A 72,089-nucleotide genomic window follows, 5' to 3' on the forward strand; every position below is an offset into this window, starting at 1 on the left:
CCATCCGTCCTCTGATTAGATCCACTATGTCTTTGGTCCTTTGGACCACTTCGGGTCCGAGTATCTTGCACTCTACAAATTCATCCTAACATAAGGGAGATCGACATTATCTTCCCTCAAGGATCTCATAAGGCGACATCTCGATACCTGACATACGATCTATTGTCGTGAGAAAACTCAATCCGCGTTAAGTGATCATTCCAAATTCTTTCAAGTCTATTGCACAGACTCTCGTCATAGCTTCTAGAATTATAGCTTTTGCTTCTCAATACCCACTCTTTTACAGTTCATAATCGTTACTATCTTCCGCACCTAATATTATACTGGTTACACTCTTGCTTGTTAGCGTTCTATAACCTTTTAATAACCACGTCAACCTTAGTATCACGAACGCGTTAAATTCGGAATACCACCGTACTGATACCACTTCATCTCTAGCTGCTTCCATCTTCGAAAGCTTGGTCCTTCATATAGAAGTAAAAGAATTTATTGAGAGATCACTATGATCATGAACACTTGTTATATCGCATAGTTAGTACAGAAGGTGGCCAGCCTTTAGTACTTGACAAACAATTAAACAACATGTGGTATCCTACTAGGCTTCTATCACACAGATAGATAGTCATTCGGCAATACCTCCCCTTCTGGAAGGGTTGTTTTTCTCAACTTACACGAAATGAAAAGGACAGAAAAGAACATTTTTAAAAAAAAAATATGGTCACAAAATATTTATTTTGGAGTCGACCTCTGAACTATAGAGGTTTATCAAAGGAGAATGAAACCTATATGTAAATATATCAACATCAAGTATTATCGCATCGCAATTCACGTGCCTGAATATTTTTGCTATTCCGTCCATCATTCTATGGACCCATGCTCTTTCTCGAGCTTATAAACAATCACCTTTGAAACTCCCTCGACATTGAAAATCGAATATGGGATTTCATTCTAGACATCATCATTACAAGAATCCATTGCTACACCGCAACCTTCTTTGTATAGTAATATTACTCTTTATTGATAACAAGGAATACATATTCAATAGGTAGATAATTGACTTAATTAGTCTATCAATGATAACTTATACATCACCACGAACCAATTAGTGGTACTCAATCTCAACATCAATTCCAATAAAACTCTCATGGTTGTAATCAGCTCATTACTTGCAGAATCATTGTTGCATTACTATGGTCCACCGCTGACCTACTGTCGTCATTCGTTTTCCATGAAATCTTAATAGCTAACCATACGGAGTCCATACATGTCGTATAGAATTCTTCTAAGGAGGTAACATAATCACCATTCATGATTTATGAAGAACATTCCAGATCCTGACGTACATACATGACATGAAGCAGATAAAATTGCAGAAGAGTTTCAATCAAAGCAATGATAGTAGGTTAATACCATTCTTAATCATATGCCTTCAATAGAAGACTTAACTCAAAGGTTCATTTAGTCCTTTTTGAAATATGGTCCTGGCTTATTCCCAAGATATGACCTTCTAAGATAGATAGCCCGCTCACGACGATTACATGAATTAAATCTTTACCAAACTACTATTACGGTTGAGTATTGCACAATCATCATAAGGAATGTCAATCTTTCAAAACATAATACAAGCTTCACGGCTTTAACCATCATCACTGTATTCCTCTAGCACGAGCGCCAATAATTGTCCTCTTACACTTGAACTGTCAGCCACCTCTTTGGCCTCTACCTCATTTCAATCACTGCTTATGTGAAAATGTTTTTCTTAAGTCCTGGTGAGAAAAAAAAATCACCATTTTTCCATAAGTCATTGCCTTAGTCTTTAGATGTGAACATTGTCACGACTGACTCTTGATCATACATACGACGTTTCTTATCTAGGGTCCTTCTTATTTTCACCAATCTTGACCCTCATTGGGTCGATCTATATTTTCTTATGGTTCAACACGTGCCCCACCTGGCATTATTATAATTAAGTCATATTTCCTTTATCAAAATTTCTATTCTTCAGAACTTTGAATATTACCTTTCTTCTTGTAAAACCTCTAAGGTTATCCTTGCATCGTTCCTCCTGTATTACCTAGAAACAGGGCATATCAGAATACCATTTACTAATACTAGAACCATTATCTATATACTTCTAAAAAATTCTCCACTGATCCTTAAAGGTTATTATTACCTTAATCCTTCATTCCGTATTACCCAAACTCATAATGTCCCTATTAAGGGTGAAATGCCAACCTTTATGCATTCCCCCATGGTTCATCTCAAGTTATCGAGGTTTTATCCTTAATTCTACCTATAAAAGGTACTTGCATCCTTCCATGGACACATCAAGTCATATATCCCTGATAAGGGTATCTTATTCAATCATTTCCACCTCAATAGTCTATACCAAATTTCACAATAGCATCCTTATTCAAGTTGAGGTTAATGCATATGGCCTCCAAAAGATAACAACGGTTATCCGCTTTTCTTTCCTGCTTTGGTAATGATAACAGGGATGTTCTGGAAGATATTGGTCGTGTTCAACGTGAACTTCTTCTTACTAAATCCTCATTTACCTTTGTTGTTTATCTCAACAGTCATCTCAATGTTGGGATATCTTCTATACCTGGTGTCTCCCTTTTGGGTATCAAGTCACAGGTGTTACATACACTTCACATTCTTGAAGGTCACTTCCTTCATCCCATTTCATAATTTCTCACTTTCATTTCTCCTCAGTCCATCCGTGTTTCCTTATTAATCCATCGATCTATCTCAAAATTTCATCGAATACTCTCAACTTAAAGGGGATTAATTATACGTATCGCTTACGCCTTCAAACCTTGACTTTATCTCATGATCAGTCACCATCGTGTTGATGATGACACATTTCTCTATATTTACTGCAAGGGTTTCTTAGGGTTTCCCATACCTAACTCCCTTATCGCTTCTCAACTCTATTTCCTTTATATCCCTTTATACTCCTTCCACTTTCAGTCTTTTATTTTCATTTCTATTACAACCATTTTATGAACCAACACAACATAAACATTGATTTCAAACAACCCGTCACTCTGGATTCGTGTCCTTCAGACGAACCTTGACGACTTTCACAACCTAGTTTCATGATTCATCATACTTTTCCGCCTCTAGTCTGGCTCTAAAACTTCTACACTATTTCTCTATCTTCCTTAGCCTTCCACCAGCGGGTGGCCTCTCTCTTAGGAAGGTAAGTGGCAAAATAGTCTTTTGTGCTTCGTCAATCATTTAGAATTTCAAATGATTCCTCTATTTCTTTTAGCCAGGCTCTTGCCTCGACTGGGTCAACTTGTTCCTTGGAACTCTGAGAGCTTAGCGACTTAAAGGTCCTGAAAGAATTTCCCCACCGCATTGTTTCCTCAGGGTGGTGGTTGGGGATAATAGTCTAAGTTCTGTTTAGACAGGTCCATAAATTGCCATATAAGAGTACCGTCTCAGGTCTCCTTTCCTTACTCGACTTCTATTTTCTCAGTATGAAATGTTTCATCCTTCTCCCATAATTGGGGTTATCTTATACGTTAAAAATCTTTGTTTTCCACTTCATTATGTTTTGGGTTCCTTACATCTTGATTGCGACCTCCCTGATTATCACATTCAGGGTTTTCCCTTAATCTTATTCCTCGAACAATGGCTTTCATCTAAGATCCCGTCCTTAAGATCTTGAAAGTTTGGAACCAAAATTATGTAGGAATACCTCATTATTGCCTTATCATCTTTCTCGGTATTAATCTCTTCTCCAGTCATTGGCTCTCTGCCTTCATTTATAACTTTTTCTTGGCACAATATGATCTTTTCCCATAATTCGGGCTACATTACCATTTCAAACAGCCTTTCAGTACCGGCTCCGATTACCTTCACTTCTATTCCCATTTTCTCAAAATCTTTTATCAACTCTTCCGAAGACATTATCATCTTGGGTCTCTCCTTTTTACTAAGGGCGTCAGCCACCACATTGACTTTCCCTGGATGATAAAAATCTCATAATCGTAATCCTTGATTAGCTCTAACCACCTCTTCTGCCGCATGTTGAGCTCTATCTGCGTGAAAATGTACTAGAGCTCTTATGGTTTGTGTAAATCTCGCACTTTTCTTCATACAAGTAGTGCCTCCAATCGTTAGGGAAAAACTATTGTCGTGAGCTCAAGATCATGGGGGGGATATCGAATTTCATCTTCCCTTAATTGTCTTGAGGCGTACACGATTACCTTGCCGTGCTGTATAAGAAGGCACCCTAATCCCTTGTGTGAAGCGTCACTACAAATCACAAAATCTCCTTTTTCATCTGGCAACGCCAACATAGAAACCGTCACCAATCTTTTCTTCAGTTCTTGGAAGCTGCTCTCGCATTTCTCTGTCCATTCGAACTTCTTAGTCTTATGAGTACGCCACATTAAAGGGGCTGCTATCTTTGCAAACTTGAATGAACCTACGATAGTAACCGGCTAATCCTACCTCTGGTATTCACCCTGACTACGGTCATTAATTTCTCAACGGTCCTTTCTTCATTCTTTTCAGGATCTCCCACGGGATCCTCTTCAGCAACAATCCCTTTTGGGATAACATCCTTAATTGCTACATCCTTAATATGAACATCATCTGGTCCCTCGTTAGGGTGCTCCATTGGATCCAAAATCTGATCCCCAATATATAGAAAAATATCGTCGTATTATTTTTCTTGTACTTCAGGGTTCGGAGTCCCACTACTATATACGATAACGAACTATGCTTCTTTCACGATATTTATAAGCGTTCCCATAAGGGTTTTAACTGTCAGTACTACGTTAGGTAGTCGGACTATGAACTTGCTAAGAGTTCTTATTATCTTATTAAACTTCTTATCTTAACGTCGCATCATCTCTGAGGTTATAACACTTAGCTCTGATACCATTTCTGTAACACCCCCAAATCCAGGGTCGGGGATCCGGGCTGTCACGAGTTCCATTTCCCTTAATAACACCCAATCTTAATAAACAACCAACTACTGCGTACTGTGACCCCACAATAAACACACACACCACAAGTTATAGTCTCATAGATGAATACCAAAATAACACAAGTCATTTTATTCCACAATTATAAGTCATTACACCTCAAAAGGGTTTCTGAATAAATTTACATATTCTTTGGCATTATTACAATTCATAATATACATAAGTCTGGTACATCAACAGTTGAAAACCTAGCCTATTGGTAGTTCCTACCTCAGCTACAGTGGCATCAACGCCTACAGGAAACTGCGGAACATTTCCTATCCGCTCATGAATTGGGAGCTTGGTCCTGTTCATCTTGTCTATCAGTTGTTGTGTGATGAAAGAAGAAAGCAAGGGTGAACAACAAGCCCACCGAAATAATATGTATAATAATTAACAATATATGAGCATTCCCATAGTACTCATGAAAGTCTTGGTCAAGAAGAAATGAACCAAGTTGATATCGTAACACGACCAAGTCGCAAAATATTCAGTATATATATACATATATACTTTTCAAAATCTTTGAAATCCTCTGACATGTAAAATATACACAGAGTTCCAGTTTATAACTGTATAAAATATCGTTGCAAGGTGATCTTATATATCTAACCTTGTCTCAACATTTTTCTGAAAATCCTTGTCATGCATAAGATAATCATTAACCAGATATAAGTTGAAAAGATGAAGTTACGAGATACTCCAATATACTTATATATTTTCCGAATACTACTTGAACTACCACCGTTCAAGGTATAATCAGTTTCAAAAGTTCATCACATAGATGAGACTACAAGATAAGACTTGAATAGATTCATTCTTTAAAATATCATTCAAAAGAAATGAAGTTACGAGATACTTCAGTTAAGTCTCGATATATATATACACCTATATATATATCTCATACATTCCCTGAAAACCTTTGTTATGAAAAGTATAAACAGAGTTGTCATATCCAATGAATTTGGAAAGAAGAGAATTTTGGCATAAACCTGATATCTTGTTGATTAGGCAAGGTACCAATATGTAACCTTTTCTACTAGTAGATGGATGAATCCCCCACCGGTCATCACCCTGGCCGCATTAGGACCTTGTACTGGACCGCCACCCGGCCTCTTACGTGTTGATGGACTGCCACCCAGCCACTTACACTTCGATAGATCGTACCCCGGCCTGTCGCTTATGCCGACTCAATTAGATGGACTTACTTCCCGAACGTTGGGTAAGTAATCAATTCATTTATTAAAACAACAGCCTCCTTGCGAATATAAAATACACCACAGAGCCGGATCCCTTAGATTTTTGAGCGAGTATTCAAGTCCCCTTCAAAAAGGAAGATCTTAAATTTGAAAACGAGTTTTGGGATCCGCTCTAACTTTTAAAATCATTTTGAAGACTCGAAAACATTTTTAAGAATGCTTGGAGTAATGCTGATTTAATAAAATAAATCAGTCCCGGTGTATTAGAAATTATCTGAATATTATTATTTAAATAATACTCCCATAAAGATAATCTTTATAAAAATAATTGAAGTAAAAGTTTTAAAACTCATACTTGAAATGAATAATAAATAACCAAAGATATACTTATACGAAAGTACGATCTTTATTTGAATAATCGAAAATAAGTTTGAAATATCGAAACATTACTCTTTAATAAAATAAAGAATATTATTTAATAAAATAAGCGGAATCATAAGTCCTCGAATGAATATTCAAAATAATATTCATTAAATAAAATAAGCGGAGTCATAGGTCCTCGAATGAATATTCAAAATAATATTCATTAACTAAAATAAAGTTATCGAATAAACCATATTCGATTAATAGTTTTTAAAACAATATATATATATATATACTATACTCGGGAACATCGACTCCCGGTTTAGAAAAATGTTCACCTTCGGGTCCCCTATACTAAGGGTATACTCAACTACTGCTTATCTCTAGCATAGGTATTATGCAGTTTATAAGCATTTGAATCAACAATTAGATATCAAGATTATGAAACAAGCATGCATATATACCATATCAGCATGCTCCAATATATCGCAAGATATGCTAATAACAATCATGCACTTATCACAAGATAATGCATATAAATATATACATCACAACAACAGTATAACGGGTAGAAAACTTGTCTGAGCGTTCCGGGGTAGACTTAAGCTTAGAGTGGGTCCGGTAACCTATGAACAACAACATAAGTCGGAATTAGACCACGGTCGCTTAAGAAACTACTCAAAACTCACTCATACCCTAACGGTCGCTTATACGCTTAAAGATTTGTATTAATCGCTCGCGTACCCTCGGCCTCACTAATTTTAATAAATTAACCGTTATGAATTTTAAGGCGAATCTTTCACGAGTACTTTACCAACTTCCTAATCCACCTTACATAATTTTTTCGTAATTCAGTTAGCCTTTTAAGGGCCTTAAACAAGGTTTCAAAGTTAAGCGAGGGGTAAAGGTTCGTTCGCGAAACACCGTAACTTAAAACGGTCGTTTCTCCTAAACCGTAAATCGGATCTAAGCGAACCTCATACCAAAACGAAGCTTACGACATAATCCAGCTAAACAAGGCAAATTTACAGAATGGTCGGTGAGTTATCTGGTCCGAGATTCATATACAACAGTCTAAGGAAAACGGACATTACGACGGCTATGTTTACGAGTTTTCCAAGTTTCTCACTACACCAAAACCTCACCAAACAACCCACAATTATTAACACATCAATACCTCAACTAAATAATACTATACCAGTCCTTATTCTCCAGATTCTTCATCTCAACCAACCACAATCAAGTTCTATTAACTATAACAAGATTCATTCACCAAATCACTCCAAATTCAAATCAAACTACTAATAATCAAAGATCATGCTTCTCATTTAGAAAACCAACCATCAAACTCACTAATAATCAAAGTAAAGGCTATGGTTTGAATTTTATACCTTCCTTGGGAGGTGTTAAGTTGCTAGGAAGCCTTCGGGAGCCTCCTACAAGCTTGATCTTTCAAAAGAAATCAAGAACACAAAGTTACGCTTTGAAGTTTCTGAATGTACGATTGAAAGAACTGTAAAAATGAGGATATTACCTTGCTTATTTGGACGAGACTTGTGAACAAGAGTTGTAGGCCATCTCAATACCTTTCCAACGAGCTATGGAACATAATATTTGAGTGAGTATTGAAGGAGATATGACAGTTTGAAGTTGCTGGGTTTGTTTTGGCCGAGAGCTTTGAAGCTTGGAATGGGGGAGAGAAGATGAATGGTGCTTGGTTGATTTTTTGGAAAGTGAAATGAATCTACTTGGTTGTAAATCAACCTTGCAAAATGTCTTGCTTTTGCTTTTTGATTAGATCATTGCTTGCATCATCAATATGCCACATGTCCACTTCTTGTGGTGTAAGGGTGTCTTAACCTTTAACCTTTAACCACATGTTTTAGCTTCTCTTGGAAGCTTCCTACCCATTTTACTTGTATGTGCTTGCCCCTTGGTCATTTATTTGTTTTACGGTTCGCTTAACTCTCATTCTCATTGATCGTTTGAAGGATCATATCCGGGATCTCATTACTTGGGTTCCCCTAAACCTTTTACAATCTTTTATATTCCTTTTATGATCCTCTCTTATAATCCTTGAATTTAAATCTTTTTAATTATGTTATCTTATATTCAATTCTTTCGGTATATGTTGGATTTTTGGGAAAAAATCAAAGTGTTCGAATTTGGATTCTGACGATCTTTACATACACTCATTTACCTTATGAAATACTAATACGATCTTAGAATTTCCATAACAGTACTCCTATATAGCGTGGTCTGATAATTTTCCTTAATCAGCATAATCATCAAAAGTTAATATTTATCAGTGTCTCATAAATTCCAAAATTTGGGGTTATTACACCTACCATGCTTTCAGCTATAACAAGCATGGCTGAGTTCTGAACATACCAGTGGCCAAGTTCTAAGGCGATCCTCCTAGCAGCGATAGCCTTGGCATTGTCCACCTTGAGGTCATTGACGTATGGAAATATTTTCGCATCAAAGTAACTGAAGTCATAATCAGGATCGTTCAAAAAGAATCCCCTTGGTGATTTAAGCTTGAAGCTTACACTTCTCCACCATGCCTGCATCAACCATGACGTCCAAGCTAAGATCAAACACCTTTTCGATGAGTAAGATCAAGTAGTACATAACATGTAACACATAGAATAAATCAAACAAGATAGTGATGCATGTGTATCGCCACAAATGAAAAAAAATATGGGATAAGAGTATATGGATAACACGAAGATGCAAGTGAAGAAGGCATGGGGGAACAACAAGCATTCATATATGAAAACACAAGTAAATGTGAAACAACAAGGAATTCAAGAACAAAAATCAAAGGCTTTGATTCCCAAGAGGTTCACCCTTTAGGGCGCCCCTCGAAGGTGTGAACTCCCTAGGGCGCGCCTAGTACCTATCGGATGAGAAGAGAAGATCCTTTGAGGAAGCTACAACATCCATTTTCTTAGAGAAAACTATTTTCTTACACTTTAAACCCACATTGGGATGGAGAACTCCAATCTTATTAAGGTTATCCTTCGTAAAAAGAGTTTCGAGGCTAAAGTCTTCAAGGGAAGGAGAAGTACAACATCCACTTTCTTCGCGACCGTACTACTTAGCTTCTTCACCCTCTTATCATCTATTTTGAAGAAAAGAATCAATTATCAAAAGAAAAAAATATTAATACAACGCAAAATGGAAGACAAGTTAGAGAGACGTACAAACATCCAAGTTAAACTGACTTATTACAATGAGAATGAAGATTGAAGAAATAAGCAAACACCCTTGCAATTGGAATACCAAGCTTATGGAAATCGTACAACATGAATAAAGATAACGCTAATTCCAATTATTTAGAGACAACTGGAGAGGCGCCACATCAAACCAATCCAAAATGCACCCGAATGAAGAATGAAGATATGCGCTGAATCCAAGCTCGGCCAATTTTAAGGAAATAACCATCTGAGAAATCCTGAAGTTCTCACTGTATTTGAATAAGTAACATCTCATGAAGGAAGCTGGAAAATTTGTATGCACTCCATCATGTAGTACTCAATTGCATAACCAATCTAAGTATTTGATGCTCGCGACACCGTATAACACATTTTTGAAGACAAGACGTGTTGCCATGACAGTGCCGGGCGCCGCAGCAGCCCTGGGCACGCCAGCCGCATCGGGCGTCGTAGCAGCATCAGGCGTGTCAACATCACCAGGAGCCGTAGCAGCACCACCAAAAGCCGCAACAAAACACAGCGCGGTGACAGAACCGGACACCATAATAGCTCCTCACGCGTATTAAATGATTTTTAAAATGCAGGGAAGGAAATTTTTTGTAACGAAAGGAAGATTGCAAATTTATTTACGGAAAGTTGATGTAAAAGATAGAAATTTCATTCACAGGAACTTTGGAGCATTCAAGCATGCCCATATTGGGAAATGAAGAATGTCGTGACCAAAGAACTCTGTGGTGAGCCTTGGACACACCTTTGGGTGTGGAAGATACGCAAGTTTGATGCTACTTCATAATTCCAAATTACTCTCCCAACACAATTTGAGTTCAATGCAAAGATTCTACAAGATCTACAAATTATGCATATTTAACATGCAAGTCAATGGGAAAACATGTGAAGATGAACAATAGATGCATTTCTGGAAGCAAAATTTTAAATTCGTTGAAGTTTATACCCCTGGAATAGACTCCTGGGGGGGTAGGGCGCGCCTCCGGAAGGGGGAAGGAAAAAATTGCATAAAATATTTACGGAGGATGTTTGCGGAAAATATTTACGAAGAAAATTTTACGGAAAATATTTACGGAGGATGTTTGTGGAAAATATTTGCAGAAAATATTTACAGAGGAAATTTTGAAAAAATATTTACGGAGGATATTTGCGGAAAACTTTTGCAAAAGATATTTGCGGAAAATATTTGCAGAAAACGTTTGCGGAAGATTGAGAGGTTTTGCGGAAGCGCTTGTCATGAAGACCCGGAAGAAGATTTTTACGAAAAAAATTATTAAATAAAATATTCCTTTATGAAAGAAAGAATTCACTGTATGTAAGGGAGTTTATTAGCAAAAGATGAAGTGAAGACGTTGCAGATGACAAAGATCACAGAAGGACGAAGGAAGTAGAAGATGATTTTTCACTTTATTTTTAACAAACTAGAAAATCAGGAGGTAGTTGTTATACCATAAAATCATCATGGATATTTTATTGGATCTTTAAGGAAATGGGTCGGATCACCACCGAGGAAGAGGACGTACAAGCTTCGGAGAACACGTCTCCGGAGCCTAGGGCGCCCCTATAGGGCGCTCCCTATATGAGATTCGCTTACGACAACTATTATCGGTGATAAGTTACAATGATGATTAGTGAAATTATTATACTGTTGCCCAGTAAAGTAATTGTTTAAGAGGGGTTGGATACAATTAATTAACAAATCGATGTTAATGAAAGTAAAGTAAGAATAGATGAATCAAATAACAGTTTATATTGATCTTTAATAAACTGTTACAGAACTCTCTTAAGAACAATATTCTTAAGAGCTGCTAGGTTACACGAATACTCGAGTTGTGCTCTATCACTTATATTCTGATAACCTATTATGTGTTTATATACTACATAGCTACAAATTAGTCCTCTAACAATTAAAAGATATGTTACTATATAACTCTAATACTTTATATATCTAAATCAACTACGATCCTATAAATCAGCACCGTCTGATTTATCTCACAATCATGACTTATCATCCAAGTCATTCCTCAACGGATAGCTATGATCAACGGATAAGTGGTTTAGCTTCAACGGATAATCATTTATATATATCAACTGATGATATTGAAGCTTTCAATGGATAATTATTTTACAGTAGTTGATCATATCCTGATTGTGACATAAATCCTGATCTTCAACTTCGCCAATTCTCAACAATCTCCTCCAATTTATACTTTGCAGAATAAGCATAAATTCCAATAGAATTTTCTAGTGCCCAAAACCAGATAGAAAAAATAAGTAGTGTAAAGCTTACATTGTTTTAGATGTAGATTTTCATATTTCTTGATAGACTCTACAGTAGCTCTAAACAAAAGCTTTAACTCTGTCATTAATCTTTTTCTACAGAATATCTTCTAACTTGTTCTTCAAATTCTTTTCATATTCTGTTGTGTCAGATAATTGATAGATAGCAGCCCTCAAACTTCTGATTTGTGCTCTTTTTGTCATCATGTCTGCCAATGAAATATAGCAAGTTTTTCTTCCATCAGGATTCATAGTTATATGTCTCTAAGTAAGAACATTCTGAATGACAGCTTCACCTTTCTTCATGTTGACTTCTTGCCCTCTGAAATTTATGTATTTCGAAACATATGATCCGAAATAATATCGGCCATCATCTAGTATCCTTCTTTTGATATTGGCAAGAATCATGTTTGACCATAACCTAGAAGTTTCATCTTCAACTCTCAACAAATAGTGAATACACTTCAATTCTTTTGTACATATGATCATCAGTTCATCAAGTGAAAGAACTTGAACTTGATCATTTTACAATAAGAGTAAGATCTTCTGTTTAAATTCAGAACCATCATGTGTATCAAGAATAATCTTCACAGCTTCAATCTATCCAAATGATTAGCATTTATTTCCTGATCTGGACTATCAGCAAGTGTGAAGTTCAACAACTTTAAGTTAACAATTTCAGCTTCATGATGTCCTATTCCACCTCTTGTGAATGGTTCAAACAACTTCAGCTTCTTATCTTGTTCTAACGAAGATTTCTTATCTCCCATGGTATTAGAACTAAGTAAACCATCCAGACTTATTCCTCCAGGTGTAAAACTCAATTTATCATTACAATTAAGATCAACAAGCTTTCTCCATTTGCATTAGTTCTTGATCATTGGAAATACTTGAGCTCTCCTTTCTGCTTTTTCTTGCAACATCATCTTATTTGTACTCCTCCATCTATTCCTTCCAGATCTTTTAAGCATATTCTTGTATTCTTAATCTGCTTTATTAACATCTATTTTGATTTTCCTTCCTGAGTTGTTTCTTCTCTGTTAGATATCATTTCTTCTTCCTTGAAGTTTTTAACATTAACAGCTTCAACATAAGCAGAGAGAATCTGTAAATCCATTCGAAATAAAATTTCTTCTTCTTTAGACTTCACAGAATCAGGAATCACTATCACTCTTTCAGTTTCAGGAAAATCAGAATTTGTATCTTTGAAATCAGGAATTGAACTAGTAGTAACAAAAGTAGCTTCCTTGTTAGATTTATTTGATCTATGCTTATAGACTTGAGTGTTTTCTTTTGACTTTGAATTCCAGTTGCAGACTAAACTTTCACAGTATCAACTTTCATAGCATCAGATGCCTCTTTTTCTTCTTTATCACCATCATCATCTCCTCAAAACTGATTCAGGTTGACATTTTGTATGTGATACTATCTCCCCCTTTTTGGCATCTAGACTCTGTAGTAGAGAGAAAATAGCATCCAACTTGGAATTTGTAGTAATCTGAGTAGCTTCCAAAGCTATCAGTTTGTCAAACATTTGATCTTGTTTTGCTTTCAAGCTAAACATTCTCTTTAGCAAACCACTCTGTTTATTTGTACCTTTTATAGTCATAGAAAGATCAGCAAGATCTTCTCTGATTTTAACAGTATCTTCCTTGAATGCGGAGAAAGAAGAATGCAGTCCTTTGAATATAACTGTAGTGGATTTGATAGATGCTTTCATATTAGTGTTTGAAACTAAATGAACAGCATGATCAATTAAAGTTTGAGCAGATTCCTTAGATATCTTTTTACTTGGTAATCTCCAGGATTGATTCCATTCATAAGTCCTATGAGGATGTAAAATTCCAGCATGACCAGATGATGAACCAAAAGTTGATAACTTAGATGCTTTAAGACTAGCTTTCAAAGTAGCATCATCAGGATTATCATCATCAGAATCATCTTGATCACCAGAATATCTCGATAGAATATTAGAATCATAAGAATCAGGTGTTATGCCTTTGAGCTTTAAATCAAGATTTGACTTAGAAGACTTAGTTACCTGTGTAGATCCTGTAAGAAAAGAACCATGAGTACCTAAATCTCTCGTTTCTTTTAAAGTGATCTCATCACTTCTCACTCCCCTCATCTCATGACTTTTAAGAGTCAGATCTTCCTCACGAGGATTAACTAAATCATGTCTCTCATCTACCTCTCCTTTTGCAGGTAAGGATCCTGCCTCTCTGTAATTTTGTTTTTCACTAAATCTTTTCTCCCAGTCTCACATGAAAAGCTCAGAAACGTTTGTCCTACAGAAAAAGAGGTGGCTGAGAAGAGTTGTTTGTGATCATATGACTAGAGGTAATCCTTTGTAAAGGACTATTCATAGTCATATCAGCAGATAAAGTAGTATTTAGAGAATTTATACCTTGTGGAATATCAAACATTGGTATAGCCTTGAGTGGTTGTACCAAGATTGCTTCAATCTTGTCTTGAGAAGTGATCAGTACATCTGTTGAATCTGGAACAGCTTCATCAGGAATTGTTCTAGTGTCAGGAATGTGCTGCTTGTCAGAAATTGATCCCTTATTAAAATTTGATACTAAGTCTGCAACAGTACTTTGAACTATTGGTTCTTGTGTGACTTTAGGTTTAGAAGCTTCTTCAACCCTTTGAACTGAAGGTTTTTGTGTCCTCCCCTCAAAGATAGGATCATGGATAAAAGCATCCAATTCAGCAATGTGCTTTTGATGAGCTTCCTTGTCTTGTACTGTCTTTATAATATCATCAACCATAAAAATGTGACTTTCTTGAGCAATGTCAGGAATAGTCAGATGTGAGAAAATGCTTGCACCTACACTTTGAGCTGGTGGTTCTTGTGTAGCTGGGGCTTTAACAGGTGCATCTTCACTTTGAGAACATGGTTCTTGTATACTATACCCCTTCTGTGGTGATTGGAGTGTGATCTTCTTGGATTGAGAAATAGATGAAGTCTTTTCTTTCCTCTTGATAGACTTCTGTAGATCAACTTCCTTAGAACTTTCAACTTTCTTGGCTATTTTTGTTGTAGAAATTGTCTGATCAGGAACTGTCATGTACTTGTCAGGAATTGCTTGAGACCTGTCAGGATGTGACAAAGATTTGTCAGGATTTGTAGATTCCTGATCCAGAGCAATATCAGCCAATACTTGAAGACCATTTGGTTTCTTATGAATCTTGTCTGCTAACTTCATTAATCTTCTTTTTTGAGGTTTAGCAGCTACAACCAAATTTTGATCTTCTCCTGTACTAACACCAGTAACCTCCACTGGTCTACCATGCTTCTTAAGAATAATCAGACCATCACTGTCACTTTCAGAGTGTGACGATTCATCAACTAGTTCAGTACTAGTTCTAACTTTCCTTTTCTTGCTTTCTTCAAGCTTCTCCTTATATGTTACTGATGAAACACTTTTCTTCCTCACTCCACCTTGTTGCTCCAAAGATATAGATGGGAGTGAAACAGCCTTTAAACCTGATTTTCTTGGAAATAAATTAGACTTAGCTACTGTCCTTGATTTTACAACAAATTCCTTTTGAGAAGAATTAGAGGTGATTTTGTGTTTCGATTTAAGTGAAGAAAAATGAACACTTGGGTCAGGAATAGGATTGGATGTGTCTTGTCCCATAGTGTCAGGATTTGAAAAACTATATTTTTCAGACATTTTGTTAGACAAAAATACCACAATTCTCGAGGTAAAATCGTTTCTCTCCTGAAAGTATCTTTCCTTTTTGCTAAATCAGTCAAATATTTAAAATTAACTTGAAAGATCATCAGTAATTTATCATTTTCAAAACTTTCACCAGGTAAAAGATATGTAAAAATCAATTGTTAGAACGTACTGTAACCGATACCAACAGCTTTATCACTAAATCGAGCTATCAAGAATCGTATAATAGTGTTACAATAATCAAAAGCATGACCAAATATCAATGAATAACCTATTTGCAGTGATGATAATGAAAGAACATCAAAATTAGATACCTTATTCAGAAAAGCTCTACTTAGACAATCAAAGAAAAAATTTCATTCTTTCCTGAGCTTTGTTTTAAACAGCTCTCGAGCCTTAGTGAGATCAACATCATGACCAATGTCTCTAACCCATTCAAAGAGAGTTGTAGTGGGAGTCGCAACTGGAATTATACCATTCAAAGTAGGAAATTTCAATGCTGTCTCAACCATATTTGCGTTGATCTCATATTCCTGATTTTTGTGTGTGAAGATAATGACCCCTCTCTCAGCATCAACTATCGAATTTTCCCAAATCTGTATAACCCGTTTAAACCAAATTCTAGAAGGAGCAATGACAACATACACTACACCATATACGGGCTATTGCAAGCACATATTGCGTTTGTGTTGCATAAAATATTGTTATAGACAAGAAATTTAGCAATCTATTGTAATACTTTTTAAAAGTGTTATATAAAATATAAAAGTGTTGCAAGTGTAACGACCATTTGATGATTTTCGAAAAATAGTAACACTTTTTAAAAAGTTTTACAATATCCATTACGCTTTTGATTAACTTGACCCAAATTTATAGGCGGGAACTCAAATTTTGGGTTGGGCGGGATAAAACTTGGTACCCAATTTTTTTCACAAAACGCTAATTTTTTATCACACAAAACAGTTTTATGGCACATCTCTCTCAACCTCGCTCTTCTCTCTCAACCACTCGTCTCTCTCTCTCTATCGTCTCTCCCGCTAGTCCCTCTCACTTATCTCTCAGATCTTTATTACTCATCTGTCAAACCTCTCTTAAATACCTAAAATTAATTAGAGTAAAATCCCAAAACTGATTTGAGCAAAGTCCTAAAAGATTCATTTTATGCTTTGATTAGGGGAAGACACCCAACTTCTTAGGATTACTTTTCAATTAGAGGTATATATATGTTAAATTAATAGATTTTTTATATTCAATTTGTGTGAATTTTTGCTAATTTTGTGTTATTTTTCGTAGTTCTATATTCGATTAGAGGTATATGTGAATAGCATAGGCAATTAATTGCTAAGATTTTGTCTCTGTTTTTTGCTTGGATACTTATCTGTATTTTCTTTGTCATCTACCAGTTACCATGTCATGAAGGGATGACAGAGAGCTAACATACACTAAGCCTGGGACTGAAACTCGTTAATGAATGTTATAGTTTATGGGGTTTAATTCTAATTCAGCTCCAAATTGTTTGAAATTAGGGTTTAAAATGGTGTTGCTGGATTACATGCTCAAATCACTACTACTAGCCCCTTTATGTTTTAGAGTATTATCATTTTCTTATTCTCTATTTATTCATGCTTCTTCTTTCTCCAGTTGGTTATTATATTTATCAATGTATATCCATCCCCCCCACTTACAACTCTACTAATGTTATGCTAGGCTTTCACCCAAGTATCAAATTCTTCTTCGAATGATGGATGTTATATTTTCTCATATTATTTAGCACACACTCAGGATACTTTTGTCTGTTAATGAACTTCGATTCTTGTTTTCTTATTGTAGGAAATAACCTTTTTAAATGATATTTCTTGTAGTTTGTCATTCACTAGATATAGCTATTATAACTTATGAGATTGTACATGGTTGTAATATCCCATATTTTCCAATATTATTATTATAATTATTTGGAATTATTTATGTGATTTTATGTGAATTTTGGTGAATTATCTGATAAGTGGAATTGATGTTTGGGTGTTTAGATGTGATATTATTTGAGTATTTGAATTATTATATGTCCAGAATAAAATATAGATAATTGTGATATTTTTCTGGTAATTTTGGAGTGTTAGATGATTTTATATTAATTTATGAATTATTAATTATTTTCTGAATAATTACCAAAATTATTTTATAAAGCCGGGAATCGTCCGACTTCAACCGTTTTTACGTTTTTACAACCCGAAACTCTTCCGAAAACTCCTTCCTAACCTAATCTGGTAATTCCGGACATTTTCCGTGTTTTGACTTTTTCAATTCGGATTACGGTTTGACCCGTGCGCGGCCCGGCGCAATATTTTCGATACGATAGTTATTTCGGTAATCAATAAAACCCGTATTCTCGAAAGACGGGATATTTTTATATTATTCTCGTATATAGTGTTTTATAAAAAGCTCGGTTTTGATAATTATCCAATTTTGGTATTTAATTGTATCGTTTTTATAGTTACTTAGCGGCTAAGTAATCTATTTTCGGATCATTTTGCAGTTACTTAGCGGCTAAGCAACAAATTTATCGATCCAATATGATCCAACGCGTACCAATATTCTATAAGTATAAATAGTTTTTTTTTATTATTAATTATTATTAAAGATCAGATTTTATGGTATTTTTCAGAAAATCAGAATATTCTCTAATATTTGTTCTTGAGCTTGTGATGATCAAACACTGATTTTGGAGTGATTTGAGAAGCAAAACCTAACATGTTTGTAATCAAAACGAAGCTCTTGAAGAGCCCTATCTGATTATGCCATCAAAAACATTCACAGAGGTATAATTTTTAAAATTCGATTCTAGGGTTCTTGACCCGAATCGGGGATTCTTGATCTATGAATTGTTTGATGATTTTGATGCTTGGATGAGCTTTATGATTGAATTTAGAGTTGATTGAGGTATTTAATTGATTATTATAACCTCTGGAGTAGTTAAGTCGAGTTCATGCTATTTTTCGAAACTTTGAATTGATTTTCTGAAATTTATGTTGATTGTTAGATCAATAAGATTGTATGAATAGATTGTAGGGGTTCTAAGCTTCATTTTGGTAGTTAAAAGTCAATTTTTGGTCGAGGTTTCAGTCCGTCCGAGTTTAGCCGGTGGGTTGGCCGGAATCTTCTTTGAATCGATCGGAGAAATCGAGGTTGTGACTGTTTGTGGGTGTTGTTCTTGTGTTCGGGTCGTGCAAATATTGTAGAGTGAATTAGCGTTGAAAAACAGGGGAAGGGAGTTCGATTTGGGAGCGTTCGAGGTAGCCGGAGGAGCTGCCGGAAATTTTCTGCAGTCACCGGAAACCGCAGATTTTCCGGTTGTTCTTACCCGACCCGAAACATTCTTGAACGACCCGACCTCGACCCGTTTCCTGATCCAAAAATACCCGGTTTTAATCTGAAATTTCCCAACTCCCCAATCAGAATAGTGTTTCCGCATTTTCTAATTTAAAAATAAATCAAAATTCAGTTTGTAGTTTTAAAAATTATTTTCTTTTATTCTAAAAATTATTATGTTTATTCTGAAAAATTTATATTAATTCAAAAATAAATCCAGATTATTTAATTAATTAATTTTAGTTGATAATTAATTATTTAATTAGTCAATTAATTTAATTTTTAATTGATTTATTAATTTAATTAGTTATTAATTAATTTTAATTGATTATTTAATTAGATTTAATTATTTACTTTTGATTTAAAAATTCCGAAAAATAGTTTCGAGCTTTAAAATATTATTTTAAATTATTTTCCAAGCTCGATAATTCTTATAAAATTATTTTAGGGTGTTCGAACCCTATTATTTTATTATTAAATAATTCGGAGATTGTTTTTATCCCGAAAAATGTTCAAAAAAATTCATAATAAATCAACCGTTCGTCTGTTTAATACAAAACGAACGCGTACAGACTCAGAAAAATATTCCTCTTTCATTAAAAATACTTTCGAGACCCAAATCCTTTTTGTTTCGAAAGGTCGTTTGTTTTACAAGTTATTCTGAGTCGATTATTGATCGAAAAATCATATTTTTAACCTGATTTCAGTTTTAAACATATCGAGTCGACCCTTTTGACGAACTGAGTCATATGTGATATGAATTAAGTGATACATGAGTTATGTGCTTATGTGCTATGTGAATTATGTGTGTGTGTGGATTAAGAGTCCTGTGTTTGTCTGTTATATTTATATGTGGGCTATCGTATGGGTAGACGATAGGGTTTTGACGCGCCGTTCATCAAGTAATTATCATTTAGACAATTAAAGTTGTATCTTTTAATTATAGATGCGGATCATTTGAGTTGATCGGGACAAGACGTTGGATAAAGAATGAGATGGAATGGTATTGGGTATCTGGCTTCTAGCAATCGCAGGAGCAGCATATCAGTCAAGTGTTGAAAAGAAGGACGGTGATGTTTTAAGACAGAATTTCAGAATAGATGCGTGTTTGCGAGTGTGACTAACCGCTAAAAACCCAAAGGCAAGTACCCCTGATTTCACTTATTGTTCAAGTGATGTTTATTTCGAATCACAGTATGCAAGTATCCCTATCATCACTTATTGTTCAAGTGATATTTATTTAAAATCTTATCATGCAAGTATTGCTTTTCTTATTCTCAGTTCAAGATAGATAAATGTTTTATATATCGCTGAATTAAATAATTCTATTTATGCAAGTACCCTCTGCTATTCTATGTTCAGAATAGATTTACAAATGTTTTGGGTTTTGAGAAAAATGATTTTGTTGCAAGTATTCCTGCCCAAGTGAATGGGGGAATAAAATTATTTCGGGTGTCAAGTATTATGACCCCTTTTCAATAAAAGGTTTTGAGATTTGTTGGTTACTGGTAGCGTAAGAGGTCGAGGCACCGGTCCAGCGTGAGCTATTATACAGAAGTGTAATACGGAAGTGTAATATCTTACAAGGCTTGTTATGCCTTTTCTGGCGCCCTATAGGTACCGTATGTCTTCGGGATACGGGTAGTACCTATATTTACGGTATACTGCGGGATACCGGTGCTGTTTCATGACTGATCATCAGGAACAACATAGTGCATAATTTGGTTCCAATCGAAATTATTATATTGATTTTGACATCTTACAAGGAATGATTTATTAAGTATTTTATTTTTGGATAAAAGATGAAATGTGGTTTTGATTCAGTTTCTTATTTTGAGTATACTTAGTTTGTTGTTAAATATCAAAGATGGTATTAGTACAGATGATTGGTGTTGACTTCAGTATGGAATGTTGTGAGCATCAAAGTTCGTATTGATATCTAATTTGATATGACAACAAAATAAGTATTAATCTCAAGAATTCGGTTTTGAGTAAAGTTTATGATTCAATCCATAATCATTGTTTCATGTTATTGTGGTTTACGATATTTCCGTAAACACTGTTTTACGAGTTTTATTCTCGTTATGATTCAAAGTATTGCTGAAGCACGTCGCTGGAAAATATAAAAAGGGTTTTTGAATACAATTAAGGAATCAATTCTGGGATTCCTCAACTAAAATTTTATGATTCAGCAATTATGATTTCTAAATGATCTGCACTGATGCAGATGTTAGTTTTTTTATCAAAATGACCCGATATTTACTATAATGAACTTGCTGAGCATTTCTTTCGCTCATACTTGCCTGTTTTTAAATTTAACCTCCAGTGAGGATTAGCTTGCTGTTTAGCCGTGTAATTCGAGGAAGCAAGAAGAAGCTCTTGGAAGGTGGTTGGTCCAGGGTTTGCGGACTAGTGTAAGTTTTATTATGTAAAGTTGTTTATATTATATTATATTATAGTTTTGTATTTTATTTGGGCCTAGTATACTTCATTTCGAAGTTATACTAGTGGGTTTAGTTTTGAGTTGGAATTTATTGAAAAGAGATTTAAAAGAAAGTGAGAAAAATTTATTTATGGAATTTGGAATTCTTGTTTCTAGAACTGTAACCTTAAAAGATCTTGGATTAGTTGGGGTCATAAATGATAAATATCTTCCGCTGGCATTTATTATTTGATTTAACAGGTTAATTTTGGATTGAAGTTTTATAGTGACGACCAAATCCTCTGACCCCGGATTTGGGGGCGTGACAGGTTGGTATCAGAGCTGAGGTTATAGTAAACTAGAAACGAGAGTGTGTAGGAGTGTATATAGCTATGTGAGGACGCTTGAGCTCATATCGAGTTCCTGTTGGACTATTGGATATAGTACCAACAAGTAAGTTAAGATAAGGCGTATTCGTTTGAGATGGTCGTGCTAAGCTGGATGGAACTCCTGGCAGTTGCAAAACTTCTATTGTGGAATCTTTCGAGACTATGATTCGACGACGATGAAGATTATCGATATCCTTGGAACATGAAGAAGCGTCTAGAATCAGATGGCGAGTCAACTGGAGAGTTCAAATTGAAGATAAATATTAAGACTTTGGCAATACCTTTTCTTTCTATAATTCCTTTTGACATCTCTCAAAAGAAGTGATTGTTAGAGGATATATTCCCTAACACTCATTTTCAATCCTATCTGTGTTTTAAATGTGTCAGAGGCTGTCATGAAGCCTATTTTTCAGGTTTTGATAGCTCTGCAAAGTTATGATAATTTAACTTCCACTTTTCTTATTTGGTGGATGGTTTCTTGGTGATGTGACACCACTTGCTCATTTGGTGCCATAATTTTTTTCTCTGGATTTCATTCCTTCAGAAATATCAGCTTTGAAATCTTTCCACTTTTATTCATTTGATTTTGGATTCTTTTGATATTCTTTTATTTTGACTGAGATGAACAACTCTAACTATAGGGGACACAAGGTATACCTGTCTGTGTGATAGGAGTTGGATGGAACGCCATCACTTGTGTGTGTTGTGAATACATGAAGGTTAACAATCTTTAGTAGTGTCTTAATTTGGGCACGCAATACCAAGTTTGTTTGATCATATTGATCTCTCAGTTATTATTTCATTTCAACAATACTTTTTCTCCAATTCAGATTCTATCCTGTTATGATATGAAATTCTTTTCTTTTCTATGATTTTATCATCTCAAATATTCGAAGGTATGCCAATCAAGTTAAGTTGAGTATCCTGGTCAAGTCAAAGTAAGGCGGTGTGACGGAAAGTTGGTTAGAAAACCCTTAGTGCTTTCTTCTGCTGATTCCGAGGACGGAATCCTTATAAGGAGGGTAGATTGTAATATCCCATATTTTCCAATATTATTATTATAATTATTTGGAATTATTTATGTGATTTTATGTGAATTTTGGTGAATTATCTGATAAGTGGAATTGATGTTTGGGTGTTTAGATGTGATATTATTTGAGTATTTGAATTATTATATGTCCAGAATAAAATATAGATAATTGTGATATTTTTCTGGTAATTTTGGAGTGTTAGATGATTTTATATTAATTTATGAATTATTAATTATTTTCTGAATAATTACCAAAATTATTTTATAAAGCCGGGAATCGTCCGACTTCAACCGTTTTTACGTTTTTACAACCCGAAACTCTTCCGAAAACTCCTTCCTAACCTAATCTGGTAATTCCGGACATTTTCCGTGTTTTAACTTTTTCAATTCGGATTACGGTTTGACCCGTGCGCGGCCCGGCGCAATATTTTCGATACGATAGTTATTTCGGTAATCAATAAAACCCGTATTCTCGAAAGACGGGATATTTTTATATTATTCTCGTATATAGTGTTTTATAAAAAGCTCGGTTTTGATAATTATCCAATTTTGGTATTTAATTGTATCGTTTTTATAGTTACTTAGCGGCTAAGTAATCTATTTTCGGATCATTTTGCAGTTACTTAGCGGCTAAGCAACAAATTTATCGATCCAATATGATCCAACGCGTACCAATATTCTATAAGTATAAATAGTTTTTTTTTATTATTAATTATTATTAAAGATCAGATTTTATGGTATTTTTCAGAAAATCAGAATATTCTCTAATATTTGTTCTTGAGCTTGTGATGATCAAACACTGATTTTGGAGTGATTTGAGAAGCAAAACCTAACATGTTTGTAATCAAAACGAAGCTCTTGAAGAGCCCTATCTGATTATGCCATCAAAAACATTCACAGAGGTATAATTTTTAAAATTCGATTCTAGGGTTCTTGACCCGAATCGGGGATTCTTGATCTATGAATTGTTTGATGATTTTGATGCTTGGATGAGCTTTATGATTGAATTTAGAGTTGATTGAGGTATTTAATTGATTATTATAACCTCTGGAGTAGTTAAGTCGAGTTCATGCTATTTTTCGAAACTTTGAATTGATTTTCTGAAATTTATGTTGATTGTTAGATCAATAAGATTGTATGAATAGATTGTAGGGGTTCTAAGCTTCATTTTGGTAGTTAAAAGTCAATTTTTGGTCGAGGTTTCAGTCCGTCCGAGTTTAGCCGGTGGGTTGGCCGGAATCTTCTTTGAATCGATCGGAGAAATCGAGGTTGTGACTGTTTGTGGGTGTTGTTCTTGTGTTCGGGTCGTGCAAATGTTGTAGAGTGAATTAGCGTTGAAAAACAGGGGAAGGGAGTTCGATTTGGGAGCGTTCGAGGTAGCCGGAGGAGCTGCCGGAAATTTTCTGCAGTCACCGGAAACCGCAGATTTTCCGGTTGTTCTTACCCGACCCGAAACATTCTTGAACGACCCGACCTCGACCCGTTTCCTGATCCAAAAATACCCGGTTTTAATCTGAAATTTCCCAACTCCCCAATCAGAATAGTGTTTCCGCATTTTCTAATTTAAAAATAAATCAAAATTCAGTTTGTAGTTTTAAAAATTATTTTCTTTTATTCTAAAAATTATTATGTTTATTCTGAAAAATTTATATTAATTCAAAAATAAATCCAGATTATTTAATTAATTAATTTTAGTTGATAATTAATTATTTAATTAGTCAATTAATTTAATTTTTAATTGATTTATTAATTTAATTAGTTATTAATTAATTTTAATTGATTATTTAATTAGATTTAATTATTTACTTTTGATTTAAAAATTCCGAAAAATAGTTTCGAGCTTTAAAATATTATTTTAAATTATTTTCCAAGCTCGATAATTCTTATAAAATTATTTTAGGGTGTTCGAACCCTATTATTTTATTATTAAATGATTCGGAGATTGTTTTTATCCCAAAAAATGTTCAAAAAAAATTCATAATAAATCAACCGTTCGTCTGTTTAATACAAAACGAACGCGTACAGACTCAGAAAAATATTCCTCTTTCATTAAAAATACTTTCGAGACCCAAATCCTTTTTGTTTCGAAAGGTCGTTTGTTTTACAAGTTATTCTGAGTCGATTATTGATCGAAAAATCATATTTTTAACCTGATTTCAGTTTTAAACATATCGAGTCGACCCTTTTGACGAACTGAGTCATATGTGATATGAATTAAGTGATACATGAGTTATGTGCTTATGTGCTATGTGAATTATGTGTGTGTGTGGATTAAGAGTCCTGTGTTTGTCTGTTATATTTATATGTGGGCTATCGTATGGGTAGACGATAGGGTTTTGACGCGCCGTTCATCAAGTAATTATCATTTAGACAATTAAAGTTGTATCTTTTAATTATAGATGCGGATCATTTGAGTTGATCGGGACAAGACGTTGGATAAAGAATGAGATGGAATGGTATTGGGTATCTGGCTTCTAGCAATCGCAGGAGCAGCATATCAGTCAAGTGTTGAAAAGAAGGACGGTGATGTTTTAAGACAGAATTTCAGAATAGATGCGTGTTTGCGAGTGTGACTAACTGCTAAAAACCCAAAGGCAAGTACCCCTGATTTCACTTATTGTTCAAGTGATGTTTATTTCGAATCACAGTATGCAAGTATCCCTATCATCACTTATTGTTCAAGTGATATTTATTTAAAATCTTATCATGCAAGTATTGCTTTTCCTATTCTCAGTTCAAGATAGATAAATGTTTTATATATCGCTGAATTAAATAATTCTGTTTATGCAAGTACCCTCTGCTATTCTATGTTCAGAATAGATTTACAAATGTTTTGGGTTTTGAGAAAAATGATTTTGTTGCAAGTATTCCTGCCCAAGTGAATGGGGGAATAAAATTATTTCGGGTGTCAAGTATTATGACCCCTTTTCAATAAAAGGTTTTGAGATTTGATGGTTACTGGTAGCGTAAGAGGCCGAGGCACCGGTCCAGCGTGAGCTATTATACAGAAGTGTAATACGGAAGTGTAATATCTTACAAGGCTTGTTATGCCTTTTCTGGCGCCCTATAGGTACCGTATGTCTTCGGGATACGGGTAGTACCTATATTTACGGTATACTGCGGGATACCGGTGCTGTTTCATGACTGATCATCAGGAACAGCATAGTGCATAATTTGGTTCCAATCAAAATTATTATATTGATTTTGACATCTTACAAGGAATGATTTATTAAGTATTTTATTTTTGGATAAAAGATGAAATGTGGTTTTGATTCAGTTTCTTATTTTGAGTATACTTAGTTTGTTGTTAAATATCAAAGATGGTATTAGTACAGATGATTGGTGTTGACTTCAGTATGGAATGTTGTGAGCATCAAAGTTCGTATTGATATCTAATTTGATATGACAACAAAATAAGTATTAATCTCAAGAATTCGGTTTTGAGTAAAGTTTATGATTCAATCCATAATCATTGTTTCATGTTATTGTGGTTTACGATATTTCCGTAAACACTGTTTTACGAGTTTTATTCTCGTTATGATTCAAAGTATTGCTGAAGCACGTCGCTGGAAAATATAAAAAGGGTTTTTGAATACAATTAAGGAATCAATTCTGGGATTCCTCAACTAAAATTTTATGATTCAGCAATTATGATTTCTAAATGATCTGCACTGATGCAGATGTTAGTTTTTTTATCAAAATGACCCGATATTTACTATAATGAACTTGCTGAGCATTTCTTTCGCTCATACTTGCCTGTTTTTAAATTTAACCTCCAGTGAGGATTAGCTTGCTGTTTAGCCGTGTAATTCGAGGAAGTAAGAAGAAGCTCTTGGAAGGTGGTTGGTCCAGGGTTTGCGGACTAGTGTAAGTTTTATTATGTAAAGTTGTTTATATTATATTATATTATAGTTTTGTATTTTATTTGGGCCTAGTATACTTCATTTCGAAGTTATACTAGTGGGTTTAGTTTTGAGTTGGAATTTATTGAAAAGAGATTTAAAAGAAAGTGAGAAAAATTTATTTGTGGAATTTGGAATTCTTGTTTCTAGAACTGTAACCTTAAAAGATCTTGGATTAGTTGGGGTCATAAATGATAAATATCTTCCGCTGGCATTTATTATTTGATTTAACAGGTTAATTTTGGATTGAAGTTTTATAGTGACGACCAAATCCTCTGACCCCGGATTTGGGGGCGTGACAATGGTTCTTTGTCAATAGTGACATTTTGTTTAAGTCCATTTTTACATATTAGTTTAGCTACAATACCCCGGGTGGGTCACTATGGTAACTCCCATCCTGATCTCTGTCAGCTAGTGTTATTTGTCAGCAATTACATGTCACCCCTATATACTTGTTTCCTTGAACTATGTCCGTGGTTATTTGATGATATAATAATGAGATAAATGCACTTTGCATCCTCAACCAAAGTTGAAAAACAATTTTGTACTAGAACTTTCGGAAATACAACATGCACCCCTCAACTTCAACTTACTAATTCAGTATGCATCGTTTTGCAGATTATAATTAAAATAATAAGGGGTAAAAAGAGAACTTTATTTTAAAATGTAAATAAATTTTAGTTGAAATTTCAAAAATAAGTTAAAATATTTATAAAAATGATTTCTTGTATATTAAATATTAATATTGATCAGAATATTTTCATTAAATGCACTTTAAAATCATAACGACGTCAAAGACTTTAAAATGAAATAATTACATTAAATTAAATATATAAAATATATATAAAAAAATTATTTTGAATTTAATTTTGGTAGAATTATATAATTTTTGGCATTAATAATATTACTAAAATTCAAAACTCAACTATATAATATTATTCAAAAAAATTAAAGATATTATTTTATAGCTATAATAATAAATTCAATTTTTAATATAATCTGAAAAATGAAAAAATTAGTTTAGTTAATATTTTACTGAAATTCCCATTCTACCCCTTACTTTTTTAATAATAACCGTCGAAGGGGTGCTTTCTGAATTGGCAGGTTGAAGTTGAGGGGTGCAAATTGAGTTTCCAATACTATTGATACACATTTGTTTTTGAAACAAAATAAGAGGGTGCAAAGTGCAATTTTCTCTATAATAATCCCTGAATTATATGCAATAAATATTGATTAATGTAACATACTTAAAGCCGTAATATAGTGTAGCTCATTCAATTTCTAAGTTAAGTTTCTAGTTCACTTTTAGCTATTATTTTCATCCCCTTTGAAATAGTTTGTAATCTACTATGAGTGAACTTGAAAATGATAGTTTTTTTTAAAAAAGACTACACAGATGCTAGCTTTGGCTAGACAACTGGATCACACCCTTAAAGTTTATTATCTGTATTTTTAATATTTCACTTATGGATTTAGAAGTTTTAGCAAAAGATATTATAGACCAATTTCACTTATGGCCATGACATGCAATATTTGTTCCGCAAAGAACAACCGCCTATATTTTCCCAAAAGACCTTGATATTGGTCCAATGACTGTGAGGGAAACATTGGCTTTTCTCTGCAAGAGTCGAGGGGAGTGGATCGAATTATGGTTAGTAATCGATACTTTTGTCATTGTACTATGATATTCTTTTGGTTGAGGAAGTAAACTTCATGTTATTTCTAATATTTGTCTACTTTCCCCAGAAATTTTAGCTGAGCTTGCAAGAAGACTAGAAGAGAGAAAGATGCAAATATCAAACTTGATGTTAACTCGACATCTTTATGAAGGTAACTTCCATATTTCACAATTTACATTAAATTATAGGTAGTACAACGTTATCCTAGTAACTACTGTGAACTTGTTCATCTTTAAATTTGTATAACAGATGACGAGAATGATATTGTATATGGTATGTGACTAGGGACAGAAACAGAAACCAACAAAGGAAAAATAGAAGTCAGTAACAACAGTTTTCCGCCTAAGGTATAATGGTAGCAGCTAAAAGTTTGGGGGATCCGATTGTTCAGACAATTAACATGTCCATTGGTTTAGTAGAAGGTTAAACAATGTGTTAATGGTTTACATTCCTGTACAGGAGACAAATTGTGCCCGACAAGTTCCTTACTGCCATTTATCTAGATAGAGACGAATGTGGCAGTGAGCAGAATATCTTCAAGTCTAATTAATTAAGAAAAATTATGCATCTCATATTGTATAATATTGTAGAAGAGAGAGATTGTTGCACCATAGAAAAAGAGAGCAACATTTTGGGACTTATACTACACTTTTTTGGGCTTGCAATAGCCCACATATGGTGTAGTGCAAAGTGAGGACAACAATGAAGAAGAGGATGATGATCGTGAGGATGAAGGCGACGATGACGATTTTAATAAAATTGATTATGCTTGATATTGTTCAGTACTTTTATTTAAAATATGCGTACTATTGGTATGTTGCTACTTAGACATGAAAGACTAATTAGCTTTATCTAGATTTATGATGTGTACGTTGATTATGTATTTCAACTTTGAAATTACTTGCTAGATGCAAGATGATCTTGTGGTATAAGCCAACTTTGTTTGGGCTTTATTGACTTGTACTTTGTTAGATTTGCAAGAAATGTGAAATCAGGTTGATGTGATTTTTGGGATGGTTATTGACATTACAAATAGGATATTGCAATTTAGACTAATACAAACTGTTGCAAATAAATGTTGCTAAAACTTTTAAAAGCATTACAATAGAAACACATGTGTTGCAATAAAATGTTTCTAACAAACATAAAGTGTGCCAGTAAGGAAAAGTGTTACTTGAAAATGTTGCAATAAATTGACTTTGTAACACATAAAACTAAAATATGTTACATAAATATGTTGCAGTAGTTTATTGCAACACCATAATAGTGTTACTAAAACAGGAAAAAATGTTGCAATAAGCCAGGCTATTGTAATACATTAAAACGTTGCAATAACTACAACAAACGTTGCTATAGGGGTCTATTGCAACGACAGCAAATGCAACGCCGAATTTAGCAAAAATGTTGCAAAAACATGTATTGCAACATATTTATGGTCTTTTACTACACTTTTTTGATGTTACAATAGCCCATATATGGTGTAATGATACCCAATATCGCTTTGGGCTAAGAAATCCTAATTTACTCTAAAAATATCAGGAATATCAGTTTCATGCAAAGGGGCTTTGAAATAATTAGCTGGAAAAGTCTGATGTTTAAACACATACTTAATCGTAGAGAACGACGAAGCAGACTCAGAGTTAGCCATTCAAAAATTTAGGGTTTATGCAAAGAGAGTGAAAATCGATATCAAGCAGTTCGTGTATTGTGTGTGTCTTATAAAATAGAGATAATGATTTTAAAACTGTAATAGACTATAAGACCCTAATACACATGGCATGTGCTGATTGAAATGAAATAATAATACCAAAATTAATGTTTAATTCTGGTAAACATGCATGATTTTCATGGAGAATATGTGATACTGCACCGAAAAATTAGAAAATATGCTACCACTTTATAAACTCCTCAATAATAATGCACAAGAATAAGTCACAAATATACTTAATGGAAATCATGTATTACTTAGGAAAAATATTTAAACAAAATCATAACATACTCACAACCAATATCATAATTACATCGTCAAGATTAAATGTATCAAGATCTAACGTGTAGAGCAGAATCTTATATCTCAATTCTTCACATAGTTAACCATACCAAGTTCATGAAGTAATTTTCCAAAGGTTGCTTCAGGTAAAGGCTTGGTGAAGATATCAGCAACTTGTTGATCATTCAGAATGAAATAAGCTCAATTGTTTCTTCATTGACATGCTCCCTGATAAAATGATATGGAATATTGATATGTTTTGTGAGTGAGTGTTGTACTGGATTACCTATCATTGCAATTGTGCTTTTATTGTCACAAAAGATAGGAATCTTTGTGTAAGACAACCATAGTCCATTAGTTGATTGCGCATCCAAAGAATACGAGCACAGTAACTGCCAGCAGCAATATATTCAGCTTCAACCGTTGATGTAGACATTGATTTCTATTTCTTGCTCTGCCAAGTGACCAATCTACCACCCAAATACTGACAGCCACCTGAGGTACTCTTTCTGTCAATTTTGCATCCAGCAAAGTCTGCATCAGAATAACCGACCAGACTGAAATCTGATTCTCTTGAATACTATAAACCAAGAGATGGAGTCCCCTTTAAGTATCTCAAGATTCTCTTTATAACAACTAAATGAGATTCTCTGAGCTTGGCCTGAAATCTTGCACACAAGCAGGTTGCATACATAATATATGGTCTATTAGCTATTAGATAAAGCAATGAACCAATTATACCTCGATACACAGTGACATCAGTTTTCGTACCTTGGTCTGGATCTAACTTAGTAGCAGTGGCCATTGAAGTTGCAGTAGTTAAACTTTCTTGCATATTGAACCGAGTCAATAAATTATTGATGTACTTAGACTGATTAATAAAAATTCCCTCATCAGTTTGTGTAACTTGTAGTCTAACAAAGTAATTCAACTATCCCAGCATACTCATTTGATACCTCGACTTCATAAGATCAGAAAATTTCTTGCACAAATTATCGTTAGTAGACCCAAAAATAATATCATCAACATAAATTTGCACCAAAAGCATATCACTTCCTTTATTTATGTAAAATAAGGTTTTGTCAATAATACCTCTTTTGAAATCACTTTTAATCATAAATTTAGCAAGTGTTTCATACCAGGCCCTTGGTACTTGTTTGAGTCCATATAAGGCTTTATCAAGTCTGTACACATGATCGGGAAACTTTGGATCAATGAAGCCAGGTGGTTGCTAAACATATACTTCTTTTTCTAATTCTCCATTCAGAAAGGAACTTTTAAAATTCATCTGAAAGACCTTGAATTTCATCTGAGCAGCATATGCTAAGAAAATTCGAATAGCTTTCAGTCTCGCTATTGGAGCAAATATTTCATCATAATCAGTACCTTCTTGTTGTGAGTAGCCATTTGCAACAAGTCTGGCTTTGTTCCTGATTATTGTGCCATCTGAATCTGTCTTGTTTCGAAAAACCCATTTTGTGCCAACTACTGATTTATTCTTTGGCCTTGGCACAAGTTTCCAAACTTCATTCCTTTCAAACTCATTCAACTCCTTCTGTGTTGCTTGAATCCAATCAGCATCCTGTAGTGCGTCTTCAACTTTCTTTGGTTCTTCCTTAGAAAGAACGTTGTGATAAAGACATCCATATTCAGTTGCACTTCTGGTTTGGACTACAACCGTAGGATCCCCTATGATAAGATCAGGTGCATGATCTTTTGTCCATTTCATAGTCTTTGGTATTTCAGTCTCATTTCTTAATTCTTCCCATGTACTTGTGTTGTCATCTCCATATGAAGCTCCCCTGTATCATCGTTATCTGTTCCTGATTGGGAAGGACTTCTGTTTGAAGACTAGTTACCAGGATGATTTTGATTTTCAGTTGAATGATTTCCTCTTGATGAGTTATCATCTATTTTGTTTGAGAAATTTTCAGTAGATCCCGTATTTTCTGGTTCATCTTCATCATCAGAATTTGAATTATTAGTGTCGTCACTTTCTGTCTGTGGATGTTGCTCTCCTTCAATATGTGGATCTTCATGAACTAACACTAAATCAGGATCAGAGTCATCATAAAGATCTGACTCATTATCAGGATACGGCTTATCTCTAGAATGGAGTAATTCTTCAGAATATAAAATATCTCCTGACTTGAGTCTCTTATTTGCAAACACAAGTTCTTCATGCGAGTCTTCTTCAATTCCAGTGATATTTTTGTCATTAAAGGAAACATGAATTGATTCAAAAATTGTCCTCGTTCTTAGATTGAAGAATTTGTATGCTTTTGATGAAGGATACCCAACAAAAATGCCTTCATCAGCTTTGCTGTCAAATTTTCCAAGCATTTCAAGATCCGTTCTTAAAACAAAACACTTGCATCCAAAGATGTGTAGATGCTTTAAGATTGATCATTTGATAATGAGTTAATCCATGGTTGTTGATCAGAGTCAAATTCTGAATATAATAGGCAGTGTTGACAGCTTCAGCCCAAAAGTTTGTTGGTAGATTAGCTTCCATTAGGATAGTCCTACCAGCTTCAATAAGCATCCTGTTTTTCCTTTCTACAACACCATTTTGTTGAGGTATTCCAGGAGCTAAGAATTGTTCAGAGATTCTCTTGTATCTGCATATCTCATCCATCTTGTTATTTTTGAACTCTGTCCCATTGTCACTTTGGACTTTGGACTTTGTGCCATTTTCAATCAGTCTCAGATGATCCAGTAGTATTTCAGCTGTTTCATTCTTACTGTGCAAGAAAAACACCCAAGTAAATCTAGTGTATTCCAACTAGAGTATACATTTTCTTGTTGATTGACATGACATTCACAGGACCAAAGAGATCCAAGTGCATCATTTGATATGGCTTTTTGATGGATGATTCTGACTTGCTCTTGAAAGAGGTTCTTCTTTGCTTAGATTGCTAACAGGCATCACATCCTGTTTTTCCTTTCTACAACACCATTTTGTTGAGGTGTTCCAGGAGCTAAGAATTGTTCAGAGATTTTCTTGTATCTGCATATCTCATCCATCTTGTTATTTTTGAACTCTGTCCCATTGTCACTTTGGACTTTGGACTTTGTGCCATTTTCAATCAGTCTCAGATGATCCAGTAGTATTTCAGCTGTTTCATTCTTACTGTGCAAGAAAAACACCCAAGTAAATCTAGTGTATTCCAACTAGAGTATACATTTTATTGTTGATTGATATGACATTCACAAGACCAAAGAGATCCAAGTGCATCATTTGATATGGCTTTTTGATGGATGATTCTGACTTGCTCTTGAAAGAGGTTCTTCTTTGCTTAGATTGCTAACAGGCATCACATAGACCATCAGGGGAGTAATACATGTTAGGTAGACCTCTTGCTAAATCTTTCTTCACCAGTTCATTGAAATTGAGATGAGAAAGCTTCTTATATCGATTCCAACTTTCATCTACTGATGCCTTGGTTACCAAACAAGTATACAGTCCATCGGTATTTGCATAAAGTTTGGCTTCATAAATGTTTCCATGTCTGTAAGCTTTGAAGACCGTCTTTCTTGTGATCTTATGAACTACTTCATAGTGAGTATCATAGAACATGACATGGAAACCTCTATCAGTGATTTGACTAATGCTCAATAAATTGTGCTTCAGTCTATCTACCAGAGCTACGTTTGAGATGATGACATTTCCAATGATAATATCACCATATCCTAGTATTTTTTGTACAATGCCATCTCCATGGGAAACTATTGGGCCATCCTTCTCCTCATATTCTAACAATAGAGATTTATTTCCAGTCATATGTGCTGAACAGCCACTGTCCAAGACAAGCACATTCTTCTTGTTACCCTATTATGAGAAATATGGAAATCAGTCAGAATTTTTGAGAACCCACACTTGTTGGGTTCTTTTTGACACCTTATGCATTTTTACATTAGCAGACATTTTGTCAGGATTTGGTCCATAAGGATTTACTCCATCAGGATTTGTCTTGACATTTTTCACTTTATAAGATGTATTCACATTCAGTTTAGAAGTTCTATTTAAAACATCAATTTTCTTGAATTTTGGTAAAAGATCTAATTGTTGTGATACAAATTATCATAATCCTTATAAGTGTAAATAGAATGTCAACTGCTACCATAATGAGAACAAGGATTTTGTGGTTTGTATAATACTGATCTACCACTACTGTCAGTTTCAGGAATTTCAGAGATTTTCTTTTTAGGCTTCCTGCAATAAATCACAATATGATTAGTATTACCACCGTTAAAACAAGCTTTCCTAGGTGCATTAGGAATGTATTTATAGTTGTTTGCTTTATTTATTCCTTGTTTTCCATTTCTACCTCTCTTAGACCTAGGTTTGGGAGACTTAGACGTTATCTCACATATCTTCTTATCTAAATGACTCTTAGAGAGAAGTCCTGTGTTTTTACCTTTCTTGTCTTGCTTTTTATGATCTTCTTTATTTTAGCAGGGACTCTAGGTTCAGCTTTTTCTTCAACATTGTTTTTAGAGGTAGAACCAAATTCATAGACTGACTCAACTCCTCTTTCATCAGTTCCAACAAACTTAACTGGAGTAGTGTTATTAATGGATTTATTGATATTCCTATTAGCAAATTTGTTATAACCTAGACATTCTTTCCAATTCTTATCACTAAGGAAATCATGAACTTTCTTTCCTGAGGTCATCCAAGTTTTAAACACATCTCTTTCCTGTTCTAAGACTTTCTCTAGTCTAGCATACCTGATGTTTATCTGAGTTTCATTATGATGTGCTTTCTTACATGCATTTTCATGTTCATTCATGCATACTGACTCAGCTTCTAAGAATTCATTCCTTTCTTTAAGATTCTTATTATCAGCAATCAGATTATCACATTCAATAGTCTTGCTTTTAAAAGTAACATGAAAAGAGTATAAGAAAGTTTTTAGTTCAGACACATTATCAATATCAACAGGAAATACAACTGAAGGTACCCTATCAATTCCTGAGGCATTCTCTTCATGAGCTGCCATGAGTGCATAACATTAATCATCATTGTCAGTTTCTGATGAATCCATCCAGTCTCTCTTTGAGTTTGTTGTCACCAATGCTTTTCCAGTTATCTTGGGGCACTCACTTGTCAGATGTCCCCTTTCATTATAGTTGTAACATGTCACCTTAGTCTTGTCAAACTTCCTTTCCTTGTTGTTCTTACCATTATTCCTTCTGAACCTGTCTTTGCCTTGACTAGAGAACCTTCTGTTGAAACTACCTTTCCTCTGTGGTTTTCCAAACCTCATCCTTCTGAATCCTTTCACTAGCATTGCAGCCATCTCAACTACTTGAGGATCATCCATACCGATTTTACAATCCTCGTCAGTATTTATATCAGGATCTGATGTATCATCAGTATCTGATTCTTCCACAATGTTCCTTCTCCTTGACCTCTCACCTATCTTTTCCTTGCCTTTGTGAGTCTCATTTTAAGAGCCAAAACATTCATCTTCTGACCTTTTCTATTCTTCTTTTATTGGATCTCCAAGTCATGAGTCTTCAGCATCCCATATACTTCATCTAGTGTCAGAGAATCAAGATCATATTGATGCCTGATTTTTGAGGTCTGTTGATAAGTGGATTTTATATCTACTTGGAACGCTTCATTACAAGCTTAAGTTGGTGTTTTGGACTCAAGTTGTTGGTATTTGTGATATATTTTTGTGTTATTGCTTTTCAGGCATCAGTTAAATGAAGAAAGGAGCTTTTCAAAGAAATATGCTGAAAAGAGTTCAGAATTGGAATCCTAGGCCATTCTCAAGTTGTATAGAATCTCGTTAGCTTCGCGTGGGCAGTTGAATCACCTAATTTTGACGAGCAGAAAATTTCTAAAAGGCCAGCGCGGGCGCGCCGGTTCAGAAATCACTATTCCAGCGCGGCCGCGCCTGAAAGTAGCGCGCCCGTGCCCTGTTTCTGCACCAGAATCCTGATTTTAGTCAAAATTGAAGATTTTAAGAGTCGTGGTCATCCTGGAGCCTATATATATAAATAAAAAGACGTTTTTAACAAGAATGAGCCAAGAGAGAGCAATAAGAAGACCTAGAGAGCATGAGACGGCTACGGAGAAGAAGACTTTTATTTTCTTTAATATAATTGATACTTGGATGCTTGTTTTCGATTTATCTTTGAACCCTAGTACTCTTATATTGTGTATTATCATGATTTCATAGGAACCTATGGTGACGATGAGTTCGGTTATGAACTAATCGTTATCGTGGTGTTCTAACGGATTTACTTATGGATTTATATAGTTAATTTGTTTAATATCTTGGTGTGTGGTGATTGATTAGTATCCTAAAATTGGTTGTGCTTATTCGTCTTATGTGCGTAGCTAACATATAAGAGAGCGTGTTAATCTATATTGAAGCGACAGTGAATATAGAGATTTAGAACTTAACATGCTAGCATAGGTTTATGTATTTGTTATGCATGATTCGTAGGTAATTTTAACCATCTTACTTGCCCTATGTAATCACGATAGATAACTTGTTCATTAAACCTTTATGTTGTCAAATTCTATAGACATATAGGGTCTCAACATAATTGGTGTCTATTCAGCTTCTATCTCTTTTATGGATCTCTGGTAGTAGGATATTCGTACAACGAAAGTTGACATTTACTAGTTTCGTGTTATCTGATTAGTTGTCATCACCATCACATGCTAAGGTTAAGAACAATGACTTTGAATGAAGCAATAATGAAGTTAGAATCCCATGTTTGTCTCATATAGTTAATTCAATCACTTTTATTCTTAGTTAATTGCATTTTAGTTTAATCTTAGTTATAATAATCTTAACTTGTTATTGTCTTAGCATTGAACGATAGCCATACCATTGTTACATAAGGGCATAAATTAAAGTTAACTTAAACCAGTCTCTGTGGGAACGAATCTGATTGTTATCTTATACTACTTGCGAACGCGTATACTTGCATGTAATTTTAGCTCGTGTTTTTGCCTTAACAAGTTTTTGGCGCCGCTGTCGGGGACTCGGTGTTAATTTTTAGTTTATGTGCTTGATATCAGTGGTCGTTAAAGTTCACTGACTCAGATTCTTTTACTTTTACAGTTTACTTGTGTGTGTTTCAGTTACTCATTACAATTGGAGATCCAGCAGCATCAACGAAAGCGTTGATGGTTTTTTCTCAACCCAAGATCAATGACATTCAATCTAGCATTGTCAGGCCGACGATCTCAGCTAATACCTTTGAAATCAATCCTGGAATGATTCAATGGATATAGAATTCAGTCCAGTTTGGGGGTTCTCCAACGGAAGATCCAAATATGCACATCAGGGATTTCATAGAGATATGCGACACCTTCAAGTTCAATGATGTGTCTGAGGATGCGGTGAAACTGAGACTGTTCCCATTTTCTCTGAGGGACAAGGCTAAGAACTGGTTACACTCTCTACTAGCTGGTTCGATTACTACTTGGGAAGATCTTGCTTAGAAGTTTCTTACTAAATTCTTCCCTATCACAAAGACAGTTGCACTCATGAATGCTCTTACTCAATTTGCGCAGCAATCAAGAGAAACTCTATGTGAAGCTTGGGAGCGCTACAAGGAGATGCTTAGGAAGTGTCCTTATCATGGCATGCCTTATTGGATGATCATCAATTATTTTTACAATGGTTTGGGAGCACAGTCTAGACCCATAATTGATGCAGCATCAGGTGGAACATTATGGGCAAAGAGCTATGAGGAAGCTTATGGTCTAACTGAACTGATGGCTGCTAATGAATATCAGTATCCAACCCAGAGATTGCCACAGGGAAAGGTAGCAGGAGTTCTGGAAGTGGATACAACTATGGCTATCACTGCTCAACTAAAGGAGTTGTCTATGAAGATCGATTATCTGGCTAACTATGGTGTTAATCAGATAACCATTATTTGTGAGCTGTGTGCAGGTTCGCATGAGAAGGAGCAATGCGCTATATCTAGTGAATTAGCTCAGTTTATGAGCAACTTTCAGAGATCGTAGCAATTAATTCCAGCCACTTATCATCCTGACAACTGGAATCATCCTAATTTCAGCTAGAGCAAAAATCATAGTGCGATGCAACAGCCTTATCAGCAGTATGCAACAAAGCAATTCAACCCTCCTGGTTTTTAACAACTGCAATATGCACCAAGACAACAACTCCAACTTTAACAACAAACTCATGGAGGTGCAGGTCTATCTTTGAATGAAAAATATGAATTAAAGGAATTACGGCTTATGTTCAAAAACCAGGCTCTTATACGCCAAAGCTAGGCTGTTTCTATCAAAACTCTAGAGAACCAAATAGGGAAAATTGCTAATACCTTATTGAATCAACCACTAAGAACGGTTCCTAGTGATACAGATGCCAATCCAGGCAAGAGGGAAGTTATAAAATAGGTGAACGCCATCACCTTGAGGTCTGGAAAGGTCGCAAGCCCCCAAATTTAGCAAGACGAAGAGCCTGAAAAATCTCAAGTTTCAGAAAATGAAGTTGTGGCTAAAGAAGAAGTGCTGAAGGATGCCGAGGTGGAACCAAGGAAGAAAACTATGGAACACACTCCTCCTGAGGGTAATATAGGGGAGAAACAGTTTTATCCTCCACCTCATTTTTCTAAGAGGCTGTAGAAACAGAAGTTGGATAAGCAATTTGCTTAGTTTCTGGAGGTGTTCAAGAAACTTCATATCAACATACCTTTCGCTGAAGCTCTTGAACAGATGCCTAGATATGCGAAATTTATGAAAGGTATTCTCTCTCGGAAAGTGAAGCTCGATGCCTTAGAGACCGTTGCTCTTACGGAAGAATGTAGTGCAGTTCTGTAACTGAAATTGCCTCTGAAGCTTAAGGATCTTGGAAGTTTCACTATTCCTTGCATTATTTGAAACTTGTCATTTGACAAATGCTTGTGTGATTTGGGAGCTAGCATCAATCTGATGCCCTTGTCTATCTTCAAAAAACTTGGACTACCTGATCCAAAACCTGTGAACATGTCTTTGCAGTTGGTAGATCGTTCCATCACTTATCCGCGAGGAGTAGTGGAGGATATCTTGGTTAAGGTGGATAAGCTCATCTTCCCTACTGATTTTGTCATTCTAGACTTTGAGGAGGATAAGAAGATTCCCATTATCTTGGGAAGATCATTCTTGGCTACAGGCCGAACTACGATTGATGTGCAAAAAGGATAGCTTACGATGAAGGTTTAAGATCAGGAGGTCACTTTTAGCGTGTTCAAGGAAACAAAGTTACCCACAGATAAAGAGCAGTGCTTTAAAGTAGAACGGGTGAACTCTGTCGTGAATTCGGAGCTTGAGCAATTGCAAAAGTCAGATACCTTAGAGAGAGCCTTAATAGGGGAATCGGTTATTGAAGATGAAGAAGGAGCAGAGCAATTGCAGGTTTTGAATGCACCTCCATGTAAGAGGAAGTTGGATATTTCATTCGATTCTCTTGGGTTAGCAGAGCTGAAAGTTTCTCAGGAGCGTCTCGAGTCGTCTATTGAAGAAGCGCCCACACTTGGGCTCAAACCGCCGCCAGATCATTTGAGTTATGCATTTTTAGGTGAACCCCCGACAAGGGGTTGGAATATATCTATGATAATCTAAAGGGTGACCGGCCGATTCCTTATGTGCTTATAGATGGTCCCTCTCGTGCACCACAGACAGTTGATAGGTTTGGTCTTGGTGATGTGCAGTATAGAAGGTTGATTCGACGTATTGAGGCCATGCATGACATCCACCGATGTTTTGCTGAAGATTTGACACTCGCTCTCGGTACTATTTTCCGAGACACTGGTGTCGAGGTTGATTGGCCACCTGATCCTCCATCCGAAGATGGTGATCATCCCAATAACTAGGTATGCGTTGAATCCTTATTATTACCTTCAATGAGGACATTGAAAATTTTAAGTTTGGGGGTGATAATATAAGGATGAGTAGTTGTGTGTGTGTCCATATAGATTCATGTTGCATGTTTAGTTGTACTTCATTCATATTTTTGCATGATTGTTCATATATGACATTTTTATTTGTGTTTTTATGTGAGTTCATCTAGTTGCATGTGCATGCATATAACATGATCCCTTAGGTTGAGCTATTTCTAATTGATAAGTTGATGTTCATTTGAGTGTGGTGATGATAAATAAAGGGTTTTTTAAGTCCTAATGAATTGATTTGCATGCCAGGAAAAAAAATTCACAAGTCTTATAGGTTGCTTTTGAGCTAGATCATGATCATACTTGTTTATTTATTGAATTCAATCACCTGGTTATATTTAGAATTTTTGGTATTCTCGTAATGACAAAAGAAAACTGATTTTTAAACTGGAGAAAAGCTTGGATTTCATTGCTAGTTATTGTAAGGTCAGGCGTCAAATGGCTAGTAGTCAGCTCATATTTTATGAGTAGTCTAGGGTTGAATGAGATGGAGCGAAACGCACTCATTCAGAAACTGGAAAAAAAAAGAGCAAAAAAAAAAAGAAAGGAAAAAGTATGTGTTAAGTATGTGTTTATGCATAATTGATCAAGAGTGAGCTCTTTAATACTCGAGTTATTAAGTTCTAGGGGACTTTGTGCCTAGTGACCTAAGGATTTTATAGTTTGGGATCCGCTAACCTAACGCTCGCTACATGGGTATTGTTGTATAAGTCTTTTGGGACCTCATTCATTACACGGTCAAATAAGTATCTTTGTTATGTGTTCAATAATAGCATGAATCCTTGTATAACTCTAGTAGGAAGGAGATGTTGTGAGTCATTATGCGTTTAACGTCTATTCTATTTATAAACTTGTGATTGTTTTGATGAAAGATAAGTTATGGTTATTGATCTAGTTTCCAAAGTATATTTGTTAAGCATCCACACACGCACGTTCTGGTTTGTGAGTTGATTTGTGAGATTTATTTGAACTCTATTTTGAGTTATTGCATTCTTAGAGGCGTTGGCTTATTCATTTGGTAATGGTTATTTTGAGGGGATCGATTGCATTATCATTTAGTTGCACTCACGTAGTTGCATTCACGTAGTTGCATTCATGCATTAGGTTTGTTTTGTAGTTTTTGAGTCTGTTTATGCTTGAGGAAAAACATCGATTCAAGTTTGGGGGTGTGATAAGTGGATTTTATATCTACTTGGTGTTTTGGACTCAAGTTGTTGGTATTTGTGATCTATTTTTGTGTTATTACTTTTCAGGCATTTGTTAAATGAAGAAAGGAGTTTTCAAGGAAATATGCTGCAAAGAGATCAGAATTGGAAGCCTAGTCGATTCTCAAGTTGTAGAGAATCTGGTTAGCTTCGCGTGGGCAGTTGAATCGCCTAATTCTGACGTGCAGAACTCAAGATACGGCCAAAAGAAGAGTTGTCAAAAAAATTCCAGAAGGCCAGCGCGGGCGCCGCGCCCGAACTAGTGCGCCTGCGCTCCATAAATCACTATTCCAGCGCGGCCACGGCCAAAAGTTGCGTGCTTGCGCCCTGTTTCTGCACCAGAATCCTAATTTTAGTCAAAATTGAAGATTTTGAGAGTCATGGTCATTCTGGAGCCTATATATATCAATAAAAAGATATTTTTAACAAGAAGGAGCCAAGGGAGAGCAATAAGAAGACCTAGAGAGCATGAGACGGCTATGGAGAAGAAGACTTTTGTTTTTTTTAATATAGTTGATACTTGGATGCTTGTTTTCGATTTGTCTTTGAACCCTAGTACTCTTATATTGTGTGTTATCATGCTTTCATTGGAACCCATGGTGACGATGAGTTCGATTATGAACTAATCGTTATCATGGGATGGATTTACTTATGAATTTCTATAGTTAATTTATTCAATATCTTGGTGTGTGGTGATTGATTGATATCCTAGTATTGGTTGTGCTTATTCGTCTTATGTGCGTAGCTAACATATAAGATAGCGTGTTAATCTTTATTGAAGCAACAGTGAATATAGAGATTTAGAACTTGCCATGCTAGCATAGGTTCATGTATTTGTTATGCATGATTCGTAGGTAATTTTAACCATCTTACTTGCCCTATGTAATCACAATAGATAACTTGTTCATTAAACCTTTATGTTGTCAAATTCTATAGACATATAGGGTCTCAACATAATTGGTGTATATTCAACTTCTATCTCTTTTGTGGATGTCTGGTAGTAGGGTATTCGTACAACGAAAGTTGGCGTTTACTAGTTTCGTGTTATCTGATTAGTTTTCATCACCATCAAATGCTAAGGTTAAGAACAATGACTTTGAATGAAGTAGTAATGATGTTAGAATCCCATATTTATCTCATATAGTTAATTCAATCACTTTTATTCTTAGTTAATTGCATGTTAGTTTAATCTTAGTTATAAAAATCTCAACTTGTTATTATCTTAGCATTGATCGATAGCCATACCATTTTTGCATAAGTGCATAAATTAAAGTTAACCTAAACTAGTCTCTGTGGAAACAAATCTGATTGATATCTTATACTACTTGCGAACGCGTATACTTGCGTGTAATTTTAGCGCGTGTTTTTGCCCTAACATCTGTGTATCCCAATCTTATGGAAAAGCTCTCAAAAACTTGATGTTTGAGTCTTCCCTTTCATATTCTTTTCCAACCAATGATAGATCATTCAGCAGTGTCAGAAATCTATCATATATGTTAGTAATCGACTCATCAGCTTTGGCATCAAATTGCTCTTATTCTTGTACAAGAACATCGCTTCTGTTCTTCTTTATTGCCATCGTACCTTGACACTGTGTTTCCAAGGCATCCCAGATTTCCTTTACAGTCTTACAGGCAATAACTCTGTTTGACATCAAATTATCCAAACTGTTGTGCAGAATATTCCGAACTTCAACATCTTTAAGCATAGCAACTTTTTCAACATCTGACCACTTTGATTTTTCCTTTATGGCATAGTGTTTAGGAGTATCTGCAGACACAACCACAGTTTCCATAGGATATGGAGTTACTATTCTGATGATATCAACATATGCATCATCAATAGCTTCAAGGAACATTAACATCTTTACTCTCCATGTCGAGTAATCAGATTTCTTCAGGATGGTAATCTTCATGCTTTCATACTTACTTCCAGACATCTTGACCTTTGCAAATTAACAGTTAATTTGACCGCTCTGATACTACTTGTTGCCTAGTAAAGTAATTTTTAAGGGGGGGTTGGAAATAATTACTTAATAAATCGATGTTTATGAAAGTAAAGTAAGAACAGATGAATGAAATAACAGTTTATATTGATCTTTAATGAACTGTTATAGAACTCTCTTAAGAACAATATTATTAAGAGCTGCTAGGTTACACGAATACTCAAGTTGTGCTCTATCACTTATATTGTGATAACCTATTATGTGTTTATATACTACACAGCTACAAATCCGTTCTCTATCAATTACAAGATATGTTAAAATATAACTTTAAATACTTTACATATTTAAATCAACTACGATCCTATAAATCAGCACCTTCTGATTCATCTCGCAGTCATGACTTATCATCCAAGTCATTCCTTAATGGATAATTATGATCAACGGATAAGTGTTTTAGCTTCAACGGATAATCATTTATATATATCAACAAATGATATCGAAGCTTTCAACAGATAATCATTTTAAAGCAGTTGATCATATCCAGATTGTGATATAAATCCTGATCTTCGACTTCGCCAATTCTCAACATATATGAAGGTTTACGATGATCATTAAAACAGAGGATCATAACGACCATGATGGAAGAAGTGTGCGATGATCGCTACAACGACGGTACCACGACGATCACTATTGTAGAAGACGATGATGAGAAAAAAGTATTGATAAAGAGCCTATGAAGGATGATCTTAAGTCAAGGAAGAATGAGTGAGACAATCAATAAATGAATAACGAACCGGGCTATGGGGAAATGTCCCCGGATCCTCTTAGGGCACGCCGCAATACAAGTAAGGGTTACAAGGAAGAATTAGCGAAGAGGTTGCTCCCATAACTAAACTGGGAAGTGAACAAAGTACAATAATTGTACAAGGAAGGAAGGGGATCCCTCAGAGGACCTCTCCGTGCTTAGGACGCGCCCTAGGCATGGGGGAGGACTCCGTAGAGCTCCAACCCTTCACAAGGCGCTCCCCATGAAGGAAAAGAGCCCTACGGGAGCCCTTCGTCATGGAAAACATGTTGAAGGTGTCATTTTGTAGTCTTACGGGTTATCCTCATAGGGGAACGGTCATAAATATCTAGTGTGTGTTTTGGGAGCCCTGTCTCCGTATTCGGCGGGTTGTTCTCAACGTGATACTTTAGGGTTATCTCGCACTTTGCACTTCTACACTTGGGATCACTTGTATTGTAGTATGGTGAGTTATCCTCATCGGGGGGAAATGATTCGCTTTGGTATTTGCGATAAGTCATGGTTATACCTGAGGTTACGATCGACAGAAGTAGCGGTAGCGGATGGGGATATCCTTTGGCCGGGGAGTTTCCTCGTCCGTGAAGTCCCGAAGTCCTAACCAAGCCTTGAGCCTTTGTGACTAGGCCGCATTGTCGGGCACTGCTAAAGCAAATCAATGTTCGAGTTATAATAGAAAGTTGGTTCGACAACTCCTATTGGGCCACGGAATGAGAAGCCAAGTTCATCTAGGTTTCTTGTTCTCCAATAACTACATAGGGTTTGATCCTCTATAAAAGGAGGTACATAGGCATATTGTGGGGGATTGGAAGCGAGAGCTCTATACACCACCACCAAACACCCTTACGATCTCAGCTCCTTATTCGTCAGAATCACCACACTCTAATGACTTTCATGGTGAAGGACCACCACTGCAGATCTTGATTCTGGCCGCGAACCTCAAATCTTTGTTAACCAACACTACACCATAGAATGGATATGGGAACCACAAAAATTTATTTCCTTATGAGTTATTTATGTTGCAGTAGAATTTATAGCAACAAATATGCAAATTTTTGGCGTTGCATCCAGTGGTGATGCAATAGAGGTCCTATAGCAACATTTTAAGCCATGTATAGCAACAACAAAACATTATTGCAATAAATCATATATAGCAATAAAATATAGTTTACAGCAACACAGTTAAATCATTACAATAGTTGTGTTTGTCTGCTAAAAAGCCGCCTTAAGGCAACATTAATTAGTCCAATTGCAATGAAATTTAAGTTTAAATTTAACCAATATTGCAACAATTTTGAACCAATTGCAATATTTTATAGCTGATATAATTGTAAAATGGCAACATCTTTGGATACAATTGCAACAATTTTTTTAAAAAGATTCAATAGGATCTGATTGTAAATAGACTAAACCAAGCATTTTTATGCCAAAAATCCAAGAATCAATATCATTTCATAACCATTAAAAATCATTCAAAAGCTTTGGTTGTTCCAACATTGTCATACAAACAATTCAGAATATAAGTCAATACAAAATCATAAATAACTACATTAAATTAACTAATAAATAAAACTACTAGTAATTTTCATTTAGCTTTTTCGCTGCCAAATACCATTCATCTTCCAAACTATTCAATGTCCTGCCAAGTACATTAGGAGAAGTTCCCACTCATAATTAGTTTATTTAACTTTCTTAGTCTTTGACTTTTTTTATCTTTGTCTTCTCCTTTCTCAGAATCATCATCGTCTCTTTCTTCCTTTGCGGAGGTTTTTTCAGTTGTTCCATATTAAGACAGTACAACACGGAATGGGTTCCCAAAGAAACTGCTATAACGTGTTACAATATATAGAACCTGAAGCTAATGCAGACTCACCTGATTGTCTATTAAAATTGGCAAAGTACAGGCGGTGCACCAGAAGATGTGTTAGGTCCCAATTTGTTTGTAGAAGGGGGGGTTGAATGCAAACAATACCGTTTAATCGAATAAAATGCGGAATAAAAATGTGAAACAAAATTCAAGTTAAATAAAACTTTTATTAAACTTGAAAGGTGTTACAACTACGGTATCGGTTACAAGGGATTAATCTCAAATCAATTATTACAAATCTAGAATAAATTCGACATGAACTTTTTCTATTTTTGCAATTAAAAGATCAAATGCTAAATGCGATTTGAGATTAAGTTCTAGGGATTTTAATCCGCTAGATTGATACACAAGAACAAGATAAAGATTTCTAGTTGATTGGATTTAACTTTACAATCTAGAAATTTAATCTTGAAGAAAGCAGATGAAAAATGAAAATGTTGTGCCTTTGTTTTCTACTTCTTTTTCTCTTAACTTGTGTGTTCTGTATGTTAATGATTGTTTTTAAATGTCTTCTGCTGCTTCTATTTAATCCAACAGTCGAGTAGAATGTATTGGAATGATAATCTCTTTGAGCTGGCAAGACAATCAGAATGAACTAGCAAGACTTTCGGTATGACTATCAATTGTCATACCGATTGTCATAGTAGTTCAAAATCAGATTGTCTTACTGAATTAATAATAGATTTTAATGTAATAAAAAATCTGATAAGACAATCCTTTTGAATTAGCATGACTTTCGGTATGACTATTGATTGTCATACCGATTGTCATACTAATACAATCAGTTGTCTTTAAGAATTAATAACAGATTTTAAATCAATTAAAATCCTGAAAAACCTTAATATTAATTCTGAATTAATTAATCAATTAATTCAATTAATCAATAAATTAATCTTTGCAGATATAATTTATTTTTATTAATTAAATTATATGACTTAATTAATTAATAGAGAATTAATACTAATCTTGAGCAGCATCCATTCTTCTGAATATCTTCTGAAAATCACTGAAATTATGAATCAATTCCACTACTTCAATGTTGACACTCGATGTACTGTCTGGTTCATGAGTGACTAACTTCCGTGATGTTTCTTCACATCTTGACTTTGATTTTCTTCAGACTAAATCCTTGTAATTAATTGATACCCTTACGAGATCTCTGTCACTTGATTAAATCCACAATCTTGATTTATATCACTGAGGCTTGATCAATTTCTTGAGCTTCTTTCAGTGAATTAAGTCTTCAAGTCTGTAGATGAATAATGTTTCTTAACCCTTTGACAGATGTTACTTTGTGAGATCTCTCTGACGATAGATCCACTATTTACTTATTACATTCTTATTTGAGTTGAGTTAAATCCTCGAATAAACGAATAAGCTATGACATATGCCTTTCAATCTCCCCCTATTTGCTTGTTAGACAATAACAAAAAATACCTAGAGGATAACTCAACTAACAAATAAGAAAAAGATATAAACAGTAATGCAAAGTAAATAGCAGAAAAGTTCTGGATTATATTTAACATTTTCCAGATTCCAAAAGAAATTTACAAGTGAATACAAGATAGATGTTCCTCTAGCCTGAACATATAACTACATTAGACTATCTTGATTCATAAAGCTCTAATCATATTACATTGAGTTTTGAGCTAATTGATTTCAGTTGTCTTCTCTTCTGACTTCACCTTCTTCTAAATCTTGAAGCAACTCTTTGTCAAAGACACGATCCTTTTCTGAAGTGAAGCTTGCTGGTCTGACTAGTTGAACTCCAACTGACTTCAGCTTATTCTAGATCTGATTGTACCTTTTAATATTCTTTTCACAATAAGCTTGAATCAAATCAGCAGCTTGAGTCTTCAACATGGATGAGTATCCAGCAGTTCTTAAATGATGTTCCATCCAGACCAGATGCTTAGCTGAGTAGTCTTTAAGAGATTGTACATCTAGCTGACAGATTTGAAGACAATCAGACTTAAAGAATCTCACCTGATGAGGATTGTTGACCACTTGAGGACTAGCCCTACTGGCAAACTCTTTAAGCCTTTCTCGAAGAACTTCATTCAATTCTGAGCTTCTTTTTACCTTGTTGAGAAGAACCCAAATCTCTGACAAAGAACGATTCTCAAACAGACGAAGTGACACCTTGAAAGATCCTTCACTCTAACAATATACAAAAATGCTCATCTCATTTAGGGATCTATCAAAAGTAGCTGTGATCCTTGAGACTTCAGTCTTGATAGCATTCATGTACATGTCATTGTTAGGATTTGAGATTTCTAGCTTGTCAAGAAGATGTAAGAACTGTCTATCATTGTTAGTGCTCAGCTGAGGCATATCAAGTACTCTCCTAGCTTCATCCCATTTCTCACCAATCTTCAGTCTGACATCTCTTCTCCTTTCTTGAGCCTTAATGTCATGAAGACGTTGCTTTTGAAGAGTTTCTGTTCTTTGTATGTCTTTCCTCATGTCAATGATCTAGGAGACCTTTTTGAGTTCAGCTTCTTTTCTTTTCATCTCTGACTGCTGCTGCTGAAACTCTTTCTCAAAGATAGGATCCATTGTAGCTTCCTCTTCCCAATCTCCAAAATCACTTTCCTCTTCAGCTTCAAATAAACCATCTTTATCTTCCAAGACTGGTTCAGTGGGAATGTCAAAAATGTCAAAGTCATCATGTTCTCCACTGTAATAGACATCATCAGCCTTTCCTTTGTCCCCAGCAGAGGTATCTTTTTCTTTCCCCTTTCCACTATTCCCTTTCTTCTCCCCCTTAGTTGAGGGATCCTCTACTGACTTTCCCTTAGATCCTCCATGACCTCCATCACCTCCCGAGCCTGAGCCTCCACCAGACGGCCCTTCAAAGTAAGTCCTTTGTTCTTTATTGGGACAGTAAGAATTTTTGATCATGTAGTACAGGTGCTTCATCCCTTCATTCAGATGTTCCATACCTGTCTCTATCTTCAGAAATCTAGAGGAATCCAGTGAATGATTCATTTCAACCAAATCTTCAAGAGAAGTCATCCTTGTATGTAGAGAGCAGAAGTCAGAAATGTCATCAGATGATAAAGTTGGAGTTTCCTGAATGGAATTGAGCTTTGGTGTGACAGTGTTCTTGAGATCTGAGATATCATTTCTTATGAGTGCCAGCTGATTGTTGACAGAGGTGGAAGAAGAAGACCGTTCAACCACTTGTGCGTTGAATGCCTGAGCTTCAGCTTGGCTTTTAGCAAGTTCTTCTTTTAGAGCAGCAATCTGAGCTAACAGGTTTTCAGTATCTGTGTCTGTGTGTGCTCTCACCTGAATTTCACTCGTGTTTGGTTCACTCACCTCACGTGCTTGTGTTTCTCTCAATATAATTGCTCGTGAGGAGTCTTCCTGTTGCTGTTCTTCTGTACCTGCAGTTAAAATCACCCTAGCCTCTTCAAGAGAGGTCAGTGGTGGTGCAATGGGAATTCGCGAGTCCCGATCCTCAGTCAAACCTATCATTTCATGTGAAATAGATGTTTGAATTGCTTCAGGGATAGATTAACCGAGTTGCCCTCCACTTTCTCCAGATAAATCTGCGAGTGGAGAATCCCGTGAGGGAGCCAGAGGTGTTTGATCTGGGAGGGGAGAAAATGACTCTATTAAGGGTGGCTGAGAGTCAGATTTTCCCTCAGAAGCATGTGACTGCTCTTCTGCCGTAACTATGGCAGGCACTGTAACAGACTCTATGTGCACTCCTCGCTCTGTGTCCTGAGTATCATCTGTGGATATGTATGGTTCCATTGTGAGTAATGGAATTGTGCTTGACTCAGTACAAGATGCCATGGCCCTATGGCAAATTTCAATAGATTCATCATGTTGAGAGAATGTCTCTAGTAACTGTTCATTGGCCATTTCAAAGTCCATGTCCTGTTGGGAGGACAAGGATGGGCTTTCAGATGCCTCAGAATAAGTTCTTCTTTTCTTTGGAGGAGGCAGAGCTGAGGGTTCACTCATATTTAACAATGCACTACTTCCTATTAATCTTCTGGGTAACATTTTAGACAGTGGGGGAGAGGTTGAGATAGTATGTGACTCTGTGTTTGGCTCTACGACCTGGGATTGAAGCTGTGGTTCTACAACTTCATGGTCAGCCCTATCAACCACTGGGGGTCTTTTAACAGAAGTAGGAATGGAGTGAGAGTGAGGAATTACTACCTGTAATGGAAGAGCATCTGATGTTGAAGGAGCCTGGGTGGCTTGAACCACTGGAGGTTGAGGATGTTGTTCATGACCGGGAAGATTGAAAATAGGTAAAGGAATATAAGTGGCCATGAAAGCAGATACAAGTACTGGAACTTGCATGAATTTAAAGGTTGTGTCTTGGCGGGTGTAAATTTTTTTGCTTACTGGAGGGGGTTCGGTTACTGCAGAGTTAGCAAAAATGGCTTTGTGTTCAGGTGTGAGAAGATGATATGCTATAAGCATGAGAAAACGAGCATAGTAACATGATACCCTACGATTTGTAGAATGATCACGTAAAGCAGTAGTGAGACGTCTCAAGAGAATGGGAAAAAGTATTTTGCCAAAATTGATCCTTTGATTGAAAACAACCGCAAGACCAATATACTGCAGAGTGGAAGTGATGTTGTGAAAGTTGGATTTAGTGCAGTTGGCAAACACCTTAGAAAGTGTATCGAAGAAAATATCCCATTCAGACACCAAATTGGATTTTGAAAGTTTGGTTAAATTGATCACCCCCTGATAGTGAATAGCATGGAAAAAGTTTGTGATATCATTTTCAGAGTGTAAATTACAGAAATTGTCCAATAGAAAATTTAACGCCTGATTGACTACTGTTTCATCAACCACATACTGTGTGTTTGCCATGGTGAATGAAAAAGATTTTGAATCATCGGCCACAGTAGAGGTTGTGCAAATCAGTCTAAGCAGATCGACATTTAAAATCACATTTGATTTAATAGCAGAGCTAACAATCGAATGGTCATTTAAAAATCTAATCCAAGGCTTAAATTTTTCCACATCATATTTTTCCGGATTAAAATAACCAACCTGATTATGCGCGACAATTTGGAAATTGAGAGCCATTTTAAAATAATAATAAGACACACACTTTCAGAATTTTAAGAATAATATTAAGAAAATTCGAATTAATTAAATTAATTTAATAATTCGAATTAAATTAATTATAATCGAAAAATTTAGACAGGAATGTATCTCGTTAAAATTCCTAACTCACAAACACAGTTTTAAAAAACCAAAAGACACAAATCAGAAATTAAAAATAAAATAAAATAATAAAAAATACCCAAAATCAAAAAAATAGAAACTGATTTTGATTTGATTGATTTCTTTTAACAAAAATCCAACAGCACTTCTGTATGTATATACTTGTATGTATATATCACAGGAGTGATGATTTTTGTATGCTGAGTAAAAACTCGAGCAAGAAACAATGGTGACTGTGGTTGAATCGAAGAGAGAGAGAAAGAAGGAAAAACTGTTGAAATTTTTTTTTTGAAAAACAAAGAAAATGAACTGATGAAACTTAAAACACACACAAAAACAGGTTAAGTAGTATAACTGGTATGACAATCCGGGATTGTCTCACCGATTGTCATACCGATAGTCTTACAAGGCAAAAACAAATTAGAAAATAGAAGAAATAGGAGTAATAAAAATAATAAATACTAAATATATATAACTGGTATGACAATCTGATAGTCATACCGATTGTCATACCAGTATAAAATAAAAGGAAAATAATTATATATAAGGTTTATAACTGGCAAGACAATTGATAGTCATACCGATTGTCTTGCTAGTATAAAACTATACTGATTAACATAATAAACAAAATTTAAACTGAAATGACTTTCAGCAAGACAATTTCAATTGTCTTGCCGATTGTCATATCAGCTTTAAACACAGAAACACACATATATATAAATATGTACTGAAATAAAGACTTATATAACTTAGTAACAATTCATAAAATATTTACAAAATTAAAATAATTAAAATATTTCAGAGATAATAATATTTTCAGTCCAAAAATAGATTTCTTTTGAATTTTAACAAATTAAATTCATAGAAAAATATTTTTAGAGAAAATAAAATATTCTGAGATATTAAAATTAACAATTTGAGTAAATAAATAAGATAAGATAATAAAAATTCCATAGAAATAAGCAAGAAATATGATAAAATAAATTTGCAAATGAATTTTTCATTTATGAAAAATTCATTTGTAAATTCATTCAAGAACAGATCTCAGATATTAATTAAATTAATCACTAAAACTATTCAACATGCCCAATTTACCAACTAATCTGGTAAATGTGGATTCATCAAGTGGTTTAGTGAAAATATCTGCTATTTGTTCTTCTGTTGGAACAAAAAATAGTTCAACAGTACCACTCATGACGTGCTCTCTAATAAAATGATACCTGATGTCAATGTGCTTTGTCCTCGAGTGCTGCACAGGGTTGTTGGTGATGGCTATTGCACTTGTATTGTCACATAAAATAGGAATTTTGTTCAATACAGAGCCATAGTCTCGTAGCTGGTTCCTAATCCACAAGATCTGAGCACAGCGGCTTCCAGCAGCAATATATTCAGCCTCGGCCGTTGAGTTGGAAACTGTTTGCTGTTTCTTGCTGTACCATGAGACTAGTCTGCTTCCTAGGAATTGACAACTCCCTGAGGTGCTTTTCCTATCAACAACACTTCCTGCGTAATCTGAATCTGTATATCCAACAAGGTTAAAACCAGATTCTTTAGGGTACCAAATACCTAGATTTGGTGTTCCCTTAAGATATCTTAAGATTCGTTTAACAGCAACGAGATGAATATCTCTAGGATCCGCTTGGAACCTTGCACATAAACATGTAGCATACATAATATCTGGTCTACTTGCAGTAAGATAGAGTAACGAGCCAATCATACCTCTGTAGATTGTGACATCTACCTTAATGGAGTTTTCACATGGTCCAAGCTTGACAGCTGTAGTTGATGGAGTCCTTGCTGATGCAGAATCCTCTAGATTGTACTTTTTGAGGAGTTCCTTGAGATACTTGGATTGACAAATAAATGTTCCATCTAACCTTTGATTTACTTGTAATCCAAGAAAGAACTTCAGCTCTCCCATCATGCTCATTTCAAACTTGCTGTGCATTAACTTAGCAAATCTCTTACAGAGATTATCATTAGTAGACCCAAATATTATATCATCCACATAGACTTGGACTAATATAGTATCATTCTTATGTTTTTTAAAAAAGAGAGTTTTGTCTATGACACCTCTAATAAAGCTATTTTCAATAAGAAATTCAGAGAGAGTGTCATACCATTTTCTTGGAGACTGTTTTAGCCCATAGATAGCCTTGAACAGAAAGAAGACAAAATCCAAATGATCTGGATCTTCAAAACCAGGAGGTTGCTCTACATATACCTCTTCATCCAGCTTTCCATTCAGAAAGGCGCTCTTGACATCCATTTGATAAACTTTAAAGTTTGAGAATGCTGCGAATGCCAGAAATATCCTGATGGCCTCAAGTCTAGCCACTGGAGCATAGGTTTCATCATAATCAATGCCTTCAGCTTGAGAATACCCTTTTGCTACCAGTCTTGCCTTGTTTCTTGTAACCACACCATCTTCATCTAGTTTATTCCTGAATACCCACCTAGTACCAACAGCTTTCTTGTGTGTAGGTCTAGGTACCAGTTTCCAGACTTGTTGACTTTCAAACTGATTGAGTTCATCTTGCATAGCAATCACCCAATCTGGATCAGTTAGTGCTTCTTCAATCTTCTTAGGTTCCATCTCAGAAAGAAATCCTGAGAACAGACACTCATTTTGAGTAGCACATCTAGTTCTGACTCCAACATCTGGATCACCAATAATCAACTCAAAAGGGTGAGCTTTATTCCAGACAGTCTGTCTTGGAAGATTTGATCTTGATGATTCGCCTTGAAATTCATTGTGATGTTGTGTCCTACTAGATGATCCTTCAGCATCTCCCCCTGAGTTGTTGCCATGTTGACTTGAAGATTCTCCATCAGTAGCAGTGGTATCTCCATTGTTGCCAAAGTTTCCATCACTATTACCTTGAGTATCATCATGATTAACAGGTTCTTCACCAGCAACAACCTCAGGTTCTTGAACATGTTCTGATTCTGAATCTGACATATCATCAAACTTCAGTTTCTCAGAAGGATCTTCAGTTTGGATACTAGGGAGTTTAGTGTCATCAAATGTAACATTGACACTTTCAGTTACTTTGTGTTGATCAATGATATACACTCTGTATGATCTTCTTCCATATCCCACAAAAATACCCTCATATGCCTTTGCATCGAATTTACCACGACGCTCATCTCCATCCTTGAGCACGAAGCATCTGGCACCAAATACATGAAAGTATTTAATAGAAGGTTTTTGTTCATTCAAAATCTCATAAGGAGTTTTCATGAAGTCTTTGTTGATTAGAGTTCGATTCTGAGTATAACATGCAGTATTGACAGCTTCAGCCCAAAAGTACATTGGAAGACCTGATTCACTTAACATCGTTCTTGCAGCTTCAATCAATGTACGATTCTTCCTTTCTACCACTCCATTTTGCTGAGGGGTTCTAGGAGCTGAAAATTGTCTAGTAATCCCTTTGTCTGTACAGAATCCATTGAGAAGTGAATTCTTGAATTCTGTTCCATTATCTGACCTTATTGCTCTAACAGGGACGTTAGAATCTAACTCAATCATTTTGATATGATCAATCACAACTTGTGGTGTTTCATCCTTAGAGTGAAGAAATAAAACCCACGTATACTTGGAATAGTCATCAACTATCACAAGACAGTAACACTTCTTTGACATCGAAAGGACATTAACTGGTCCAAATAAATCCATGTGCAATAATTGTAGAACACCAGTTATGGAAGATGTGTCAGTGCCTCTGTGACTTGCTTTCTTTGACTTTCCTTTCTGGCAAGCCTCACATAGTCCTTCTGGAGAGAATTCCAGCTGAGGCAGACCTCTTACCAATTCTCTTTTTACAAGAGAATTCATTGTTTTGAAATTGAGATGAGAAAGTCTCTTGTGCCATAGCCAACTCTCATCTGACGATGCCATTGCATAGAAGCAATTGACTTCAGGATTGCTTCCAGAGTTCATGTCAGCTACGAACAGATTTCCTTTTCGGATTCCCATTAAGGAGGGTTTTTCACTTTTCTTGTGCAGAATCTGACACTTCAGCTTGTCGAATAAAACATTGTAGCCGTTGTCACAGAACTGACTAATGCTAAGCAGATTGTGTTCAAGTCCTTGCACAACATACACATTTTCAATAATAACATTTCCAGCTAGCAAACAGCCATATCCCTCCGTTAAACCTTTGCTGTTATCTCCAAAGGTAACCACTGGGCCAGCTCTCTCAACCACATTTGATAGCAGGGCTCTATCTCCGGTCATATGTCTTGACGATCCGCTGTCAAGAATCCACACTACCGGTTGTACCTGTTTAATGCCCTGCAATACAAATGGATTAGACCTTCTTCGGAACCCAAGCTTGGCTGGGTCCGGCATACTTGTAAAATTGGCCTTTATCAGGAAAAACAACATTCTTAATTTTAATATTCTCAACGTTCTCAATGACTGAACATTTGACCTTGTGAACAGCCTTGACAAATTTCTGTTTAGGCTTAGGCACAAATGTCTCCTTTCTAGCTTTAGGAGGACTAGCAGTCTTAGACCTATCATTCTTTCTATTATTCACATGCTGACGAGGAGTAGTCTTATCATTAGAAACATGCTTACCATTAAAATAAGCAAACATCAGATTAAAAGCACAAGACATACAATCAGGAACACCACATGCTTTATGAGAAGGATTAACAATAGGCAACTTATGCATGGTAGACATGGCATTTGTGTTATCCAACTCATGTGTGTCTGAGTTAGTCTCAGTTGCTTTCACAACCTTGACTGGAACTTTTGACACACTTGACTTGGAGACAGCTTTCTCATTAGCATTATCTTCAGCACGGATTTCTTCTTGAATAATAAAAGAGGTCTCATCAAATGGTTCAGCAATTGATTCTTTATAAAGGGGTTCATCAACACCCTTAAGCACATGTGGTGCTTTCCTGCCTTTAGCACAGACATGAGGAGGGGAGTTTATGCCTAATTTTCCAATAGCAGCATTGTAATCATAACCTATACCAGATGTTTGATTAACAGCTTGCTTATTGTAAAACTCTTTGGACTTCGAACAAGAATTAAAGTAAGCTTTAACCTTAGCCTCAAGACCGGTGATCTTGTCTTTGAGAATAGTTTCAAGTTGTCTATAACAGTCAACTCTATTCTCTAGAAAAGATACTTGTTCTTTTAATTTATCTTGATTAATGTGCACAAGTCTTAATTCATTGACCTCTTTCTCAAGGTCTTTGATTTGTTGATTTAACAATTCATTATCAAGACGAGCACAATCTAAGGAACCTCCTAGATGATAAACTAATTCAGCATCAGTAAATTTTACCTCTTTTCTTGACGATGAGGTGTTTGCATCACTAGCCATGAGAGCAAGATTCCCAACTTCTTCATCTTCACTGTCAGTATCATCCCAGCTTCTTCCCTTTGCCAGGTAAGCCCTTTCAGATTTACTCTTTTGATTAGAATCGTAAGAGTTCTTCCTTGCTTGTTTTGGCTTCCTGCATTCTGTGGCAAAGTGTCCCAACTCATTACAGTTGAAGCATCGAATGGTGCTTCGATCAACCATCCCTGTTTTATACCCACCACTGCTGGTGTTAGAGGATGAAGATCCACCTTTCTGGAATCTGTTGTAGTTGGACTTGTACTTGAACTTGGGATTCCTTTTGAATCTGACATTTGAGAATCTCTTGACAATCAGGGCCATTGACTCATCCTCCAATTGCTCCAGTTCTTCCAAGGAATAATAATCATCTCCTGATTGATTTATAGTAGGAGGATCAAATTCTGCTACTATCACATTATCTTCAACCTTGGAAGACTTTACCATTCTTTCTGACTGTTGAGATTGTTGTTGATATTATGGTTGTTGTTGTTGTTCATCAGCTACTAGAGCAGTAGACGTGCTGACCACTCTTCCTTTCCCGTAAACTTCCTTCTGCTGAATCTGCTCCAACTCATAAGTCTTTAACACACCATAGAGCCTTTCCAAAGAAATCTCACTCAGATCTCTTGCTTCTCTTATGGCAATGATTCTATGTTCGAGATGAGTTGGCAGTGTTAAAAGGAACTTTTTGTTGACCTCCCTGATGGAATAGTATTTACCATTAATGTTCAGGTTGTTGATCAATGCATTGTACCTCTCAAACACTTCAGTGATTCCTTCCCCTGGATTGGATTTAAAGTATTCATACTCAGAGGTTAGGATTTCTAGCTTGTTCTCCCTAACTTCCTCTGTGCCTACATTAATAATCTCAATAGTTTCCCAGATATGTTTGGAATCTTTACAATTCATCACATGTCTATTCATCAAGGGATTAAGGGAATCTACTAAGATTAATTGAAGGCTAGCATCCAGGGAGGCTTCTTCTATTTCAGCAGGAGAGAAGTCCTCAGGATCTTTCACATAAGTTCTCGCTTTGGTGATCACCACATCATTTTCTATTACCTCTGGTTCAATAACCATAGGAATTTTTGGACCCTTCTTTAACACTTGCAAATATTTGGGATTAGCAACTTGTAAAAACAGTAGCATCTTCTTCTTCCACATAACATAATTTTCTTTATCGAAAAGTGGAATTTTAACGGTTCCAACTTTTTGTGTAGTCATTATGAATTTTTTTTGAGTGAATAAAAAATTCAAGAAGTGAAAGAAACACAAAAGTCTAGGATCTAGATTTGTACGTTAATCAGAAGGCTCTGATACCAATTGTTAGGTCCCAATTTGTTTGTAGAAGGGGGGGTTGAATGCAAACAATACCGTTTAATCGAATAAAATGCGGAATAAAAATGTGAAACAAAATTCAAGTTAAATAAAACTTTTATTAAACTTGAAAGGTGTTACAACTACGGTATCGGTTACAAGGGATTAATCTCAAATCAATTATTACAAATCTAGAATAAATTCGACATGAACTTTTTCTATTTTTGCAATTAAAAGATCAAATGCTAAATGCGATTTGAGATTAAGTTCTAGGGATTTTAATCCGCTAGATTGATACACAAGAACAAGATAAAGATTTCTAGTTGATTAGATTTAACTTTACAATCTAGAAATTTAATCTTGAAGAAAGCAGATGAAAAATGAAAATGTTGTGCCTTTGTTTTCTGCTTCTTTTTCTCTTAACTTGTGTGTTCTGTATGTTGATGATTGTTTTTAAATGTCTGTTGCTGCTTCTATTTAATCCAACAGTCGAGTAGAATGTATTGGCATGACAATCTCTTTGAGCTGGCAAGACAATCAGAATGAACTAGCAAGACTTTCGGTATGACTATCAATTGTCATACCGATTGTCATAGTAGTTCAAAATCAGATTGTCTTACTGAATTAATAATAGATTTTAATGTAATAAAAAATCTGATAAGACAATCCTTTTGAATTAGCATGACTTTCGGTATGACTATTGATTGTCATACCGATTGTCATACTAATACAATCAGTTGTCTTTAAGAATTAATAACAGATTTTAAATCAATTAAAAACCTGAAAAACCTTAATATTAATTCTGAATTAATTAATCAATTAATTCAATTAATCAATAAATTAATCTTTGCAGATATAATTTATTTTTATTAATTAAATTATATGACTTAATTAATTAATAGAGAATTAATACTAATCTTGAGCAGCATCCATTCTTCTGGATATCTTCTGAAAATCACTGAAATTATGAATCAATTCCACCACTTCAATGTTGACACTCGATGTACTGTCTGGTTCATGAGTGACTAACTTCCGTGATGTTTCTTCACGTCTTGACTTTGATTTTCTTCAGACTAAATCCTTGTAATTAATTGATACCCTTACGAGATCTCTGTCACTTGATTAAATCCACAATCTTGATTTATATCACTGAGGTTTGATCAATTTCTTGAGTTTCTTCCAGTGAATTAAGTCTTCAAGTCTGTAGATGAATAATGTTTCTTAACCCTTTGACAGATGTTACTTTGTGAGATCTCTCTGACGATAGATCCACTATTTACTTATTACATTCTTATTTGAGTTGAGTTAAATCCTCGAATAAACGAATAGGCTATGACATATGCCTTTCAAGATGTTCCAGCAGTACTATTCTTTTCAAAATAAATCATATTAGCCGATCAGGATTACGCAAAATATAAAAAACACCCATAAGAATATGCAACTTACAAGAGCACGAAATGGAGGATTGGAAAGCTGTGACTGCTGGTATTTCCCAGTCATTAACGTCATCAAACTGAAATATACTTTTGATCTGGTTTCTTGCTCTCAGTCCCTGCCAAGAGAGGCTATAGAGTTGAAGACATCACTACATTATAATTATTCGAGGATGCACATAAAAATATTTTGAGAACGACTCTTTCTCGGTCTAATCTCCTTGAACTTTTTATATCTGCTACTATTATTTGGTTGTGCAGATCAACAAACCTCATATGTATTTGCAAGCTACAATTATGCGTTATGTAATTCTGTAATTCTCTCGTATTTTAGTTAGTTATATATATAACTAACTACTAATTCAAGATTAATGCATATAGGTTGAACACTATGATATAAGCCATACAGAGAATTGAGCATGTAATTTCAATCTGTACTACGTTTAGGTATTGCCTAGATTGAGAAGCATAGGCGAGAGTGAAATTTTATTTGAGGACGGCAGGTCATATCCATTTAATTTTATCATTTTCGCCACTGGATTCACCAGGTCCGCCAAGACATGGCTCAAGGTGAACATGTGTTTTTTATCATCGTCTCATAGTAAAGTTGATTGACAATGCAGGAACACAGTAGATCATTTCTATAAACTTGTCCTGCATTCACCCTGATGAATATGATCAGTAGCTAATAATGTGCATATAAATGTTATATAAACTGTGATATATAGTATATTTATTGACATTGTATTTTGCAACTCAAAGTCCATACTTAAGATAATAATGTCGGAGATAATAAGAATATCTGTCGAAAAAGTCTGATTCACATACCTCCCTTTCACAAAGACACAGTTAACTAAGTAGAGCTTGTACTTAAACATCTTTGTCCCAGTTATTCATTGTATGATTAGAATCAAACAAAATCCATGAAATAGATCTGGCCTTTGTCGCCCCATGAAATAACGGAACTCAATGGAGGATCTTCCACAAGATCAAACGTCTTGGATAGGTAAATATCAGCCACCTCAAACATTTGATTGCGTGAAAGACCTTCAAATTATTCAATAACAATGGTGAATTCCGAAGAGAAGTACTTGAAAATTTTGTAAATCTTAGAGGACACATATTAATTTAGTTCATTGGGAACAAAGTCATTGGTTAGGCTTCGGATTATCACGGCAGAAGCAGCAAGTAGTGCAAGTACTGAGAGTACAGATCTTACACTAGGCATATTTTCAACAGACATTGTGCTCGGAAAAATCAAATTGTGAGAAATTCCTGATAAAATGAATTATGCCTTTGGTTAGGTGTTTTTCTATTCAAATACACAACAACAATTTATGTAACCGACATATATGAAATAGATAAAACTAGATACAAACATTGTTCATATAGCAGGCATCATTGATAGGTAATTGCAAGTAATTACAATACCCCCAAAGCATCCAATAACTTATCAGCAACAAAATTAATATACAGACTCATCGAATCCCCTTTCGTTCCAACCAAAACACATGGTAACACAAACAAACTCCCTCCTCCGCATCTTCCACAATCAAACATGAGTGCTTAAATTCAAATGTTAAGAACACTAATTAAAAACAAAAAAGTAGTAATTTATGAACATGAAAGAAGATTTGAACATAAAAAAATAAACTAATTAAGATCTTCAAAATTTTACTTTGAACCAAGAAGACACACATAATCGAAATAAAGAAAAACATGGTTAATCGATTTAGGGGAAATATTTTACCATTTTACAGCTTAAATCTTCTTCTTGAGCTCCAATATAAAAATATCTTGATTTATCATGTTTGAATGTTGCAGCTTGATCCTCTCTCTCCCTCTCTCTCTTGTCTGCAGTGTAATGTTGTTTGTCTGGGTGTGGTTGTGTCCATGTGTCTTGTTTTGTTATTGTTTGTTTTCTTAATTTAGGTATTTTTAACAAGCCCGACAAAACTTCTAATTTAAACAATTTGGAAGCCCGCCAAGATTTTGGGCCCAAATTCAGATGTACTGCAACGCTTAAAAAAATTGTTACAGTAGAAAGCTAATTTTAACCTCCCACCAATTTTGTACTTCATTTGCAACGGTTTTAAAAGTCCTTGCAGTATAGGTAATATGTTCTCTCAATAGCAACATATTTTGACAAATTTTTAGAAATGTGGTTGCCATAGCCAATCTATGGTGTAGTGCAAATTCCTCCATTACACTGTCAAATACATATCAAACACCTTTCTAAAAGGTTGAGATTTTAATAGACTTGATAAGTGATAACTTATAATTGTAAAAGATACCTTATTATCTGGTTTTAACTTTTAAACAAGATCTTGCTCAGGTCTTTATATAAGCAACACAACATAATCTGTGTATCCTATGTTATCTGGTGGCTAAAAGAAGCTATGAAGTTAGTGATAATGTTTCTTTGTTCATCTCAGTTGTTCTTCTTCCTTGATGCCTATGAATATGCTTTGGATGTCATTATAATATATGTTAATAGGGAAAAATAATTCATCTAAAATTTTAACTTTTTATTTAAATTGATACAAATATTTAAATTAGTAATCAAATTGAATCAAATTAAAAAGTAGTGACCTCTTTGATATATTTGGATGAAGTTAGTGATCATTTTGATATTTTTCCAATGTTACTATGTTACTGAGATACTAGTTTTTGCATTGTTTATGAATGCAGTATTTAACATTTTTAATTTAATCTGACCCGTATTTCACACTATTATAATCTAGATCTGTGTTTGGCACGGATTACCAACTATTATCTTATAACACTGAGATACTAGTTTTTTTATTATTTATGATTGTAGTACCATTGTAGTACTAGAAATTTTGTTATGTGATTGTGTTAAGAGTAGTCATTATAATAATAATAGATTAGAATTACAATTACATCATCAAGATTAACTAACAGGCAGGAAATCACAAGATTGTTATTATATAATCATAATTCTAATCTATTATTATTATAATGACCACTCTTAACATCCCCCTCAAGTGAGGCTTCAGATGATCATCTGTCAATCCTAACTTGAAACATAAATCAACCCTTTGACTAGAAAGAAGAACCTTTGTCAAAAAATCAACAAGTTGGTTCTTTGTTGGAAAATAAGATAATTGTAATAATCATTCAAGAACCTTGTCTCTTGTAAAATGACAATCGGCTTCTATGTGTTTGGTGAGCTCATGAAAAACTAGATTCTTAGAAATATACAAAGCTGATTGATTATCACAAAAAGAGTGACTTATGACAGATAAGGATGTGCTTCGTGTTCCTGATTTTCAATCTGAATTGATTTATGTGGCAAAGTTGTGTAAGGATTTTTCATGTCACCTTATATTTACTAATGAAATGTGCTTTATTTAGGGCCATTTCTTGAAAGGGCCATAAATTCTACTTGGAAATTTGTCTAATGGATTAAAAACTGTGCCACATTCTGCTTAAACACTCATTTGCTTGATGTTAAGAGATGAAATGATGTTATATCAAAGAATTTGGAAGAAGCAATACTTTGGCATATTAGAACGGGACACCTGCCTTTTAGTCAGCTGAAGATGATTGTTCCTTCAATTTCTATATAAACCTATTTATATTCAGTAGTTTGTCAGATTTGTCCTGCTGCTAGACAAGTTAGAAAACCTTTTCCGATCAGTCATGTAAAATCAACTAAGATTTTTCAATTGTTACATATTTATGTTTGGGGGCCACATAACCAAATCTCTCACTGGATATACTCAATTTATGACTATAATTAATAATTTTTCAAGGTTTTCATGGGTGCATCTTAGCAAGCATAAATCTGAGGTATATTCTGGTTTGCATAGTTTTCTCAATTATGTAGAAAATCATTTCCACACTACTGTGTAGTATATAAGATCTGAAAATGCCTTAGAATTATGTGCTGGAAATTGTGCTCAATTATATAGAGATAAAGGGATTGTTCATTAGACAACGTGTGTTTTTACTCCAGAACAAAATGGTACTCCCTCCGTCCCTTTCGATTATTTACATTTTGAGAGAGTGTCTGATACGCATTTTAAGGTGCATATAAAGTATAGTTCTATAACTTTTTTTGCAGTTTTGTTTCTCTGAATAAAAATGAAAACATTTAATTTTTATTCAGATAAAGAAAATTATAAAAATAAGTTACAGAATTATCCTTGACATATGTGTTGGACACTTTCTCCGAAATATAAACAATTAGAAGGGACTGAGGGAGTATTATGGAGAGAAAACATAGACATTTTTTGGAAACATCAAGATCTTTTTTTCTTCAGGCTCATTTACCGCCAAATTTCTAGGGTGATTAAATTATATGTGCCACATACATCATTAATAGGATGCCTTTACAGTCACTAGGAAATTCAACACCTTATTTTAAGCTTTATAATTCTGAGCCTTCTCTTGATCATATGAGGACTTTTGGATGCCTATGTTATTTGTCAACTTGTAAAGTTCAAAGATTTAAATTTGATCCTAGAGCAGTTGCAGCTATTTTCTTGGGGTACTCTAATATTACTAAAGGTTACAGAGTTTTTGATCTAAAATTTAACACACTATCAATTTCCAGAGATATGACACTTCAGGAAAATATTTTTGCCTTTCAGCTTATTGCTAGCACATCTCAATCACAATTCCTCAACATCATTTTTATCTCAAAAAATCCAGATCCTGTCAATACAAAGTATGAACATGTCATACCAATTCATAGTTCTTATTCTGACACACAACCAGATCTTGATACTTTTAATGATGATTCTGTTAATGACGAATCTTCACATAGCAATAATATAAACAATTTCACCAATAGTCCTGAGATAGTTCAACCACTCAGGACATCTACCTGGACAAGATAAAATCCTGCTTACTTGCATGATTATTACTGTAATCTTTCTTCTGCTTCTTCTGCTTCTTCTACACATTGGTGTAATCTGGTATCTAGTCATACCTTCCCTTCCTCTCATTTTCTCTTTATGACTCACGAACTAACATGCTAGCTTGAAGCATCAAAGCATCCATTATGGATTTCAGCTATGTAGAAAGAAATTGATGCTTTACAAGAGAATAAGACTTGGGATTTAGTACCACTACCACATGGCAAGAAACCAATTGGTTCTAAATGAGTATATAAGGTAAAGCTACTTATAGATGGAACCTTGGATATATGTAAGGCAAGATTAGTTGCTAAGGGTTTTAACAAAAGGAATGGGATAGACTTTATTGAAACCTTTTCTCCTATAGTGAAAATGAGCACTGTAAGATGTATCTTGTCTGTAGCATCCAGTAGGAAATGGAAAATATTTCAACTAGATGTGAATGATCTAGTTGAGGAAGTATACATGACAGTCCCTGAGGGAATTCCTAATCTAGATAATGTAGTTTGTAGATTGAGAAAATCTTCATATGGCTTAAGGCAAGCTAGTAGACAGTGGGCAGCTAAACTAACTTTTGAGTTGATAAATCAAGGTTTTGTTCAGTCCAAAAGTGATTATAGCTTGTTTATTCATAAACATGGTAGTGATATCACACTGTTGGCTGTTTATGTAGATGATATAAGCATCATTGGTAGTGATGATAGGCATATTCAGATTATTAAACAATATTTGGATGAAATTTCACTACTAAGGATCTTGAAATTCTTCGCTATTTCTTGAGAATTGAGATACATTACCTGGATGATGGTATTGTCATGAGCCAACATAAATTCACAAGGGAGTTGTTACAAGAATATAAGATGCATCTATCTAAACTAGCTATTGCATCACTATCTTTAAATTTCAAGCTTTCTGCTGGTGATGGTGATTTACTTTCAAATCCTGAAGCATATAGATCTATTATTGGAAAATTGAATTATCTCACTAATACCATACCAGATATCAGCTATACAGTACAACTATTGAGCCAGTTCTTACAGTCTCCCAAAACTGCTCATTATGCAGCATTGAATCATACTTTGAGGTACTTATCTTTCACAGCAGGTTAAGGTATTAAGTTGCAAAATCCTGATAAATTAATTCTTCAAGCACTACAAGAAAAATAGGAATAGACATCATCCATTTTACAGCGATTTCAAAAAATACCGATGTAAAAAGAGCTTTTGACAATGATTCGATTACAACCGATGGTAAACATTATGACTTACATCGATTTTGAACATGACCGTTGTCTGTAAATGCTTTTTTTAAAAAATAAAAATCCAGGGAAATTGTTCCCCCTCTTTTATAAAAAAGAAACATGGGGGAATATTGTACTTAACAAAATTTTAGTTCCCCCCTTTCTTACATTTTCCCCTTTCTCTCGGTCTCTCTCAAAGCTCGCTCTCTCTCACCTTGCACCTCTCTCTCTCTCTCCATCTCCATCTCTGTATTTTATCTCTCACTTCTCTCTCATCTCCTAACCCTAATTTTGATTATAATTACAAGCCCTAATTTTGAGAACCCTAAAATAACTCCTCAATAGAGCAAGAAATAAGAACATACAACCGTAAATAATGTTATACAACCGGAATCGAGCCTTGTTTTGGAAGAATCAACCTCTGATTTGTAATTCTATTTCCAATTTGACAATACTAATTATAAACTAGGGTGAGTAATTCTTACTTTTTTCTCTGTTATTTGGTGGATTTGTTATATTCTTTACTCGGGTGTGTATATATGTGTATGAATTTTTGTATTATTTGGTGAATTATTTGGTTCTAAAACTGCATTTGTAAGTATTTATTAGCATTTAGGTGTATTTGGTAACCTAGGTGTTTTGTGTACTATTTTCACTCTCGATGAAAAGCTATATAAGTGTTGTAGCAGGAATCTTGTTAAACGGCATGCACTACAAGAAAACAGGACAAAACCGACCGTCAAAAACGGTCGGTTAAGAGGCAAAACGGTCAGTTAAAAGGGTCATAACTGACCACAGGGCGTGATCGGTTTTAGCCTGGTCGGTTATGACTTTTAGTCGGGTTTAACCCTTATAACCGACCAACACTGTGGTCGGTTAAGTGCTTGGGCATTTTAATGAAATGTGGGGTCACTGTGTACACGTGGTAACACGTGTGCACACGTGTCACCACGTCACTAAGTCATAACCGACCGTTGGTGGTCGGTTATGTCTATTTTTAAAAAGTTGACTGGAACTCATAACCGACCGTGGTCAAAGTGTGCACATCGGTCGCTTTTATACCAGAAGCTGACTTAAATGTCATAACCGACCATCCTAAAACCGACCACCCTCTAAAGGAGACGGTCGGTTTTATGAAGAAGGTGGTCGGTTATGTCACCTGACGGTCAGTTTTCTGGTTTTTGTAATGGTCAAAAGTGGTCGGTTATGTCTATTGTCAGTCGATTTTAAGGTCTGATTTTAAAAAAAATTACAGGTTTTTCTGCAGTCCCTATACAAAACCAAATCAAACAACCAAACAATATTCCCAACCAAATAATATTCACAACCAAATCTCCAATCCAATCAATAACCTATACTAATCAAAATCATTCCACCAAACTAGTAAATTTAATGATTAAACAATAGTAATTAAATCCAACGAAATCATTTACAAACTCCGATAACCGGAGGATCAAACCATATCATTACATAATAAGCAATCTCAAATAACCGACAAAGTATCAAACCATAACAACGTATTAAATTTACATCCCATACACCAACATAAACACACACACACATTATTACCAAATATGGAAATAACTTACAATTTTCTGAAACTCCTCCACGTCAATCCTCTGTTTTTTTAATTTTTTGCCCAAAATCAAGAAATGAGGGATATAACAAAAAAATTAAAAAAAAATAGGTTAAAACCGCCAGAAGAATAAAACGACACCGTTTTCTCTGTAATGGGTACTTTTTTTGTACTTTAAATTAATTTTTTATTATTCTACAAAACTGACCACCATATATGGTCGGTTTTAAAAGTGACACATCAGCAAAATGGTGTCATTTTTTTCAGTAAAACCGATCACCTATCTATGGTCGGTTTTATGTGTGCCATGTTAGGAATATGTGTATTAGTTTGATGATAAGTTAAACAAAACACTTAGGTAGAAATCTAGTGTTTGTAGCCTCAACGGATAAGACCATTCTGGCTATCCGTTGATGGAGTAGCTTTACTTAGAAATAAGTTTAGTATTGTAGCACATTTCAGTTTCTGTATTTAATTTATAATTCTTAGATGATTGTGGAAAATTATAAGTCATGTTGACTACTAGTGGATATGCAAATAGGAGGGCTAATTGTAAATATTTCATGCCTTGTAATTTTGTATAAGTGAAGTAGTATCAACTGATAAGCTAAAGGCCTTCAACGGATGAGTAACAAAGCCTCAACGGATGTCTCTAAAGCTTCAACGGATAACATCCATCAACGGATGAGTGCATCAACGGATAAAGCTTCAACTGCTAATGCATCAACGGATAAAGCCATCAACGGATGAAAGCTTAAACGGATGCTCAGTTCAATAGCAGTTGACAGTGACAATTCATAAGCTGACAGAGGCACATGGGTTGACAGAGACAATTGGAATGTGGCAGCCTCTTGGAGGAGTCAAGAAAATGCAGCATTTCCATTCTGGTGCAAACAAGGAAGTATTCAAAGATTCACAGATTATCTTAGATTGCATTGGACAGAGAAATGAAGAAGAAACATGGGAAGAATCTTTTTAATTGTATTTGTACTTTTGTCTTCACTTGTAAACTTGGTGATATATAAACCAAGTTGCAGCTAGTAATTAGATGGTGAATTTTCTAGAGCTGTTTAGAAAAACATAGAGAGAAAATCATCTAGTTTGTACTAGGACGCAGTTGTGATCAATTCTTTTGAATCACATATTTTCTGAAATACACATCTCTGGTGGAACAACAAATCCACCAGAAAAGTTTTTAAAGCCTTTGTGTTCTTTACATTTGTGAGTTGAATATATATCTGTCTGCACCTGCCCAAAGCAATTCACACACAACTATTCATCAAAACACTTAGCCTTTGAAACTGCTCAAAACTTGAAAAAGTTTTGAGATTTACATTCAACACCCTTCTGTAAATCTCATTGTTAGTTCCTTGGGAATAACAATTGGTATCGGAGCAAGCTCTTAACTTACAAAGAGTTTGAAGATCTATTCTACTAACATCATGAGTAAGAAGGATATTGGTGTAAAGATTCCAATCCTGGAAAGAGATAATAATCATCACTGGAAACTGAAGATGCATCTACATCTTCTCTCTCAAGATGAAAGCTACATCAACTGCATTGAAAATGGTCCTCACATCCCTCATAAGGTAGCCACAGCTGCAACTGCCACAGTTGCTATTGTACAGTCTATTCCCAAGCCAAAAGCAGAATGAACTGATAAAGATATTGAAGAGGTTCACAAGGACAAGAAAGCCATGAACATTCTGTTTAATGACCTAGATCAAGATATGTTTGATAATGTCATTTACAACCAAACTGCTAAGGAAATTTGGGATCCTGTGCAACTTATCTGTGAACGTACTGAACAAGTCAGAGAAAACAAAATGCAGCTTCTCATTCAACAGTATGAATACTTTCATTTTGAAGAAGGAGAATCACTGAATGATACCTTCAATAGATTTCAGAAACTGTTGAATGGATTGAAGCTGTATGGCAGAGTGTACCAAGTCAAGGATTCCAACTTAAAATTTCTGAGGTCTCTACCAAAGGAATGGAAGCCTTTGACTGTTTCACTAAGGAATTCTCAAGATTATAAGGACTTCACACTTGAAAGATTATATGGAATTTTGAAGACCTATGAACTTGAGATGGAGCAAGATGAGCTGTTGGAAAAGGGAAAGAGAAAAGGTGGATCAGTTGCACTTGTAGCTGACAATGAGAAGACTGAAGCCAGGAATGAAGAAAAGACAATGCCAAGTCTCAAAATTGGCACAAGCAAATCAGAATCAAGCAAGGGAAAGGAGCAAGTAGCTGAGGTTAAAAATAGTTCCGGTCAAGATGACTCTGATGATGTTGATGAACATCTAGCTTTTCTGTCCAGGAGGTTTGCAAAGATGAAATTCAAGAAAAATGCTAGATTCACCAAGATAACCAAGAACATGGTGGACAAATCTAAGTTCAAATGTTATAAATGTGGCATAAGTGGACACTTTGCAAATGAGTGTAGAAAGCCAACCTCTGATAAGAATAAATTTGAGCAAGTTGATTACAAAAAGAAATATTTCGATTTGCTCAAACAAAAGGAAAGAGCCTTTCTGACTCAGGATGACTGGGCAGCGGATGGAGCCAATGAAGATGATGATATGGAATAAGTCAACCTAGCCCTGATGGCTAATTCTGATGAAAATGAAACTAGTTCATCAAGCAACCAGGTAATTACTACTGACCTCTCCCAGCTTTCTAAGATTGAATGCAATAAAGCTATAAATGATATGTCCAATGAATTATATCATTTGCGTGTTTCCCTTAAATCACTAGCTAAAGAAAACACAAGAATTAAAGAGAATAATTTATTTTTAAGTGATAGGAATGATGTGTTAGAGGGTAAGGTAATTGAGCTTGAAAAGATTAAAATCAAATGATTATTTGTTGAGAGTGAACTAGAAGAATCTGTTAAGAAAGTAGAAATTCTTTCTAAACAATTAGAACGTGAACAAGATGTAATCAAGGCCTGGAAAACATATAGGGATGTTAGTGCTCAGATTGTCAAGGTTCAGGGAATTGAATCACTCTGTGAGAATTCCTGGAAGAAAAACAAAAAGGAAGTAGAATTAATTGATGGATTATCAACGGATGTGGAATCAACGGATGATGAAAGTTATTCGTTGAAGGAAGATCAGGAGCATCCGTTGAAGGCTCATCAATTGAAACAGGCAAGTGATTCTAAAAAGAACAATTTGAAAAATCTAAATAAGAAGTTTGGTTCATCTTCTAAGAACTTTGTCAAAGAAGAAGCTAGTACATCAAAAGATGCCAATAAGGTGAATATAGGACACATGGCTTCAGATCAGTTGAAAAATAGGCTTAAGATGGTTGAGGATAAAAAGGAAACTAAAAGGAAATCTAATAGAAATGGGAAGGTAGGGATTAACAAATACAACAATTACACACCTGATAACTATGCTCCTAAAAAAAGTTGTGTGCATTGTAAAAGTGTTAATCATCTATCTGCTAACTGCAAGTCTGTTAAGAATGCTCCCATGCCTCTTACATGCCTAACATGTCTATGTCACCTCTGCATGCTATGTCTGTTATGTCTCAACAGAATCCTCATGCATATTCTGCAAACATGCCATATGTTAATAATCCTTACTTTGCTGCATTCAGTATGCCTCAAATGCCATACAACATGCCTATATGGAATAATATGTTTGCACAATTTATGCCTTATCAAATTCAACCGAATGTGCTAAATCACTCTGTGACTAACCCTACACTTCAACCAACTACATTTGTGACCAAGGTTGACCCAATATTACCTAAGTCAAAAGATGCAGGAGGTATGAAGTCTAGGAAAAAGACTAACAAGGCTGGACCCAAGGAAACTTGGGTACCAAAATCAACTTGATTTGATTTTGTTGTGTGCAGGGAAAAAGAAGAAATCTATGGTACTTGGGCAGTGGTTGTTCAAGGCACATGATAGGAGATTTCACCCTGCTCACAGAGTTCAAGGAGAGAGTTGCCCTAGCATAACCTTTGGAGATGACAGCAAAGGGTTCACTATGAGATATGGCTTGATTTCAAAAGAAAATGTCATCATTGATGAAGTTGCATTAGTTGATGGTCTCAAACATAATCTATTGAGCATCAGTCAACTATGTGACAGAGGGAATACTGTTTCCTTCAATTCTGAAGCCTGTGTTGTCACAAGTAAGAAGGACAACAAAGTGGTTCTAACTGGAGTTAGAAAAGGGAATGTGTACTTGGCTGACTTCAACTCTACAGATGCCGAATCAATTACTTGTCTTTTCAGCAAAGCAAGTCCAGATGAAATTTGGCTATGGCACAAGAAGCTGTCCCATTTGAATTTCAAGACAATGAATGATCTAGTCAAAAAGGACTTAGTTAGAGGAATGCCTCTAGTGGAATTCTCAAGGGATGGACTGTGTGATGCTTGTCAGAAAGGAAAGCAAAAGAGAACATCATTCAGCAAGAAGCTTGAATCAGCAATTGATGAACCATTACAACTGCTACACATGGATCTTTTTGGACCAGTCAATGTATTGTCAATTTCAAGAAAAAGATATTTCCTAGTGATTGTAGATGATTTCTCAAAGTTTTCATGGACCTACTTTCTTGGATCAAAGGATGAAGCTAGTGAAAGCATTATCAATCACATCAAGCAAGTCAATAATCATCCAGATTTCAAAGTAAGGAATATCAGGAGTGACAATGGAACTGAGTTCAGAAATTCTACCATGAGGTCGTTCTGTGAAGAAAATGGGATCATGCATGAGTTCTCAGCTCCAAGGACTCCATAACAGAATGGTGTGGTGGAA

At 35.1% G+C, this 72,089-nt stretch overlaps 1 protein-coding gene, 1 long non-coding RNA gene and 1 other non-coding gene across 4 annotated transcripts; 1 reads left to right on the forward strand and 2 right to left on the reverse strand.

Annotated features, from left to right (window-relative positions):
* Positions 1–27,162: 27,162 nt before the first annotated feature.
* LOC141671906 (uncharacterized) lies at positions 27,163–29,487 on the forward strand. 2 transcript variants are annotated; one of them, XR_012555292.1, is made up of 4 exons: positions 27,163–28,506; positions 28,602–28,685; positions 28,784–28,881; positions 28,994–29,487. It is a non-coding gene; the product is annotated as an uncharacterized LOC141671906 (long non-coding RNA). The 2 variants fall into 2 exon arrangements; XR_012555291.1 differs by having other exon boundaries at positions 27,682–28,506; positions 28,820–28,881.
* Positions 29,488–31,755: 2,268 nt separating this feature from the next.
* On the reverse strand, positions 31,756–32,253 carry LOC141673545 (putative mitochondrial protein AtMg00820). The gene has a single exon (XM_074480295.1). It carries the CDS (start codon positions 32,251–32,253, stop codon positions 31,756–31,758), a length of 498 nt encoding a protein of 165 aa, XP_074336396.1.
* A 5,787-nt stretch (positions 32,254–38,040) lies between these two features.
* On the reverse strand, positions 38,041–38,147 carry LOC141676088 (small nucleolar RNA R71). The gene has a single exon (XR_012556696.1). It is a non-coding gene; the product is annotated as a small nucleolar RNA R71 (small nucleolar RNA).
* Between the last annotated feature and the right edge of the window lie 33,942 nt (positions 38,148–72,089).

Source organism: Apium graveolens, chromosome 7 (genome assembly GCF_009905375.1).
Source record: "Apium graveolens cultivar Ventura chromosome 7, ASM990537v1, whole genome shotgun sequence".
Lineage (NCBI taxonomy): Eukaryota > Viridiplantae > Streptophyta > Magnoliopsida > Apiales > Apiaceae > Apium > Apium graveolens.

Coding starts and splice junctions, on each gene's coding strand:
- LOC141673545 (XM_074480295.1), bottom strand. CDS start 32,253: ATGAAATGGACAAAAGATCATGCACCTGATCTTATCATAGGGGATCCT.